Consider the following 72089-nt stretch of genomic DNA (forward strand, 5'->3'; position numbering starts at 1 on the left):
AAAGAAACATCAGTCAGCTCAGAAAACTGGATTTGTTCTCATCAGTAACCAGGTGCTGACGCTTTATGAGACTACCAAAACTCTTTACCCCAAGGTTGTGTAGGCTTTCACCAAGGCTCCCTACTTGCAACTCTCCATCTCCACACAGTCAGTCTCCTCCTACACGCATCATATTGGTCCCTGAACTCTCTGCAATTTAGCAGGAGTAATCTTCTTTGAAGCTTCAGCAAACTTCTACTCCATGCCCATGGTTTGGCAGAAAAAAGAGTCATGCAAGAGGGGAGGAGCAAGCAGAGCAGGGGTTTTTTTTTGTTTTGAGAGGCTGAGAGGGCCCAACCACTCTGCTTTCTCTTATATTCTTACTCAGAGATGCAGATGCTCACTCAACTTTTTTTTCTGGTCTTCCTGGCATCTTCTCACAAGGGAAGGTTGAAAGAATTAAATACATATGGCTTGGCTACAGGATCACTGAGGAAGGCTATGATAATGCTTTCTACTGTCTGAAGTATATAAAAATCTATGAAATACTGGCATTATTTAGACTCAACGAGAATGTGTAACTATCAAGAATGGGATGGTAATTATTGAAGCATGCAATCCAGGAGTGTTTCCTAACATGAAGATCTACAGCTTATTAAATCATCCTAAAAGAAAGTTATCAGCAGCAAGGTCTCAATCAACTGTAAAGCAGACAGAGTATGTTACTACTGACATAGAAATGAGTTCGGTCTGATTTTGCTTAGGCCCCAGGAGCCTCTAGTGCACACAAGGTTTGTACAGAACTGCCAGGTATTTGCAAGGTCACTCCCTTACTCATACTGAATCGCTACATTTTAAATTGTGCCCCCATGCTTCATGCTTGTTTCTGAACCATTGAAGTTTTAACTCATACTCCTATGTAAGAAGTGCTCTTGCCTAATGTAGTGTATTTGGGTGTATTTGATAAATCTCATCCTCTTTAAACTGCTGCAGAGAAGGAATGGAAAAGTATGCACTAAGAAGTGGTTTAAGTTAAAGTAAGTTCCAAACCATTCTGACAACTGTTTGGATTCTCGAATCTGGTCTTAAGGTTGCTCTATGCCTGCTTACACAATAGAAGCTGAAGCTTTCCGTTTTGCAGCCTGGGAAAAGACCTGCAAAGGATTCATTTATATTTGATTTATTTTTATGCAGCTGACAGTGATAAGTGCAGAACTTGCTTCACCAGTCATTATGAGCTTAGGAGAGATTTTATCTCCCAGGAGAATGATGCCACTTGGGTGAGGTAGTTGAGTGCATCCTTTTTTCATTGCATACATTGCAATAGTAGTTTTGCACAACAGAAATGAGCTATTTGCTTATGTGTGTAGACAATCTGCTTGTAACAGATCTTGTGCTTATACAAACTCTCAAGTAGCAAAAAACTGAACAACTACAGCAACAAAACCCAACTAAAACACAGTACTTCCAGATGCAAATTTGGTGTGCAGAAGCACACATGTAGTAGTGGAAATCAACCCCTCATGGCTCCTTTCAACTTCCTTTGAAGTCAGTAGCAAAATTCCCATTGAGTTCAATAAGAACAAGAGGCGGCTCTTGATCTAGTAAAAAGCCCTTATGAGGTTTTATAAGCTCTTTATACAAAACTTTATTCCAGTTGTATATGAAATACATTTTGACCCTATATCCACGCACAAGACTTTGTGACTGGTTGAGAATAATGTGACACCTCCACACCGCTCAGCCAGCGACTGTCACTCAAAGCCCTGGTTGTGCAGATGTAGGAGGGATTCCAGGACACCTGAGCAAGTTTTGCTTTTTAGAGAAGAGCCACTAAAGAGAGGATGACAGCTCAAGTAACTTGCATCCAGCTATTCAGGAGCAGGTTAGGTCAAGACCGTTTCTGGCCACTGATCCAGCCTCCCTCATGACAACAGACACATGACAAATGTCCCTGTTAATTCTGCTCAGTCTTGTGGTAGCCTTGGACACAGCTTGTCACAGGGGATTAATACCAAGACTGGAGAACCTGGCACAAGGAGATGGAATTGCATTAGAGCAGCTCTGTTTCACTCCTTTCTGATCAAGTCCAGAGAGAGTGCTGATGGGCAGCTATTCCTTCTGCTGAGGGCGCTCAGCTGTGAATTCCCTAAGGGATCACTCATGTTGCTTCAGCTGTTCTACATTTATATGAAGTCTCTGGAAATTTGTGAGACAATTTGGGAAAATTATTATACTTGGTACTTTGTCTGCTTTCCACTGACTCAGAAACCATGGTCACTGGGCTTAACCAGTACTGACGAGAGTCATGTTTTAGGCAAAAGCCAGCTGGCTGAAGTCAACCCAGAAAATATGGAAAAGATGGTGACTGGCAAATATAAACACCGTTGGACCTGGCAGCAGCAGGAACCTCAAGATGGTGACTTACACCTCTGTTATCTCTTAGTTTTGTGGCACCCAGATCACACTTTGAGCCCATCAGGAGAAACTCCAGAGACTCCAGGTAGCTAAATAAAACTGCTGTTCGCAACCTGGGTAATCTGCTCTACAGGAGTCTGCTCTTCTGCACGAATGCTGGGATCATGAAGATGCAAAACACAAGCAAGTTAACTCAGTCTAGACTATGGAGCCCTGCACCTCAGCCCTAGAAAAAATACTACTCAGACTCTGATCCACAGTTCATATGCTAGGCTCAAAACCATGAGATTTATCTACTTGATGGGCTTTTCGCTCCACAGTGTACAGCAGGCTAGAGACCAGCAAGAAATGTCTGGTTTATGGTTGATTCAGCTACAAAAAGATGGATGTTTCATGGTTTAAAAAATGTATATGAAAATAAATTTTCTTGGATCTTTGGAAACTTCCCATTAAATTGTGCCAAAATACTGAACAACTTCCTACAGGAAGACAGATACTATCATGTTAGACATTGAAGTCCTTTGACTATCTGGAACAAAGGCAAACTTTTTGTGGAAAAGTACACATTAGTAGGCTGGATTGATTAAATGCTAGTAATTTTAGCTCAGGTTAAAACATCTGAGCCCTTAATGGGTTCAAGGGCACAGTATTAATCAACAATGAAAGTTTCTAATCGAATTTGGCCTTGGGAAATTCTCTTATATATTCTTTCTGGGTGATGTTATTGTTTTTGGGGAGCTTATCTACTATCTTGCTGGGAACAACTATCCACTTTAATAAAGTGCCTAAAATATTGCAATAAACACACAGCTTATATCAATAGCATCATATTTCCCCACACAGTATTTGTGTGTGGTTTAATTAGATGGAAGGATTACAGGAAAAGTTTGTGTCATAATGATTCTTTAAAGCGAAACCATAGATCAAAGTTCATAGCTGCCAAATATACAACTTTCAAAACAAGCTCAAGTGCTGCTATTAATCATGGCTGCTGGGGGATTTGATGACAAAGATTAAACTGCTGTAAAGGATACTGCTGTGCATCAGATTCTTGCAACTGTCATCAAATAGTCTGCCAACTATTAACAGGTCAGAAGAGTTGTCCAGCTCCGTCACTGCAGTTGGTGAGGCTGTCTATGCCATGGTGACAACCAGTGACACCCTCCCAGATAGACATTTGTGGGTTGTTATTTTTTTCAGCGTGGCTGAAGTCTTAAGGTCTGCCTGTAGAGGAAACAAGAGAGGGAAACTGTGGGACCTCAGCCTCACAGCACTGTCTCCTCACAGGAACATCAGCTGTGTGGAGTATTTTCTGTCTTATTTTCCACATGGAGTACCTTCGCCTTGCTTACTGCATGTTAAGAGTGCCCACCTGTGGAGCTGAGGTGTTGTAAATTCACCTCCTAGTTTATTTCTCAGCAACCACTCTGTATTAGATAAGCCCTCAGAGAGTGCCTCAAGGACCAGCTTTCATCCCATCTGCAATTACGCCAACCCACTCTCCTTCCACATGGGATCATGTAATATCCCTGTGGGAAGCTACAGCATTCGCTTACACAGAAACATAATATGAAGGAAGTATGTAAAGCATACTTTGCAGGGCTGGAGCCAACAACCTGTGACCCACCAGCCAGGGCTCTGTGGTGGGTCACCGATGGCCATTAGATGGCATGTAGAGAGTAGTTAACCTACAGACCTGCAATATGCTGCTGTCGCTGCTCATATGTAACAGTGTGCTTGAGTAGTGGCCTTTCTGAGGTTCAACTCTGCAGAGTCTGAAGCTGGTATCAGAGTTTTGCACTGAGCTGTCAGTGTAGCAGATGTGAATGACAGTCTGATGCAACAAGCAACTGGAGATTCAAATCCAAAACCACAGATTTGACTACAGTCTTCAAAGTTTAGGGGAGTTACAGATCTGAATCCAAACTTCACAGCTGTGGGCAGCTATAAAACAAACTTATCTATATAATGGGTTGAATCCAAACTACATTTGAATATCCTTCATCTCTGGGAAAGTTTGGAGACACATCTGGCTGGAAATTTTTAAGCATCAGCTCATCTTTGCTAACAGTATCTTTAAAAAAGAAAAAAAAAAGAAAAAAGAAAAAAAAGAAAGTCAAAGACTTAAAATGGCAGACATTCAACGTTAGATTATTTTAAGTAGTTCAGCCTTTAACTTACCAAACAAAGGCCTTCATTCTACCCAACACTTCGTAAGTTAAAGGTATCACGGATCACTTCACTCCTTAATGTAAGAATTCTGTCTTCTGCTGAATGCAAGGACGTAACGCCACACAGAGCAGTTTTAGACATTTGCGACAGTATATTTTGATGTTGAAGGGTTCCTTGCTCATAGACCAGCCCTCATTTGCCTTCTCTTGACTTAAATTTTGTTTTCCAAGTCTCCCCTTTCCACAAAAAAAAAATCCTATGGGGCTGAAGCATTCAATACTACAGCCCCCAGACATTTGGTCCCCTTCCCCTCCCAAAATGTTCAGGAAATTAATATATCCTTTTCAGTTATAGCAAAGTGAAATAAATGCCTGCATAGATTAATTGCTTTTATATTCATTGTAAGATGCTATTTAATTACCACCACAAGGATGACTGGATTGGATGGGTTTGGCACGTAACATGTTCTCCCTGAGAACTGGTCTCTTAACAGAGCTTTGGGGTCTGTTTAACACTTGTGAAGCTACACTTCTGTGTACGATTACTAGAACCACATAAACGGCATTTGCTTGCACGTCTTTGTGTGGCACTGACAACGCCCTGCCTGAGTACAGGGCAGGTAATCTGTAGCGCACACTGTGTCAACAAGGCATTTATCATACACAAACAGCGATCTACTTGGTGATATATCAAAGGGTCTTTGCAGATGTCTCTGGAAACATTAGTGTTGATATTGTACTTCAAAGAATACAAAGACTATCCGGGAACATTTCCCTGAATTGGGATCCATTTTTCTAGTTTTCTGGTTTCTGCCATCTTACATTTAAATATGGCATCTGGTTTTCTTCTTACTGAGAACCATATACCGAGTATAGTAACCAGGAAAGGGTGGGGAGGTGTTTTCCTTTGGATTAGTGAAAAATATTGCCTGAGGAATGGAAACACTGCTTTGATTGTGATACAGCCTCTATTTTTTATTACTTTTCTCTGTAAAATACAATAAAAACATTGTGGGAAATATATAGTCAATTATCTGCAGTGGAAGGGAATACATCAGCAAGGCTTCTAGGCGAGGGAGCACCGAGTCCCAGCCTTGTCTTATCTTTCAGTGTGAGACAAACTGTGGCTCAAACACTGCAGAAGCACAAATTTAAAAACAAAGTATGAGCACGTGAAACGCAAAAAGCTGGTTATCCACCTGAAAAACATCAGAAAGGGCCAGAAGAACATCCCTGAAAACAGTGTGACTACAGCTGCTGCGTGGGTAAAGCACTCACCAATGGAAAGAGGGATGGCTTAGGGTCTGAAAATGTGGTATCCATAAAGCTGAAGTCAGTGGCAACATTACCACTGGCCACAGTGGAGTCCAGGTTTCCTCCAATATGCTCTAAATTTACTCTTGGCTCTGTATTATAGCATCCAAATAAAATCCAGTGGTGTGCAAATGAACATCAGGGTACAGCATAGTCAAAGTGGCTGCAGTGCTGACATAAGTTAAGTCTGTGCTGGGGCTACACTTAACGTTCACTGCAATACCCCAGCTTTTGGGTAGCACAAGTATTTTCACATCACGCTTTATCCTTCTGGACTAGCCTTTGATGTCAGTTTTCATTTTTGGCTACAGACTCCTGTGAGACGTGCACTGAGATGTATTTGGATAGAACTACACACTGTGGGTGCCACCACAGTACCTGTGACATTTCAAAAGTGCAGGGTCCATTTGTGCTATCTCTACCTCCCCCGCCATTCCCTGCTGCAGAACTGGAGCCCAAGTGCTTGTTATGAAACCAGGGCATTACCTCCAACATTTAGAAAGGCCACAAAGGAAAAATTTGGAAATACATTCAGCTCCTGGAGGTTTAATGTTCATTCTGGTGGGGTGGAAGATGTGACATGCAAATCAATTTCTATTTGCCCACAGTATTTCTATTTTCCTGATAGCAGTACTGATCTTCTGGTTTACTGATGTTTCTTAAATACATTTACTTTACAGACTTCAAATTCTAAAATTCAGACAAACATCATGGCTGACATTTAGTAGGCTTATTTACTTCAGAGTGGGTAATGAGTCTCTGCTGTAGAAGTACACTTTGAGGTAGTAACTAACAGTGTAGCAAGTACTGACCTCTTCCCCTGCGAACCTGTCTGGTGCTTTTGCATGCAGAGAGCCTATAGGAGGGGAGCAAATGGAACAGTGATGATATTTCAAGAAAGGACAGGCTTTCAGCCAGTCTGCAACACGCTATGTTTGTAGGAAAGACCTAGAAAATTCCTGTACGAAGCTTTAGTTTTAGCCTTTTCAGATGAAGAGGGTTCAGATTTAATATAAACAATAGATAAAACTATCACTAAATCATGCCCGTATCTTCAAGTACGTCCAGAAGATTCAGATTCTTGTTTGCTGGAACCGCTCTGTCTGGGCTCTGGGCACCAAACTATCTGAGATAGTTTTACGGCCAATTCAATACTGCTTTGCAACTGTATGTGGTGACTGCATAGGACTTCTCCTTTTTTGGGTAACAAACACCTTTTCAGAGCATGAACATGACGGCACTGACAAAAAGCATTTAAAGCAAGTTGAATTATCCAGAAATGTTATTTCCTAACGAAGCAAGTCATCACCTCTTAAAAGTGTGTGTCATCTTGGTGTGTCAGTGGTTTGAATTAAATGGGTAACTGAGGAATATGGTGGAAAATAAGGCAGAATATGAATTTCCCTGTAGTTTTGCATATATTAAATTGACATATCAACAATGTTGTGTTAAATACAAGGCAAAATATTGAATCTGAGGATCCCATTAACAAAGAGCTCAGCTGCCAAGTCAATAAATTTTGTCAGCTGAAATGAAAAGGCAGCCCACAAAGACTAACCATTACCTCATGATAATAAATTGCAGTGATTGATATCAAATCTTGGACTTCAAAGTAAACTTAAATGATAACGCCATGAGAGTTTGACAACGTATTCAGAAGAATGCAACAAAACAGTAATTTCATATGTGAAGTTGGTACATAAACCTCTAAAAGTAGCTACTCTTCAGACTTTATTTAAACACACCTCTATACCTACTAATTACATGTATTATCTTTACAGGAGAAATATGCTCACAAAACCCATGAGCTACTTCTGCCGGTGACTTAAGTTCCTTCTGTTGAACTGCTCATGGTATAGACTTGCTACCATTCATGCCAACGTTGTGATTTTAAAGTTTCTCCTGTTGTTCTCTGCTGAAGCAGAAATGAGCCCTCTGATTGTGCTCTTCCAAAACAGGCTCTTCTCTTATTAAAAACAGAAGTTTTCATTCTCTCTCGAGACCTGGTATTTATGATCAAGCATTTCATGCCTACTTCTCTTGCCCCAATTCTGGTCATTTGCAACAATGCTGGTGTTAAGTGACTACGAAACCCTAGTCTCTAAAGTAATCTGATTTTCAGGCCCTGTGCCCTATGTCACATGGAATCATTTATTGCAGCACAATGGGAAAGAAGGCCACTATACCTAACGGTATTTCTGGGGCGGGGGGGTGAAATGTTGCTGACTGCTAAATAACAGTATACCCAGCTGATTATAGGTTGTAAATTGTGCCTTAGGAATTGATGGATGGATGTTTGCATTTAGAATAAGCAGAACATAGAATGACCAAACTAAGAGCACAGCGAGAAAATATGCAGGGTAGCAAGCTCCCGCGCAAGCACCTGGTCACATGGAAGTGCTAACTTCCCAGATCTGGCTGATACGGGGCAGCTGAACTGGTCTTAGCAGCTAGGATGAGCTGGGCTATGAGGAACCAGCATGGTTCCATCCCTGGCTTATGAGCCCGGCAAGCTGCTCAGTCTCTTCTTCTCACATAAAAACCTCACAGCTCTGCTATCAGCCTCAGCATCTCCTTGTACACAACATCTGTCGTGACCTGTGCACACAAGTAACAGGGAAGTTCAAAAGTAGATGGTTAAACTGAAACATTTAAGAATTGTGGACTATTTGGATCATTGCAGCCTGTTGTATTAAGTCTTCGAATTTCAGAGCTTACCTTAGAGGCACATCCTTTGGTTTTGCTGAAGTTGTAGAGAAAAAAAAAAAAGGCCCAAGCCCTTCAATTTTGCAAATGTAGTAAAAAGTGTTTGAATACACACTTTAATATATTTTCTGTGGCATTTTTGTAAAATACAGATATATAATTACAGATATAATGCATATATAGCATTTACTATATTGATAAAAAGCTAGTCTTTTCACAATGACACACCAGTAAGTATTTACAATATGACTCAAATTTTAAGGAACAAATGTTTCAAACAATATTGTGTGGTTATATGATAAGAATAATTTGAGGAAAAGTAAGAGACCAGTTCTAAAAAATTCCCAGACAATAAAGTACATACTCTTGCCAGGAGCACCTCCATGAACATCCATACAGAACCCTTTCTTCTCCCCCTGTAGGAACATGCATGATTTAGCTCTCCCACATTTCTACCTAGTTACAGCCCTTAAATGACATGGATAATTATTTCTAACCTTGTTCAAGTACAGATTAATGGTATCATTCTTCCCATTTAAAGATTTGTCCAGCTGCAACATTTCAAAGTTTTGGCTATGGCAGGAATTACTATACACAAGTTTCTTGTTCATTTAAACCAATAGAGCTATGACAATTGACATCATTGAAAATTCGCCCATCTTCTACACATCTTAGAATCATTTCACGAATTGTTAGCGTAGGGTTCTGAACAGTGCTTTTAGCATTGCAGGTCTTTGCTAGGAGATCTGCCTCAAGGGACACTGCAATGCCAAAACTAGCGACAGACCTGAAGTATGTGAATGCTCTTTGTTATCCTCATATATGAGCGCAACCTAGCCATTTATCTGTAATGTACTGTCCACCGTACATTAGATGTAAAGATGATCTTCATCTTTAATGTACTGTCACCATTTACTGAGAGACAGAGAAGTGCTATTATCACGTTTTACAGAAGAAAAAAAATTAGATGTAGAAAGGCTGAGTGAATTGCCCAAGGTCACTTGGGAAGTTTTTGACAAAGAAGCAAACCCACATCTCTTCAACTGCAGGCTCATCCTCTTGTCTTTCCAGCTTTGAATGAGAACATTCTACATGTGTTCTTTAACATAAGCAAATATGTACCTAATAGAAATAAAGCCTTCTCCAGGCACAGGCTTAAAGACTGCTGTGGTTTCTCTTCTATTCCCAAATAATAAGAGAAGATAGTGAGAGGGCTGTTTCTGCATACATTCCCTCCAACCCACTGAAGAAATACTAGCTGCAATGAGACTTGCTTGAAGTGGGAGCAGTTAAGCTCACTGTTTGCCAGAAAAGACACAGGAACTCCTGAGAAACTCAACAATCCACCTTCACCAAAAAATCTAACAGAGAAAAACATAATACCTGAAAGGCCTTATTCTCCTTCAGTGCTGACCAGGGAAGCATTTTCAACTACATTTGTACCCACTTCATAACACAAAGGAGGCTTAGTGTACTGTCGGAAGCGACCCATTCTCTCAAGCATTAAAATCTGTTCCATGACCTCTGTGGTTCAGCTCTGACAGGTGGGCAGCTGAGAGGCAGCTTTTGCTGCAGGACTGATACACACTGGGGCTCTGCAGGTGCAGATGAGAGCAGAAATTTCACTATGACAAGTGTCTTCCCGTGTCATCACTCTGGAGAAGCCTGGTCAGGAGCAGATCGTGATCTGTGTTCTTATAAGCACCAGTTCAAACCAGAGCTGGGAAGGAAGAGAACCTCTCCAATTCCAGGGCAAAAACTGACTGAGAAAGAGAGCAGCAGTAACCTCATGACAAAAAGAAATAAGAGAAAGACAAATGGCTCCCTGGAGGGAGGGACATAGGCTGTAGGTGTCATGCTGGAGCATTCAAAATAAACTATTAAAGGAATTTTGCCTATTGTAATCCTGGTCCCAGTTTGGCCGTGTTGCAGGGAGGCAGCTACAACAAAGTTCAGCTTCCAGCAACACTCGTGGACAAACCGGGTCACCTGCCTAATTGGTACAGGCCATGTACTTATGAGATACTGAGGATGGAGGACTTTTTGCCCTTATTAAGAAAAAAAAAAAAAACAACAAACAAACAAACCCAAACCTAAAACACAACACAAACACAAGGGTAAAACCAATAATGGAATTTCTTATCCTGCTTGTTTTTTTTTTTCCCCTAAATCAAACCTGCATTTTGCTTTAAAAAAGTAAAAATACAAAAAGAAAGATAGATTAGAATATCCTATTGTCCAGTAAATGTCTTATAGGCAATATTTATGGAGGAAAAAATGCATCAAGCCCTTCCTTTGACAAAAATGAAGCACCTCAAAGTTCATTCTGTGCCAAGGAATGCCATTTCTCCTGCTGTTAGTTTAAAATTGCTTCTATTACCACAATTTGAATATGCATTATTTGTCTTCAAATACCTAATCATAAATCTAGACTAATGCTGAAAAAAAAAATCCTAGTGAGAATGCTGTGCTGATGATAAGCTAAAAACAGCGTATCATGAGAAGGCAAACTAATCTTTCCATTTACTTTGTAAATAATCCATTAGCTAAACTTCTATTTTAGGCTGGATGCTTGATGCTTAACACTTAAAAGTCCACATACCCTTCATATCCCTTATAACAGTGAAGAAACTTGTAAAATGCCTTTGGCGCATCAGCTTATCATTGTATGAATGTTTTAAAGAAACTCACTAGTACTATAGGAAATGTAAGTGGGCTTGTTTGTGTTTTTTAATACTCTAAGTGTCATTTCATTCTTTAAAGGGGTTAGAACAGAGGAGGGGGAAAGGGGAGGAAGTCTTACTTAATTTGTTGCATATGTCCCAATGTGTTATACAACTAAGTGTATTATACCAGAAAACTAAAGCAATCTGCGCCACAACAAACTCTATGTAACTCAAAATAGGAGAATAATCTGGCCACAAGCAAGTCAAAAACTCAGTGAAACTTCCTCATATTATATATACACACACTTTACAAGCTACATCGAGTGTCCTTCCATATTCCAAAAGAAATACATTGTAGACACCAAACATACTGTACTTTTACTTAAAGGCTTCATCAAACCATATGTGCAGACACTTGAGAAGACGAGAGTGTTAAGCTTCCTAGGGTCCTAGAGTCAAAGAAATTCTGCTGCCCCCCACTGCTAAGTAAGTGCACTCCTTCCACGGGGGGCAACATCTGCCGATCCGTCATGGTTCCACTTGGCGAGGACCCCAAGAAACTTCCTTGGGAAGAAACGATTTTCTCAGGACTGGCAGCCAGTTTAGGGGATGTGGAAAAGTTATATCCATAGAGCGCACAGGGGCTGTGCAGTCTAAACGTGTTGTAGGAGCCTTGGTGGGTTTGATTAGTGGTAAAGGCATTGCTGGATGGGGATGGCATGATGTACTGGAGCTGTGGAGACATCCCTGAAATTTGCATAGATAAGCCAGTCTGCGGGCAGCTGAATGCATCCCCATCATTGCCACTCATAGACATATTCACAGTTGTGCTACTCGACACACCAACATAGGAGGGAGTCCTTGGGGGTGCAAATGTCTCACTGGTTTGGTTTGTGAGCCTGTTGTAGGTTTCAGCCAAAGAAGTGCTGTATCTGTTCAGGGTCAAGCCTGAGCGGGCACAAGCTGTGTAGTCAGCTGGAGCAAGGCTACAGAGCTGGCTAGTGTTGGGACTGAGGTGGAAGGCTGGAGATGAGCAAGGGGAACCCGGTAAAAGGTGAGGGTGGGTAGATGGCACTCCACTGCCAGATCCCTGGAGTAAAGTAGAGGAACCCGCATTTCCTGGAAGAGAATATTACAGTGTAAGAGGCACGTTGGGAAAGGTTTGCTTCCTAGGTGACAGATCAAGACCTTTGTCTTTTATAATAAACCTTGACATGAAACACGATGCAAATTCATTCAAAAAATATTGTACATATGCATGCGGGGCAGAGATAAGGTATGTCACAGGCATATTTTTAAAGAAACAACCTGACCAAGAAAAAGAACTTAAGTTATGCTTTTGCAACCATCACTCAGTACTTAAGAGCTCCTGCCCAAAAGGTTAACTACTCTTTATTTGACACTGGAAGGAAATTGCATTGCAGCTAAGATGTAGCCAAGTGAGTACCATATCACAGGAAGCTTTCTTCAAAATGACGAATTTTGTGTTGTCTATGCTCTTGCTACACCCCAGAGTGTGTTTCAAGCACTCTGTGCCTGACTTTCACTGTCAGAGCACCAGCTAAGGAATCGGCTCCTTAGCTCAAATGATAGATGCTCCCACAGTTCAACTGCTTTGGGAAAGTTCACAACTTCAGACCAAAATTTCAGAACAAAACTTCAGAACAAAAAACTTCCAACTTCAAACCAAAAAAAACCTGAGAACAAAACTTCGGAACAAGTCCAGGTAAAGTCTAGGCTGAGTACTGTGCATGGCTGCTTCATTTCTTGAACGGGTAGGTGGAGGTTTAGGTTTGCAGCAAACTGTTTGCAAACTGTTCATTTACTGATATCAGAACTTTTTACATGACAAATACTATTGCTGAATGCTCCTGAAAACTCACTGCTTGCTACAGGTAAAGCCTTTTCTCAGAACTGAAAGTTTCCCAGCTGCAAGAAATGCTTCTGTTTCTTAGAGATTGTATCTCCCCGAAAAATGAGCATAGAAAAACTAATTTGGCCCTTTCAGTCTCCCAGGTGGAAGGCACTTAACAAGACTCTCCTGTTTGTGAATCACATTAACAAACAGCTTGATGCTGCACAGAGATACACGCTGTCAGTAAGTTAACAGTTTTTTGTGATAGGTAAGCTAGTAAAAGGAAAACTACATTAGTGAACTCTGCCTGCTGCTGCTTGCTCCACAAGCTCAAAGCATGATAAGACACCACCACATTCCAGAAATCCTGATGTAAGGCATACTTACTTTCCTTTCAATCTACGTCAACCTCTCCGCTACCTGAAGATGGGCACTTCCAGCATTAACAAACAGGACCAATGTCTAATGGGGTCTTTCAGCAAGTCTCTGAATCACCTCCTGTCCAAGTTGTACACGACTAAAGATTTTTCAGGGATCTCAGTTTCCATCCTCTGAACATCAGTTCTAACTTCAGCAAGGTCCTTAGCCTCAGGCAACAGCAGAAAAGGAAGCTGGAAGTTCATGGCTGCAGTTCCCCTGCTCTCAAACAGTGCTGCTACATACAGTCGAGGCAATAAAGCTGGCCTGTCTCCTCGATGGATTAACTTCATACCGAGTTGCCTTTCAGTCTTACACAGTCTGACGAGGTATTTCAGGTTTGATGCTGACTTCTCATTACAGGCTTTTTGTATGAGGACTGTCCCTCACTCCCATGCTCCATCCAAAACTCTGCCAACCCTCATCCAACGTATCTATGACTAGGCACAAAAAACTTTTTAATTGCCTACATCAAGCACTGATGCTCAAGATTTCTCAAAGGAGTGGGCTAAGGAGAAGTTGACAAAAGTGATTTCTGTGTATTTCCATATTTTCTGGATTTTTTCTCTGAAGATGCTTAATGACTTTGCAATACATTACCAAGAAAGCAGGTAGGATGTTTGTAAATTTGGTAGCAGGAAATGGGAAGAACCAGAAGCAATATGCCTAATTTAGCTGGGAAAAGGCTGAGAGGTTTTCTATGTGCATTGGGGTACTTTGGAAATAAAGGAACACATAAAAGAGTACAGACTCCCTCTCTGTCCCAACAGACCATTTAAATGTATCTCTCCCTCACAGCACTACCTGTACGATGGGGAAAGTGGAATCTAAGAGGTTAAGGACTGGGGAGCAGGAAAAAGCAAAATGGAGAGGAGGTCCATTTTTTCACACTCTAGGATGCAGATAAAGTTTGTTAGGACTTTTATTGAACAATTTTTAGGTCTTTAAGAATCAAGAAGGCTTTCCAAGGAAGAAACCAAATTAAGCCTGCTACTTTAATTACTTAAGAGGACATCTCTTCTCTCATTCCTTTTTTTTTTCTCTTAAACACACAAGTAATTCCTACACTGGAGTTTGGATGTGTACAACGGAACTCATCTATAAATGATGTCTACCTCGTGTATCTAGCCAGAGCATAACGTTAAGGAACAGGTTATTCCATACTTAAATAACTGGCATTCTCCTCCATGTGTGATCTGATTTATCTTTACAACCTAACATTTTTACTGCCACAGTGGTTAAGTTAGCATTAGTTTTCTAACTTAGAATAAATCTGATAAGAGGTGATAGCCTGCGCTGGGGTTGGTTGGTTGCTTGCTTTTTCTCTGCAAGTGACACACTTACCTAGACTCCTGTAAAGCACGATGGGCAACGCTTTATCTTAATGCATTTTTGTTTTGAAAGAACACAAAGATGACCCTGACCTTGTTTGGGTATCCCAGGTATATCTTCAAATGTAAGCGTCCTCAGTGAAGGTCTCCAGAAGGCATAAGACTCTACCAGAGCTTCCAGTCCCATTCTATTTAGAACAAAAACATCATGGTGTCATGAAAGAAAACTGTATTTTGTCACATGTCTCTGGACACTTTACATCAGAAACATAAAAATTAGTAACATTTCAGGATTATTTTGAAGTTAATTTTGCTTTTTAGAAACGACCCTTACATCCTTATCCACAAGATCACTGTGATCTGCAGCCACTGGGCTGGCAGCACGCAAAGTTTCCCAATTCCACAAGTCTGGCTCTATTTCAATAGCTTTGGCCTTTTTGGGAGGGTTGTTTGAGGGGAGAGGTTTGGCTAAAATGATGTTAAATGTTTTCCTAGTATGATACTTCCTTAAGAGCAACTGCTCTAACTGCAGAGGGATGATCTCTGATTTCTGCCTAGAACAAAGGTGACAACTTCTATTAAAACAGGATTCCCAGTCATTACCAATGAGTTGGAAAACGACGCTTACAACATGAGCAAGGCATGTGTGGACAGCTCTTTTGCTACTAAAACGTATAAAGCAAGGTTGTGTCTTGGTTATTACGTGCTGAGCAAAATACCTTTAGAAACTAAAAATCTTCTGTCATTTTTTTTCAATAGCGTCATGACAAAATAGAAATAAGTGGGTAGACAATCATGGCAGACAGCATTTAGAAGAATCCGTATTTCCTGAAGGTAAAGGCTCATTTGTTTTCTGACAGAATTTTATGAATAATGCACCTCAGAGGTATACTTTTGCTGTTATTTTTGGCTGCTGGGGCCCAAAGGCCTGTTAAGTGTCAGCATCAGGCACACACCAAATACAAGTGCTTGCCTTTGAGCAGCAGCACTCTGTAAACTCAGATTATGCAAATAGCCCAATTTGAAGCTATCCACATGTTCTTCTGATACTGCTTCTTCCCTACTGCATTTCCAGCAGTATCACATATGTATGTCAGGAAACAGTTATAAAGTATTTATTAGCTGAACCTGGTCTAAAAAGATAGCCTTAATTTTGTGCAGTAATGGTGAATTTTCATTTCTAGTTAAAGTGGAGATAAAAGCCACCTCCTGGAGGAGCGTAGCCAAGGCGATAATTTATACAAGATGCCTTCGAACAATTTCCACATTTTATCACCACCCTAATTTACGCTATCAAATGGCCAAGTTTATTTAACAAAACAGTTATGTTTTTCCTGAAGTATTTAAAGGGAGAAATTCTGGTCCTTTCCTGAGTAAAAGTTTTTATAGGGTCAAACTTAAGGCCTAACTGAAGAATGAAACTATTCTCAGCACATAAATTCTGTTGCACTTTGCAAATGCACAGGGAATGCTTTTAAAAGGTGAAGCTACTGATTTCTGTAAAATAGCCTGTGGGACTGAACAGGAATGACCTGAAAGGGAATATTTTTAATTAAACAGAATTATTGCATGCAGCAGTGCAGAGTAAGATAGCTGCAATAATTAAAGCAATATTGAAAAGTTAATGCTACCACAGTATTTTTTTTACACTTTCATTGTAGGTTAAAATGCCTCGGTGATACACCAGCTAGAACAATGAAGATAATCAAATTTTAACATTTAATTTCAATACTTAGCAACAGAGTAAATTAATAATCAACTGAGTAAACCAGTAATTTAAATTGAAAAAGAATTTTTCCTCGACAATTAAAAATCTGAGCTGCATTCCCAAACTAAATCCTTATTCAGTACCACAGAGCCTATCAAAGAAAACAGCAGTACTGACTTCAGTAAACCAACATCAATTTGCAATGGACAAGAGTTTGCAGAGTCACTTCTGTAACAAGTGTGTTTGCTACAGTAAAAGCATTCAAACCTCATCTAAAGCCAGTTCCAAAACATTTTACAGAGGCTGGGCCTTCCCACAAGACTGGCCTCCTAATCCATTCCCATAAACTATAACTTGCAATTATATTTACATAAACTGTGTCTTTTAATTAAAATATCCTGCTTTTTTCTAACGCCCAAGCCAAACTCACGCCTAGCAGCCAAACAAACAAAAAAAAAACCTCTCTGGATAGCCTCAGTCTTACAACTGGATTTGCATGGTTGCAGATGCAGTACTGTTACTGCACCTACATCGTCCGCAGTAATACCAGGGCTGTCCCACCACATCAAATCCAGTTCAAGAACGGTTTCTGAATGATCCTTTCCTCTCTGTTTTCAAGGGCATCTTCTCTCATTTCATAGAACATTATGGAAGAAATTCTAACTTCACTTAAACTGAAGTATTTCAGAGGAGTCAGGGTTTCACACTTCTTAAGAGGTTCCTTAGTACTTATTTTATAGCTCTGCAAAAAGCATGCACAGCAGAGACACTGCCCATGGAGAGCTGTCAAATAGGGCACGTATGGCAAATTTTTTCTTTCCCAAGTACACACAACCAGTTTTGCTTCTTCAGTCACTGCATTTATCTGGAAGTTACTGTTCATTTAATATCAAACTAGAAGGCTGCAAAAGAGGACAAAACTCAATTTATGCTGGTGCCTGGAGCATCTCTTCCAGGCCCCAGGACAGAGCATAGCCAATTGTTTGTTGCTAAAAGACAAAAAAAACTTAGCGACCAGCAAATGGAGAGCGCAAACTGAAAAGATACTTACAGTGAATTCCTGTAAATCTTTACAACTACCCCACTCCTTCTATAACTGTACATCCTTTAAAAACAACTCGTTTGCTGTCCAGTCTCAGCATTTGTGTAACTGAGGTGGAAGCAGAAACCAGGCTTCAACGCTACAGCCTCTGCTAAAAGAGAAGCTCAGTGAAGCAGCTACCAAAAGCTACTCTCCCAGCATTCCTACCAGCACAGGCTGCTCCCTTCTCTGCAAGGCTAGGTCATAAATATAGCAGCTGTAGACACCAAACGCAATGTGGTCACTGGAACTGATGTATAATATGCACCACAATTAAATGCTGCTTTTTTTAGCTGAAATGGTTTAACATACAATTCGTAACAGGCTTAAGTATTTTGCATTAAACAGTCTTTGGATAAAATACCTCGTCAGTACTGGCAGCAGAGACTAGACCCAAGTCTCCAATTCGCACTACTCAGATTCCCCATTGCTATTTTGAAAGATTCATGGATCGACAGAACAAGCAATTAATCAGTCCAACCACAACAGAGGAGGTGGAAAACCAGGCTCATTTCAAGGTCATCTATAGCCTAGTAGGAAAGGCATTCACCTAGGAAGTGGATTTAACGCTCCTCAGGCTAAAGAGACATTTGAATACAGGTGTCCCACCTCCTAGGCAAGTGTACTAAACATAAAGTTACTGCAAGAGGTGACTTAGTTTCTCCCTCTTTAAGAGAAAGCAACGAGCCATTCATGCATACTAAATGCCGCTTACATGCAAGAAAGTCTGGGCTTATAGTTTGACACTGGTATCTGCCATTTGTGTCTCCAGCCAGGAGAACGAGGAGATTTCAGGAGCAACCTGAAATCACAGACCTGAGTATGTATTAACTCCATTTGCAGCTGTCATGGTATGCCACCGCTTCCACCGAAAGGAAACCTGAGTACTTGAGTCAAGCCATGTGCCAACCCATTATTGACCTAGATGGTTAGAGGAGTAGGAACGGGAGCCCACCACAGAGAACATTACTGGGAAACCTAAGTGCTGCATCAGGCAGTCTGAGTCCTCAGACTAATTTGTCTGTAAATACAGGTATTCCCCTCTACCAGCCTTCACAAATGAATTCTGTCATCAGTTACAAACCCACCTCCTTCCCCAACACCTACCTGTTACGTCCCGAATCTCTAAACCCTTTGGCGAATGGATTCCGATCAATCTTGAGACGAGTTATCTGTGAAGATGATTAAAGAAATTATTACCTGCAAATTCAGCTAAGTAACACACAAAATTATTATCCCGACAGAATTAAGCCAACAGTGGAGTAGAAACATCTTCACATTTGTATGGTTTAAGATGGTCGTCCTGAAACACAGCAAAATAAGCACCAGCCTGCTGATCATTATTTTTGCTTTCCCAAGGGAAGCTAGTAGGTATTTAATACTACCAAATGGCAGGTTGGAATTCTTGAGAAAAATCTTCTGGCAAATGTCATTCTTCACCTAAGAGAGTATACTGCCTAACTGCAATAAAATTTAAATTAAATTTTATTTCTGTACAGGTCAAGAAGGAAATGTGAAAAGTGAGATTATCTCTAGGCTATTATCCTCCATAAAAAACCAGCAACCCCCTTTCCCCAAATACTTGTAATTTATTTAAATAAATGGGATAGGCACCAGATAATTATATTTCAGTACTTACATGGCTCTCCTGCTCTTTTCTTTGTAAAGATAGCAAGGCATACATAATTTCCCAAAATATAGCTGCAATAACTTACTTGGAATTAATAAAATGTCACAACACTAAGTATTAACATACATAGTGACACCATAGTTAAACAAGTGGTAATAAGAGCCAAACACTGGAGTCACGCAACCTGCAGTTTACTTTTGACTTTGAATCTTTGTGGACCCAGATAAATTGCAGTTAATAATATACGCTGAATGCAGTTAACAAAAACAACTGCAACTTTCTTCAGACCTCAGCTTCTCTGTTAAGGTCCTGGGAGTTTTGACATCACTGGAGTCAGGAACAAAAGCACTTTGAAAATTCTACCCAGACATGTATCTACACTTAATGGTACAAAACCACCTTTAAAAATTAGACTGCTCTTTGCCTTGTGCTTCAATGCTGTATTTATAATTAAGACACCATTAACTATGCTAGTTAAGAGTGTGTGATCTCCATAATAAGAATGACTTTTTACATGCAGCATCTAGCCCACATGGCCTGATGGCTCAGCTATAGCCTCCAGGCACTGCTGCAATACTCCTAGTGAGAGCTACTTGCAATACTAAAAGGGTTTAGATGATGCTTTTTAATAAGCGGTATAATAAAAGTATCTGCTTTTCTCCTATCTCTTACTCGCCTGGTGTACTCTGAAAAGCCTGTAAAGTACTAAGCAGAAAGCTCAGGTTACCTGTTGATTTTGGTACGCTGTGACAGTAGTGAAAACTGTCTCTGGAAAGGAGAAGGCTTTCACCCCTTCTCCTGAAGGGATAGGCTTGACAGGGGACAGATCATCTCCACAGTCTTTTCGGATGACGTGGACACGAGGCTGGTATTTATGCATAGAGTGAAGGATAATCTATGCAGTCATGAAAAGAAAAAGATAACATTTATTAGAAAGGACACCCTGCTGTTTCAGGACTAACAGCTTTTTGGAACAGATTATGGTATGTGTTTACCATGCCACTTACTGGAAATCAAATGTTTTCTTTAACCTCTGAAGGTTCTTATTACAGTAGTCTAATCCCCATGCATTTATGTTATTGCCAACCCTAAGCATTTAAAAATTACGACTCAGGAGCTCCAAATTCAGAGACTAGCTCAATTGAGACTGGCTAAAAAAAAAAAAAAAATCAGGAGTCCTGATCCCACTGGAATTAGGAAAGTTTTGTCACTTTTTTCCACTGGAGCCTGGGTTTGATCTATCAGGATAAACAGCAGCAGCATTTATCCTTTGGTTTTGGAACCTTCAGGATATGCTTGGAACAATTGTTTTCCTGATACCCCAAAGGCTGGACACATATCTTGTTTTGAACGCAAGCTGAGACTCTCACACTCTGAAGGAGGAGAAACTTAGAGAAAATAATACCAAAATCCAAAACTCTAAAGTGTTAATAACCCTACATTTATAGTACATACAAATAACACCAATATACAAACCCCTCCCAGCATATAAAAGCTCAATTAAGAAAAAAGCATAAACAAGAAGTATATGAACTCATAGTGCACAAAATTAAATACAAAAATACCTCTTGGTATGGCTCCCAAATTTTAGAGATTTAAAATACAGAATTTTCCATCTATTTTACTCCACTTTAGCTAACCACTACTAAAATAGAAGATTTCAAGAAAAAAATAATTGGAAGCTCAACTATTATTGTTGGAAGGCCTAAGAAATTAGTAACTCGATAAATAAATAGTTCTACGGCTATTGGCCTGTGGAACCCCTAATCAACTTTCAGGAGAAGTTTTTTAATTTCCTACTCCTTGAGTAGCCTCAGAATGTGCATGTGCTGAGGCACTCGACGGAGCCCCTATGCCAGACACCGTGGAAGTTCATTCGTCCAGATTACATAGAGGACATTACATTCATTCGGATAAACTAGAGTTTGGCTAGTTTAATACACTTGGTCCTGGCCAGATGACATGACCCCATTTTGGATAAGCCAAGTTTCTAGATAATCAGGGGGTTTATTAGCCTGAAAGTAAGGTTTTGACAATGACATCACAGGCTCCAATTAATTTGCTCAGGGAGCGCCCTATGTATGCTCTCATATGAAGCCTTTTCCCAGTTTCTGAAGTCTTGCACAAAGCAAGATTTTTATCATGCAAATGTGTATTCCCTTTTACAACACTCCTTTCCGTTCTCTGCTGGCAAAGATCTACAAAATGAAAATGTAGAGAAGACAGCACATTCCTGACCCTGTTTTCCTGTGAACACCCAGTGATACCAGGGGAGGTACTGGTGCAACAGAAAAAAAAAGGATCAAGGAAAGCTCTGTCCCACTGTTCAAACCCATCACTATTCCATGCCTTGCTATCTGCCTGGGTGCCACAAAGCGTGCCATGTTCTGCTCTCACCCCGATTACTTCACCTCATCAGCTCTGCAGTGCAAACTACCGCTTTGCCTACACGGCAGACTTGACCATACACAGTGATAGCCAGGCAGCTACGAACAGCTCTGCTCATGTATCGGAACAAGTGAAGTCAGAGCAGTGTGGAGATGAACACCTACCTCCCACTCCTTATCTCAGTTGCTATTACAGCTAAACTGATCCCGGTCATCTCTTAAGAGCAACCTGGCTTGGCTCTGTGCTACACTGCGCTACACACTTCCTGCGCTAACACACTGTTAGATGATTAGCAAATCCATAGCATGAGGTTTTTTTTCTTGATTTTGTACCGTGCCTTGTACATTGGAATCTTTGTTAATGATCAGGACTCTGAATTCTAAGTAATACATAACTGCAGAGCCCTGGTGAACTAAAGAGCAAACTGGACATAAAAGGAGAGGGACATGCAACACCCACTCCAAAAACTGTTTAGCTCTATTATTCTAAGCATCATCTAAAGCTATTGTGAAGAAAAAGCGAAGGAAAAGGAGATAACAGCTTTTCATTTCACAGTGTTTGCACATTTAACAGCACAAATGGGATCTAACAGTTTATCCATTAGATTATCTGTTATCTGTTAGTTGCTGCAGAAGCAGCAACTTTCCCCTTTGTACCTTTAAAAGCCAACAATAAAAAACCCCAACAAGTCCCACCAAAAGCCAAACATGAACTGGCATTATTTTCAATTCAGAGTTGAAGACGCTGCCTCTCTCTACAAATCCCTCTCAGGGCAAGACCAAAACACTTTGGGGGGGAATAAACCTCTCCTGCCAAAGGTAAAAATCACACTTTGACCACAGCAGCTGTCAAGACATCATTATCAGACGGAAGACGCCGCAGCAGGGAGCCTGCAGGTAGGCAGCAGAGTACGGCAACAGCCTGGCAGAGCAAAGGCAGCCAAAGCGCCTGCAGACACACAAAGCTGGGATTGCCTTCGCAATAGGGCTTTTGAGAGATGCTGCCGTGATAAGGCCTCACAGCTGACCATGAGCTCGGGCACTGCCGTGGCACAACCATCACAGCCAGAACAGGCGAGAGCCTGATACTCTTTCACTGGGGAGATGCTGATCCTCCGACGGCTCAGTGGTGCACAGACTACAGTCACCTCCCCGCCACCGGCATGGTCCCCACCATGTTGTTGCCAAAAAAATCCTCCTTTCTTCTGACCTGCAAAGCCCATTCATTCAGGCTTCCTGCAGTCAGGGAAGTGTGTGGGGTGAAGTAACATGGACTCACTCTTCACAAAGACAAAAACTGCAAGTGCAAATGCTGATGTTTCCCAGCTTTTCATTGTGAAAAGAACATATAACTACCCATTGACTGTAAGCAGAGCTTGGTACTTGGAGCCAAGTCTGGGCAGAGTAACAGTCGCCTCTGCTTCCAGCCTCACCCCACTTTCAAACAGGGAAAAAAAAAAAACCCAACCACCAAGGAACAATTAACACGCTAACAGCCTCATTTTCACTAAAAGTTAAAAGATGTTTCTCTGTATCAAAAAATACTCAGTTGAAAAGCATGGAAAATAGCATTAAAAATATTGACTTTTCCCCTCTACTGAAATTCAGATTAAAAACTGCATCAAAATAAAAAAATCAGCCAGCTCCAAGCAGCCAGAGGGAGAATTTGCTTTTACAATGCAGCACTTACTCCACAGATGAGAGAGGCATGAGAGGCATTAACAAAGAGTGCCCAGACCACGCACTTCTCACTGTCAACTGCAAAACACAGGTTTACTTTTCCTTACCATCACAACTCCCGTGAAAGACACAAATGCCACAGTATGTGTCTTAATGCCTCTATAAGCGCACAATCTTTCCAAGGTAGGGAATTCACCACGTGACTCCCTTTTGAGATAAAAAACACACAAGGAAAACATATCCTTACAAATTTTGCTCGATGTCCTCAGCCTGCAAGTGGAACCCACGTATCAGAGTATGTCCTACGTGCAGATGTACTTCAAAATCTCTCCGCAGAACAGCGCTATAAAATTACGTCGTCACAAACTCCCACTCAAAATACTGATGAAAATAGCAGCAGGCAGCAAGGAGCCTGGAAAGCATTCGAGCAGCAAAGCAAGATGTCTTAGAGATGGCTGATCTCCTTTCACAAGAAGCTAATCCCAAGCCAACACAATGCGAGGGGAGCTGGCTGCCATGAACTACAACCACAGTATAAATACGGCACAGGAATACTATCTTAGTATCTGCAAATACTGTCCCCATTCCCATGGACATGGGTCACTTCTCCCACTGATTCTGAGGGTTAAAACTCTGGAATAGGTTAAAAGGACTCTGGGTTGATCTCATGTGAGCTCCCTACCTCAACGCTGGCAAGATCAAAACCTAGCCCTGGGATTTTAACATAAAAACTCAGCAAAAGCTGACATCTCTGAGGAGCACAGTTAGAATAAAGGAACAATTCTGACAAGGATTAAAGCCCCAGAAGCAGACAGCATGGAAAGCACACCCAAAGAACAACAGCTAAAGCCCAATGCTACTTGAACTACTGGAGGAATGATGGCAGAGTGTAGAGACCCTACTGAGGTTTCTCTGAGCTATTCTGTCTAAGCAGGAGGGGGGAGAAAAAAACCAACTTTCTAATAATCTAATATATACCCCATCTCCCATACAAGGGTGGGAGAGTCAGAACACTTGATATAAAAACAAGTATTTGAGGGACAGTACAGCCTTGACCCCTAGCTTTTCTAATCCCCCATCCCTCCCCTGGTACCCTCCTGAGAAAAATGGTTCCTTCCTGCTTATGAGAAACAATTGGTTTTTATATTCATCACAAAATATGATTATTCGTTTTCCATTATTGCTGGAGGCATTCAGAGGCTACATAGCTTTTTCAATACAGCATTCCACACTACCATAGCTTTAAAAGAAAAAATGTACCCATTGGAAGAGACACTTTTCTGCTTTCTGCTTTTGCCTTTTCTGGTAATTATGAATGACATGTTTGCAATTTCCCAGATTTGAGAAATATGAAATTATTTTACAGTCATCCTTCTTTTGTCCTTTTATTTTAATACTTAAATTTCCATTTTGGGGAGGAGGGGCGCTGCCGTAGCTCTCAATCAGTTCAATGTGTCTCAAATCAGTGTACCAGGGCTTTGCTTCACTAGTTTCCAAATCGAAACACTTAACTAAAGACCAGAAAATTTATATCCCCCCACAATATGAATAACGGCGTGCTGTGTACACTACACAGGTTTCAGTTCAGAATAAAAACAAAGCTAAGATCTGGGATGGAAAAATACAGTAATACAATTCTCTACATAGTCAAGATTTATCACAGGGCAGTTTGCAACTGCAAGTGCACGGGTGGACCACGGTACCCACCTATCGCCCCTCTGAAACGAGTAAGTACAAAAACCCGCCGGCCTGCTCTCCGTTGGAAAAGCGACATTTTACCCATTCACGTCTGCCTCACTTTTTAAAGCTCTTACAATAGACTCAGGACTCAGAGAAAGCAACTCCCACTGGAGACGAGTCGCAAATACGCGAATGCTGGGGCGGGGGAAGCTAAGGGAACCACATGTGCTAACCTTAACTCAAACACACACTGTCAAATGACACCCCGTAACTGCAATTCTGGAACGAATCAATGTAAAAGGTCTTTCTTAACAAGCCTAAAGAAAAGCACTGCTAACTTAAGAGATGTGAATACCCCCATGTTCTTTTTAAGGAAGAGCACAATAAAATTATGAACAGTATTATACGGAAGAGAAGCTTTTTATCATTGCTATCACATTCGCTAGCTCAGTCCAGCCAGTCTCCTGTATTCCAGCCTCTGTAACATAAAAGTTGTGTCTCCTGCACAATTTGTCCAGAGTTGCACTTTAATCTCCTTTGCAAACACAAACGGGGGAATAAATCTCACACTTAAACTTGGGCTATGTATTGACAATACACCTGGCCTAACGTCAAAGAGGTACAACTATAGTGAAAGATGCAGGCAGTATCTTTGTACTCTGTGGCCAGCACATTTTCTTTCACTCCCTTCCATGAAGGAGAAAGTATCCTGGTTAATAAATTGGGCTACGCTAAGGACAATGGAATCCACATCCTGTCTCAAAACTTGCCTCCAACAACTTAAAATTCTACCACTTGGAACTCGATGCTCCTTCTGAAAGGAAGCCAACATTTGCCATTTATTACAGGATTTTGCAAAATTAAAGACTTCACCCTGACTAAAAACAATTCTCATTTTTTAATTATTTCCTAAGGTGTCAAGTAAAACTATTTCAAGGATTGCTGGAAAGATACTGGCTTACATCTGTCATGTTTCAACAGTTTTGAAGAGAAAAGGAAATATTAACATAACACATTTTGTCACATTAGATAATGTCATAACTAAACAATTTAGAACTTGCAAACAGAACACTCATACTGCATACGTCTTCGCCAGTTTTTTCAGAAGTAATGAGCCTCAGCTGTGAAAGGGTCTTGCTTCATAAGGTATGTAATAAATCATTATCGGAGCGAACCCAGCTCCCATGTTGTTCGTTTTTGACTGCAATTATTAACACCTCATGGGATTTCACACAAATGTTTAGCTTAAGAAAATAGCTAAGTGTATTTTTATTCACGTGAAGTTATTACACACTATTAATGTTTCTTCTAGCCACTTGTGAATTTAAGCGTCCTTTTTGATCGGAGCAGAAGTTGCAAGTAACACACTCGGTGGGAAAACATGAGAGCAATTCTGCCCCTTCGTATTAGGCAATTTAGCCTTGTAAAGTCTTACTTTGCAGGAGTTCTGTTTTTTGGGGGGGGGGGAGTAAAACAGCAGGCTCTAATAAGCAGTTAATTATGGGAGCAGAAAGTAAGCAGATTTTAGATCTGGAAGGTAAAGTTCCAAAACAGCTTTGAAAAGTCAAGCCTATTTCTGGCACCCTGAAGCTCTATGTCAGTCTTTCAGTGCTGAGCAATATGCCTACATATAATACTGCAGAAGAGCAAGTACTCACATGCCCTTGATCGTCCAGCTCATTATTGGTAAGCTTCAGTTTGTCAAAACTGATCACTTGTCTCATCCATGTCTCCCCGGAGGCAGGTGAATCAGGGTGAATATAAACACGAGGCGGTACCGGGGAGTCAGCATTACCGGCCACCATCCACTTGGAGCTATGATAAACATACCTATAAAAAGAAAACAAATACCTATAACCACAAAACCCAAAATAACGTATCAGACGCATTCAGTGTTAATAAATTAGGGCCCATACGTGCAGCAAGAACCCACTAATCAACAAAACATAAAAGGACAATAAATGAAAGTTGGGGTTTTTTTTTTTTGTTTCAAAACATAGTTCTGGTATCTGCAAAAGTAAGGTTAAAAACCACGCTCTGATCTGACCTTAGTCGTCTTAAAATCAGTAACAGTCTTAACACTAGGTTCCACACTAAGCTTTAAGCTGGTGTCAGTTCTTTAATTGCTACAGCTCTGCTCTGAATAGGCATCAGCAAACAGGGGAGAATCTAGTCCATCATATATCAAATCATGTAGTAATTCCATATTTGGAAGATTTAACATGTTGAGTCTAATATAAGAGTCTATAAATAAAGCTATTGAAGGGAGAGAACATTATGATTGGGAAAAATAATGAAACTATGTCAAACTATGTTATTGCTATTTCTGCAAGACTATATTAATTTTCTTGGACAGTATTGCAGAAAAGCTCAAAAATGAAAAAACACAGCCCATATTTCATTTGATAGGCCAATGCTGACAAAGTAATTTTCTAATAAAAATAGTGTCTGTTTTGGTAGAAAACGTTTTTGAAGGCAGACACTTCACTGGGCAATTTAACAAGCCCTAATTAAAAACTTCAAGGTATTTTTTTTAAGTACAATAAAATTCCAGTAATTCAGCTACATTTTTTAACAAAAACAAGAAAGACTTTATCAAATCATTTGTTTGTACAATTCAGTTCCTTATTAGAAAAAGACAAACAACACAATCAGAAATGAAAACAAAATGATCCAATATATGCATCGCTCCATACAATTCATATCAAGCTGTAAAACTAAAATCTAGAATGGTGTAAAATTCGCTTTTGGAGACAAATTCTCAACCCCATATCACAGAGTCAACTGTTGTAACGTTTTTCATTTATATTTGTTGGTTTATACTAAATACATGCTTTCCCTACAAAGGTAAATAAAGTCATAAATACACACAAAATATTTTGAGCAACAGCTTCAGCTTCCAAATATTTACAACAAGGTCCAATTTTGCTAGAAATCTGGAACTAGATGTAATTTTCTTATTTCCACTTAGTTTTGCTATCTGCTGGGACAGCTAAAGACTAGGCTGCATATGTAACTGCTGTTGTATCTTTCAAATCTAAAGATCTGCAAGACAGTTTGTAAAGCCACATGAACAGCTGAAGTTAAAATAACAGTCAGTAATAAAAAAAAAATCATACATTGCACAGCAAAGAATGAAAAGTGGAATCAAGTAACACATGTAAAACATTAATATTTAGGGAATAGGCTAAAGGTGTGGTATACTGACACATAATTACAGAAATTTAAGTTTGTCAGCTAAGAAAATACTGCCCTTCATACATCTTTTGTAAAGTTACTTCAGTTATCAGGGCACCATGTATCACACTGGGCAGACAGTGCAGCTCAGTATAACTGTATTTATTTTAAATGAAAGGAGGTTTAAACAGCTCATATTCAATATACCTGGTTTTAATTTTTAATATTAACATTTTTATTCAATTTGGAATAATTACCTCGCCTTTCTATGAATTAAGGAATTGCTCAGACCTTCTAGGAATGATATGCTTAGATTGCTAAGTAAATGCACACATGCAACACAAAGCAAGAAAAGGGCTTTCATTTGAGCTGCACTGCACTGGTCCAAAGAAAAAAGCATTTTTTCTCCATAGTACAGTCAGAAAAGCCTCCTGTAACTCTATGTACTGGACATCCTCAGCACTGGTATCTGCACCTTTTTGAAAAACACAAAGTCTAAAATGGGCCTAAGAAATGTCTTATACTCCGCACGAGAAAAGGACAACATTGCAGTCAATGAGGTAAGGACACGCAAAAAACACAGGGCAGTGTTTGCTCAGAAAATGAGGCAGCATTCCTGAAGAACCAACCTTTTAGTCTTAGTCTGAAATACTCCTAGCTCTACAATTAAATCTGCAGTGGTTTTCCCTACATTATACTAAGTATAGGGTTGAAACAATCAAACCAGCAATTGGTAAGGACCTGATCCTGCCTCCACTGAACTACTTGGCCAGGCTCCTCCTGGCTACTACGGAGCACGGGATTGCATCTGTAAAGCAAGAGCCACAAAACATCTACAACTCACAATAATAACTGCTGCGGGCCCAATCCTGCAAACATTTCTACAGGACCAGTGGTTTCAGCAGAGTCCAGCTAACTCCCTTGAAACACCACTGCCCTCACCATAGTCAGAATTTCAGCACATAATTCCTACCCTTAAATGTTCAAGGAACAACTACTTTTGTTCCTCACATTATTCTTCAGACAATAATATCCTCAATTATTTAAAAACCAGTAATTAGAAGCATTACCCATTATGAATCTAAGCAGCCAAATAACTGAGTGATAAACAGCTTTTAAATTAAATGATATAATCAATTTGAGGTGTGACCAAGAAAGCTTATATGCCATTAAATCAGGCATCAATACCATTAATGTAACGAATTAATGTTAATGCCATTTAGCACTAGAAAATGTGCATTTTGATATTCATTTGTTAATAGGAAATAAGTCCCACCGACATGATGAGGAATAAAATATGGTAACATGTCCTGACTGCACTAAACTGCACTCTGAAAGCCAAGACCTGAGCATCTGCCCACAGTACACACACAACATAAGGCAAATGTATAAAGAGCTCCAACAGAAATTTTAGTTGGGTTTGCATGCTTGGCACAATTTTATTTTTTTTTAAATGCACTAGGATAAAAACAGGAATCTGAAGGAGAGTTAAACACGACCTTCTGCTAATTTATGTAGTGTTAATGTTTTCTTCCAATAGCCAAACTCCCTATGGCTTGCATCATATGTTTTTTGCCTTAAAGTCACCATACCTGTATCTTTTGTTATCCACTGGCACAATATCCATAGCAATATAATACTGCTGATGTGGGTCTAAACCTGAGATCTTCACTCTCATTGCGGGAAACATCCGCCTGAACATGGAAAGAGAGAGGTCATTTTTAATATGAAACAGACTCGGGAATGGTTGTTTAGGAAAAGTAACCGGTTCGTGGGATATTTCTCGTTCTTCCTTTTAGCCTACAGAGTCCTTTTGGACGATTATAGTTACATAGCCATGAAATGGCCCATTCGATATGTCAAAACAGATTTCTAAAGTGCATTTACTCGAACAATGCTTCGTATGTTTTGGGATACGCTTTGGGAGTACAGCTATTACCACATCATTTCAACTTTATTGTTAGACAGTAAATCATTTGGTTTTGAGACTTTACTCTAGCAGTACACGCATTTAAAGCCGTTTGAGATATTAGCTAGAAATGTATTTCTGGAGATGTGCAAACACCATCTCCACCCAGGAAGACCAATGCTTAGAGAAATGCAAATTGACATTGAAGTTTCAACTGACAGCAGCAAATGGTGTATCAGTTCCGTAGCAGCAAATTAGAAAGCTAAATCCACGGTGCTACAATTATAACACTGCAAGGATGCAGTTATAAAAGCCAACGTGCCACGCTGTAACCCAACAATATGGTCTTTATTGAGACGGGACTTCCTGTCTGCAACTTACTAAAGGTGAAGTGCAAGAGCCACTCTGTCTTTGAAAGGTATAGTAAAACTTCTTTATTGAAAGCAGAAACGAATCTACGAGGTAATTTCTTAAAAAAAAAAAAAAAAAAAAGGTTGCGATTTAGATCCTTCTGCGGAAAAAACCCCAGTAATTAACTGATGCGGTGGTTTTAACGTGAAAATACATTTCTTAGCTCACGTTTGGCATGCCTTTTATCAAGAAAATTAATTGCTGAAGAAAAAAAAAAACACAAAAAGAAACGTCCTAGTGATGAGCTGACTACAAGCTAATGAAAAGTGCTTTTCTGTATTTTAGAAACCTGAAAGTCATTCGAGTATATTCAGTATTTGCTGCTGTTCTTAAATATATATAGAAATCAATTGAAAGTCGTTACTAGAAAGAAAAATCCTATCTCCGTTATTAGTGAATAAGCAGGAGCGTAAACCTGACTGCAGTTAACTAGTTTGTGCTGTTATTTCAGTGCACCTGTAAGATAAAACAGAAATTCCCCGACTGGACTCTCTTAAGACAAATGTTGCTTTGTGCTGTTTAAGACTGCGTTTCAATCATTAATAAAGCCTCTCTGAAAACGTAGAAGGTAGCATATGGATTCAATAAAATATGTTTTTGTAATTTCTAATAAGTTCAGATACTTTTATACTACCCAGGTTTTTACCATGTGTATCCACTGCAAAGGGGAAAAGTTTCCCCTCAGAAGGACACGGCGCTCCCAGACCTCGCCCTAATGAACAGGAAACCCGAAACGCCACATGCTCCCGTGCCCATCTAAAATTATCGCCATCTACCTGCCTCGTAAATCTGGGGGGGGTGGGGGGTGGCCCCCGGTTTTTGCCCGCTTTGATGTGTCCGCCCGCCCCGGGCGGTCCCCGCCGCCCCCCGGCCCGCCGAGCCTGGGACAGAGCCCGGGCGGGACCCCGTGGGTGCCCGTTACCTTCCCGCCTTGGTGATGATCATCTCGGTGCCGATTTCGTGGAAGCGCTTCCAGAGCTCGGCGCCCTGCAGGTCCACCCGCGGCGCCTGCGGCGTGGGCAGCGGCGAGCCGGGCCTCGAACCCTTGGGGGAGCCGCCGGGGGAGGCGGGCGGGGAGGCCGCCAGGAAGCCCTCCTCACAGCCGCCTGCGGAGAGATCGGAGAGCGGAGGAAGCGAGAGGGGCCGGGGGAGCGCGGACCTCCCGACCGGGGGCCTCCCTCAGCCCCAGCCGGGCCCCGCCGACCCACCACCGCGCCAGCCCGGCGGGGGTGACGGGCTGCCCCGGGCCCGGGGCCTGGGCCGCGGCCTTGCGCGCCGGGACGGGGGGGGCGACCCGATTGCCGGTCGGCCGCGCTGGAACCTCCGGGGGGCGAGAGGGGCGCCGAGGCATCGGGCTCAGTTCCCCGACGCGGAGCCCAGGGGCGAGCTGCTCCCAGATCCGCTCTGCGCCGGCCCGGGCGAGCGGCGGCCCCGGCCGCGGGACGAAGCGGGCGGCAGCGGGTCCGTGGTGCGTGGCCGGCGGCACATTTCGTTTGGGCGCGTTTAGCGTGACCGCCGCCGGCCGCAGCCTTCTGCCCCCGCAGCGTGAAAATGCACTCGCGTCCATATACAATAAATTAGAAACTCATATATATATGTGCTGTGTATACATATATATACACGCAACAGTTGCATATATACTTCTAGCGGTACACATATACGTATGTATTATATAAACGCTTCCCCCCTCGGAAACAAGCCCCCAGCTGTTGCGCTGCCGCGCCGACAGCCGCCCCGCACCGTGCCGTGCCGCTGGCCGGGGCCCGGTCGGCTGTCCCGCGGAGCGCCGCGGGTTTTAACCGGCAGCGCCGGCGGCCGGAGGGAAGGGTGCCCATGGAGTCTGGAAAGACAGGAGGAATAACGGGGAAACAGAGCGCCGGCTGCGGTTGGGGAAGGGGGGAACCGAAGCCAAGCCGGAGGAGCGGGCCTCCCGCCCGGCAGTCACGACAAGAGGCGGGCGCGGGCGGCGGCGGGTCGCGGGGCGGCACTCACCGGCGGGGGCGCGGGCGGCGCAGCCCAGCTCCATGTCGCCGCAGGTCCTGCCGGTGGCAGCGGCGGCGGGGGAACTCTTGGCGCAGCAGCCGCTGCCCCCTTCGTCCTCCGCCGCCTCGTCCTCGCCGCCCAGCTTCCGCCGCTTGGGTTGCCGCGGCGGCGGCTGCTGCTGCTGCTGCTGCTTCTCGGCCCCGATGAGCGCCTCCACGGAGAAGGCGTGAGCCTTGAGGCTCATGGTGGTGCCGGGCGAGGACCGCCGCTTGTCGGCCATGCCCGCCCCCCTACAGCCCGCGCATCCAGGCGCGCCGCGGCCGCCGGCACCGGCACCCGCGCCCGGCCCGCCGCGCCGGCCGCCCTCCCGTCCTCCCGACCGCGCAGGCAAGGGGCTGGGGCTTTTCCTCGCCTTTCTTTTTAAATCCGAGTTATCAGCCAAGTTTTTTTTTTTTTTTTTGGGGGGGGGTTGTTTTTTTTTTTTTAAAGAGGAAAAAAAATCTATTCCTTTTTGCAGATGCGCTCCTTCTCTCCCCCTCCTCCTCCTCCTCCTCCTCCTCCTCCTCCACGTTCTGCCCCGTCTGATGGGCCAGGCAGGACTGACATGGGTAACAAACGCTCTGCGGACACAAATTAGGGCTTGTAATTGAAATTTGTTGCCTTGATCTGTCAGCACTTCCAGGCAGGAGACCGGTGGGAAGAACTCGCTCATTAGTGTCACTGCGGCGGCGGGGGCAGGGCGGAGCCGCGGGGCGGGGGCTGAGACGACCCGGCCGCCCGCAGCCCAATCAGCGCCGCCCTGGCCCCGCCGCCCCGGCCCCGCCGCCCTACCAGGGGGCCCCCGCCGCGGCGGCCGGGCGAGGGGGAAGGGGCCGCCCCGCCGTCCCGCACCCGCGCCCGCCCCCGGCTCCGCCGCGCCCCGCGCCCAGGCCGAAGCAGCCCCGCGCCCCCCCCCCCCCCCCCCCCCGGCCAGCGGCAGACGGACCCCGCAATAAACGTTAATGAGAACCCCCTCTTCCCCCTCCCTTCGCATCTACCCCCCCGCGGGGACAGGGCTGGTCGGGAGCCCCAGCTCCCTCCGGAACGCAGAGGGAAGGGGGGGCCCTCCCGGGGCGCCGCGTTTCGCTCGGGGAAACAGTTCGGACTTAAAAAAAAAAAAAAATTAAAAATGACCTTCTGCCATTTCTTGCTCATCGGGATTAGTAATTATTAGTATTATTCAGCTGTTGCACTCGGAGGTTCATCGCGTTGTTATTCAAACACTGGCTGCACAGGGGTTTCAGCGCAGCATCTGTAGCCCCCTTTAAATCCAACCCATTAGGCGCTGAGGCTGCAATAAAAAGAGAATTAAACCGAACCTTGTATGAACATCGATGCATCCAGCCTCAGCAACTTTAATAATAATCATATTCAGGTGCATAGAATAGTTACGGGGAAAATCCTTTCGTAGCTTTCCAGTGAGTAAAACTATTAAAGATTTGGAGCCAGATATTCTTTTCTTTGCATGCCCAGGGAAATGAAAAAACTATTGAGATTTTTGGTGTGTTTCCTTTATTTTCTCTTATTGGGAGATTTTTTTCCTTTTTTTTTTTTTTTTTTTTTTCCCCCGCAGAACTAAATGGGGCGACATGCTTCGTTGAAGGAAACAGAATAGAAATCTTCCTTCTGTAAAAAATCATGGGGCAAGTTTCATGGTTTCGGGGAATAGGATTTCAGCTTCACTTCGCTGTTTCGGGCAACAGAGAGAGAAATTCGTGGTGTGGTTCGTCTGTGTTACAGCCTCGGAGGTCCTGTTCGGGCCATCGAGTGGCACAGCTGAGATTTCTGATCGTAATCTAAGAAGGAAATAGCTACCATTTAGGAGATGTGACCGTTTCCACTATCGCATTTTACCTATCCCTAAAATGCAAATTTATCCCTAATTTCAATAGCTGCTTCGTCAGAGAGTCAGATAAACCCTAGAGATAAATTATGCTTTCGAATAAGGTTATCAGCGTTAAAATTGTAGAAGTGCTTTCCAGACGTGAAACTATAGGTATGTGACAGAGAGATAATTGATTAAAGAAAAAAAAAAAAAACCCACACCAAAAAAAAAAAAACCGCCGCAGGAGCGCTAACTGCCCACATTGGAAGAGATGGCAATTTGTCTGAGAAAAGTTCATCACTACGAAAAAAATTCCCCTGCAGTGGCTGTCGCTCTGAATCGATAAGAGAGCAGAAAATGCCTAATGCCTGTCACCGGTGAACAGTGCTGTGGAGTTAGTTTATCTTTACGTTAAATCTGGGACATATTAACTGTTCCGTGGTCTAAAGTCTGTCTGCTCTGCCTATTCCAGCCGTGATTGAATCTGAAGGAAATCAGATGTGCGAGAGTGGTCGAAACGTGCTAAGCTAGAGGATCTTGCAAGAGTTTAAACGCCATCGCGGTGGGGATGAGATCGATAGGGAGAGGAAGGAAGGAAATGGATGTTATCTGTCCGAGGGCGCTCCACAGCCTCCCCGCCCGCCCATCTCCGACGGCACCTTCCGCGGCTCCTCTCCGCGCTCCCGCCGCCCGCGGCCGCCGGGCCACCCGCGCCACCGCCACCGCCACCGGTGCGACGGCCCCGGCGGGGCCCGCGGGAGCAGGTACCGACCCCCGACGCAGCGGCTCGGGGGTGCGCGGAGGAAGGAGGAGGTTGCGCTCCGCGGTGGCGGAGCCCGGCGTGCGAGCGGCGGGGGGGGACGCGGGGGGGGGGGGGGCTTTAGGCCGAGGCTGCGCTTCTGGCGGAGCGCGGCGCGGGCGGGGAGAGCGGGGTCGGCACCGAGCGGCCGCCGGAACCTGCCGGGGGGCGACCTGCCCCCCGCCTCCGTCGGCCTCTCCGCGGCGCAGCGCCGGCGGAACGCGGCTTCGGCTCACAGGCGGGGGACGGAGCCGGCGCGGCGGGGGTGCCGCCCGCGGAGTCCCGGAGAAGCGTGTGGGCACGGGGTTACTGGTCCTGCCCAATTTTTGTTCCTTTCCCTCCCCCTAGGGCCAACCGCCGCGCTCTCCCGCGGAGGAGACCCTGACCCCTCGCTCCGCTCCGCGCCGCACCGCGGGGTGCACAGAGTCTGCCCATTCTACGGCGGATGGACAAATCGCCCGGATTAATTTTTTTTCCAGGAGGGTGGGTGCTTGTTGTTGTTGATTTTTTTCTTTTCCTTGCCAGATTTCTGTAGATTGATATGTGGCATGTTGGTTTTATTTCTTGCCTTTTTAAAATAACTGGGTGGATTTAAATTTATCGAACAACCTGTGATCCATATGTCTGTCCGATTAATTTTTTTATGGGATGATGAAAGAGAGAAGAATCTCTAATGGAATAATACATATATTCAAAACACCTTTCTGGGGTTACTTTTATTTCCGGACTTTAAAATGCAGTCCGGGTTTTTAGGCACTTGGGTGAGGCGCTACTTATTTGATGTAGGAGAATCCTGGGGGGAAGAAAAAAAAAAAAAAAGGGGAAAAAAAAAGTTTAAACTGTTTTCCAGCAGAAAGATATTTTCCCGCGCTCCCTTCGAAAATCTCGAGTGACATTTAGGGAATGGTTATGATCATGTTTTGCCATTCACAGTGTGATTTTTCTTTTCGAGCGTTAAAACCGGGTGCCATCAGAGAGTAAAATATCCACAGCGTCCTTTTCTCTTCAAAGACACGATTTTCTGTAACTTCCCGGCAGGGGACCACGGGATCGGTCACTAAGGAAAGCATATTTATATCATTATCCGCTTTTTTTCCCCCAGTGAGCCTAATCGCTTCACCCTAAGGAGACGTGGCGTGTAAAATTGACAGCGGGTAGCTGACGGGGGCTAGTCAGACAAACATTATCAATTGGAGAAGAATTATAGACGCCGGTGAGAAAATCGCATGTAAACTCTATTTCTGTGCATCCCCAGTGCACCTTCGCCCCCGTCTCTCTTCCGTGCTCTCCGCGGTTGCGGCTGAACGGGACGACTGAGGGTGTTGGGGGCGAATTAGCACTTCCAACTTTCCTGTTACAGGGTGCACGGCAAGCCTGGAGCGACTGTCCCCGAGATACAGATCACCTCCAAAACAGGCTTGAGAGAAGCTTAAAACTGGCTTGACTTTAAAAGACGCGGGAAAACCCCCCTCAGTCCCTCTGGCCACGGCGGGGTATTACAGCCTGCCCGTCCCGCTCTGCTGCGGACCCTCCGGGCAGGCTGCTCTCGCCGCTTCCAAGCGGGCTGCAGCCCGGCGGAGGAGGTGGCATCAGGGAGCCGGCAGGAACGGCCGTCCGGAGCGGCGGCGGGACCCTCCTTCGGTTTCCGATGAGAGCGGCCCGGACCCTGCCCCTGTTTGTGTGCGTCGCCTTCCTCGGCCGCGTAACGAGCGCGGCTCACAGCGAGGGGCGCGGGCGGCCCCGGCTCACCCCGCGCCTCGCCGGGCCCAGGCCCACGGAGCCCCGGCGACCCTGGGCTCAGCCCCCGGTACTCGTCCCGGGGCCTGTCCCGGACACACCGCCCCGTGCGCCTGCCCGACGGGCTTAGCTCCGCGGCCGGGCTGGGGGGGGGAGGGAGCGGGGCCAGCTTCCCCGACACCTGAGACTCCCCGGGCTCGAACTCGACTGGCGGCTCCCAAAACAAGGGGGCGGCTGCGCCGCCCCTGCCCCAGCCTGTAGGACCAGGGCGGATGCACGGTATCCGGCTCGGTGCTCCCAGCTCAGGAGCCGGGAAATGGGAACCGGGCTGGGGAGACGAGGGCAACCCCCGTGCCCTCACCGCTCCCAGAGCCGTTTGTCGCCTGCGGTGACCCAGAGTTAACCCGGACCGCGGGGAGCCTCGCCGCGGCTGTCGCCGTTCTCCCCGAAGCCAAGCCCAACCCGCCAGGAGCGCGGCCACGGCGGCGCGAAGGCGGCCCTCAAACAGCCGCCGTGAGTGGAGTTAGAGGAGGGCTTATCGGTGCGGCGCGACACCTTTGGTTTCCGCTTCATCACCGCGGCGCACTGCGCCGGGGCGGCCGCGCACCGAGCTGGCGAACGGCTCCGGGACCGGTCCGCCGTGCCCGCCGACGGGGCGCCCGCTCCGCCGCCAGGAGCGCGTCATCCCCAGCGCGGCGGCTACCGGCCTTCGAGCCCCTCGGCCCAGCCGTCTTTACCGGCCGGTGCCCCCGACGCCTCAGATCTCGTTTTAAAACTGCGGGTGTGCGTGTGTGCGTGTGTGGAATATTCACTCCTCTGCTGCGGAGTATAAATAAGATCAGCGCACGGAAATAAATGTGCAGCCAACCGACCGGCTTTTCAGACGGGTGAAAATGCTGAAGAATCGCATTAAAGAATTGAAAACACAGTTTAAAGGCACCCGTGTTAAAATTCTAAATATTCTGGTGTTTGCCTTTTATAGCGCTTAAATCACTACCTTAATTTGGAATTACGCAGCCAGGAGTAGGAATAATTTTTAAGGAAATCTCCAGTCTTTACTACGACGCTCCCACTTACATTTATTGTTCGTTGCAGACAAACGATTTTTTAAAAATAGCCTTTTCATTACTGCAGTCACAAAATAAACGTTTGTAAACGCTAAATGAGGGTTGAAGAAACCTCCGGCTTTACTTTTTTATTGCTTTCCTATAAATTTAACTCATATTTTCACTATTGTCTCAGGAAAAATATGAAAACATGTATGGAGTTAAATTAAATTAGGTAGCCTTAAATCACTATAGTTTAGGGTAGAGTCACTAATTGGAAATATTTATGTTTGCGAGGCTGGGATTTCAGTAGTAAAAAGATACGGTATATCCCCGTTTTATCATAACGTGGGTCTACGGGAACATTTATATCATACCATTGTAAGAAATGATGTGTAGTTAAACAACATTTTTTAAGCAAGGCTTGTGTCTTTTTATGGTAACCCTCGGTCTTTAGTCGGGGCTAGTTCTCATATTACATGAAATGTACTTTAAGAAGTACTACCTGCTCCAGCTGTCCAGGAAAAACTGAATTATGGAACTAGGAAACATATGGCAGTTGCATATTGCACGAGTAAGGTACATATGAAAGTTATAAATTTCTTTTTTTACGTAACCATTGTAAACGCATTTTTATAGGTTTCACAGTATGTATTACATCTGTAATTTTAATTTTTGCAATATACCTTTTTAAAGATACCTATGTTTTCTGTACTCCAGGGAAGGAAATGCAAAGAGACGTTTATGCGTAAAAAAAATTGCTGCGAGCAAAACAAACAAGCAAGGTAAATAAACGGGGAAGCAGAGCTTCCTCCGAATGGAAAGGACACTATGCCATCTATTGGCAAAGCAGTTATTTACAAAGCCAGGGGTACCCAGGCGAGTATTTTCCGTTCTTTGAATACTGCGCAGCAAAGTGCCGCAGTCATAGTTTTGGTATATTACAAACAAATGAATAAAGACATTTCCGGGAAAAAAAAAAAAAAAAGAAAAGAAAGAAGAAGAAAGCAAAGACAGTTAGTGAATGTATACCTCACAAATTAGGTCATTAACTCACAGGGGGATTTCGAAGCTAATTGCAAACTCCCTTCTTGGAGCGCCCGAGTGGGAGAGGTTTAGCTTTTTCGATTGTTTTATTATTGCAGCATGTCGAAGAAGGCTTCTTTTTTTTTTTTTTTTCCCCCGCTCTCTTTATTTATTGTTTTTTTAAATGCAAGGTTACTTAAGGACTTTACGGCCCAGTAGTCTGCTTTGGAAGCTGACCTTACAGTCTCTGCTTAGTTAAGACTTCCTCTGAACGTGACGCGAGTCTGACTGCAGGATCGGGCCTCCTCTTCCACGCCTCGCAGAGTTCTCCCGAAACACGACCCTGATCTGCAAGGCGGTATAAAGCTTTGTCGGAAAGATAGCTGCGAGGGGGGCAGCGGACCGGCGGTCCTGCCGAGCAGGCGGCCGGACGGGAGCAGCGCCCGGCCGGGGCAGGAGGTGCGCGGCGCCGCCCCCCAGTCCCGACCGGCCGCCGCCGGGTCTCGCAGCGCTGGTTCTCACCGGCGGAAAAGTTATCCCGTAAGGCGAGAGCTACTAGTGCTTTTCCCGTTTCCAGGGAGGGGAAGGAAAAGATGATATTTCCCCATCAGCTATAAATAAACCGAAATAATCGGACAGATGTGAAGGGCAGAGTCAATTTTTCCTGTTCCAAGAGCAGATCAATTTCTGAAAGAAAGTCCCCGCTTCTCCGCCTTGAACTGGCTTTCTTCCTGCTTCTCTCACTTGCTAAGGACTTGGCTTTTTCCCTGCCATGACTAGCCCGGTACTGCTCAACGGGAAATACGAGAGTCCTTTGTTTTAGCTTTCAACGTTGTAATCTCCCTTTCGCTGTCCCGCAGAACGCGGCTCTACGGTTCTCGCCTAGATGTGCGCGCCGGGAGGGGGGTGTGTGTGTGTGTAAATTCCTGGGAGCACCTGTATTTCTCGGCTCGAAAGGTTAATCTTTCCCCACACAGAAAAAGAAAAAAAAAAAAAATCCCTAAAATAAAAAGCAATTCCCTCCGTCTAAAACCAGACCCCAGAGGACAGGAAAATATAAAATCCAGACCCTACACTCATACCCTTTTACTGCTCGTCTCGGTGTGAACGTGTGAGTAGATGGTGTTTTACAAAGTTGTCTGAATTTCTTGAAAGGCCGTTCCTGTGTTTATATGCGGGGGGAATTGAAATGTCTCGCTGACTGAAACGCACCTTCGCCGACTGGTTTTTACCCCGGCAGCTGAACGCGGGGCTGGGAGCCCAAAGGCTTCGCCTCGGAGCATCACGCCCGGATTTTCGGATCAGCCCCGCGCGTTCCTCTTTCGCAGGGGAGCGCAAACCCACCCAGGGGCGCAGGCACTGGCTTTCTGCTTTTTCTCCCCGCAAACACCCCCGAAGCCCAGGCCAGTCCCGGGCTGGCGACGGGGGCCTACCCCGGGGGACGATGATGGGGTACCGCGCACCCCCGGGATGTCCCCGGGGCTCCCTCCGCAGTCCCACATCCGTGCCGGGGCACCAACACCGCCCACAGCCGGGCTCCCTCGGCTCCGCCTGCCCGCTTTTGGGGGGACTCCCCGTGGGAACGGGGCCGTCGCGCCCCGACGCCCGGCCAGGACACCCCGGCGGCGGCGGGCTAGAGGGTTTGCGGGGAGCCTTTGGAGAAAGAGGCAGGCGGATAAGCTTTAGAGGTGGAAAGGCATTTATCGAGGAGAAAGCTGAGCTCCATCTGGGCAGCGATTATTGAAGAAGCCATCAAACGGGCTTCTCTGCCGTGCAGCCCACGCACGCCGGCTCCCCACGCCACCCCTAGAGCTCGCCCCCTTCCACGAGGGTGCCGGCCGAGCCCCTGAGCACGGTCCGATTCCCCCTGTCACCTGAAAGAAGGGATTTGGCTCGTCAAAATCAAATTCCTCTGCAATCAGCCAGACCAAAATACTTTCAGAGTAACATCCAGGAGATCATTTCCCTCGAGCTCCCTATCAAGTGTTGCATACATAATATATCTTTTAAATATATTGCTTTTTCGATGTGCTGAAAGGGAGACAGTTATTAAAAACTGTGCGAGCACTCTGCTTGTAATTACCCGGGGAGCGGGGCGAGGGCGAGGCGCTTGCGGAGACTCCAGCTACATGTCGCAGAGCGGGGCTTTCGAGCCACTCTCCTTCAAGGTTTGCGTGCGTAAAGCTCCTCGGCGCCTTTTTAAAGATAAACAAATGCGTGTGTGTATATGCATACACATATACATAATAATATAAATCTATATGCATGTATAAACATACATACACGCGCGCACATATATAGATTAGAGTGTCCGCTTGCGGTCGGGATTCTTTCAGTCGTTGATTTCTTAGATAAATGCAATTCTTTCCTTTCTTTTATTTTGTTTTGGGATTTTTTTTCCTGTTTTTTTCTTCTTTCTTTCTCTTTCGCTCTCTTTTCTCAGTGGAAAGTGCACAGTAAGTGTGAAGTATACATCATCGCCCAAGGAATTTGTCTTGAAAAGTCCTCTCAGCCCCCTGGTGTTCAAAGACTGAAGGATGGTTATTGATTATCGCACTAGATCAGAGCCCGCATTAAACGCCAGGGAAACGAAATGGACCTTCTGGGAGGGCCCGGCTCCCCCCCGGCTTCCCCCCCCGGCTCTCCGCTGCCGGAGCTCCGCGGGGCCAAGCGGCTCCCCGGCGCTGCGCTGCGCACCCGCGGATGGCGGGACGAGCCGCCCGCAGCGGTGCAGCGAAACGGCTTAAAGCCCTGCGGGCGGGGGCCGTGCCCGGCTGCGCGCCCGCGGAGCCCCGCGCAGCCACCGAGGACCGGTGCGCAGGGCGGGGGCCTCCGCTCTCCCCAGCCCCAATCCCATGGTTTTCTTTCGTCCTGCTCCGGCAGCAAGGTGCCCACCGGCCCTGCAACAGTGCCTGGGCTGTACAGCCAGTGCTCGAGTTGGGAACACCTGGGTGGGACAGACTGCAGAAATGGACCTTATATACGTGTTAGTGTATAGATACAAATATACACATACCCATATATAGGACTCAGCTGGGCGGAAGGGGCTACATATTTAGACTGATGAGCTCTCGAGCAGGCTTGTCAGTTCTTGCCACGCTTATGCATCCCTAAATCCATCAGTTGATCCACGAAAAGCCTCGCTAAAGGGGCACCAGGGGATGGATGCTAATGGATGGGACGGGGGCTGAGAAACCCCCTGGCAACAGGGCAAAGCAGGAGCCTCAGCACCAGGAGGTGGTGCAGGACACAGTGAAGGCCTCGGTTAGCACCTGCCCCAAGCACTTGACTCCAGGGGATGTGAGGGGGTACACAGCATCCCTGCTCCCCTGCCTCACCATGACTGCCTGGGTGGCTGTGGTTCTCATGAGGCTGCACACCAGTGACTTCTGCATAGGCACAAACTTCTCCACATGCCTTAGGAAGTGTGAGGTGTTAACTGGCAACCGCCAGCTGTCCTGGTCCATTTCTTCTCTGGCCAGTGTAAAACAGAGAGAACATCTTTCACCCTTACAGACTTGACCAGCAGTGACCGAAGATAACGCTGACCTTGCTGCCTTTGGCAATCTGGGGAATGATGGTGCTGTTTGGGAAGGGGAGGGGGGCAAATAAAAGATGGGCTTTGAAAGGCTCTGTGACCTCAAGCTTTAATTTATAGCAATTTTTCTCTTGTATACAAAGATAAAATAAAGCGTGGAAAACTTCAAAATGCATTTTAAATTTTATTCTTTTTCTTTTCCTTTGAGCTGCAGACACTTGAATTCATGACAACTGAGATGGTTTGCTTTATGAATAAGAACATCAACCACCCTATTGTGTCCTGTCACAGTATCCTAGTATTTCTACATCCTCTCTAAGGTCCACTTTCATACTTGGAGGAATGTGATCTGGGAATTAGGTTTTGGACCATTTTGTTTCCATTTTGCAAATGCAAAGATGCTACAGCGAAACACACAGTGGTTTCTATTTCTTCCTCTCCATAGGCATGTTTAACTCCCATTGACACTGATATGAGTTATGCACATGTCTAAAGAGGAGAAGGGAGTCTTAGATCTTTTTCTCATCGTTTACATGAGATCAAAAGAAATCAAATAGAGTTAATGAAGGGCCAGATGGTGCCTTATTTGTGCTCTGGAAGACAGTACAAGAGAATGGGAAGGAATATCTGTAGTTTAACCTGGCAAAGAGGAGGAAAACTTACTATCTATCTCATTTAATGGGCACTGAAGCAAGTATGCCATATCTTCAGAAGTGGGAAAGGTTTGCTTGTTTTCTTCCCTCAGTAGATTTTTGGATGCAGGGCTAGGGTTGCTTTTGGAAGGCATTGACTGAAGGGATTCCAGACTCTGAAATCATTCACATTTTGTCTTTTTTTTGGAAACGCAAATTTCTTTGGACCCAGTCAATTCTTTAGTTTTTGCTTTTAAGCCGTAGGACATGGCTGCTTCTCTAGTCCATGGAAAATGTGTAATCTAAGCTGCTATGAGGAGGCAGGGCTGTAGAGGCAGGAGAGCCTTTGATTTGGATCCTCACTGTGAGCGAGAGTTTGGCAGGAGAGGCACAGGATGCAGTAAACTTTACCAACTGTGCACACAGAACGACTCATATCCCAGAGGATACAGACAGGATTGGGACCATCCTGTGCTGTGCCTCTGTGCCAGCTCTCATCCCTTTCCCTCTGGCTGCCGGGCTCTGTCAGCTCCAAGATGCCCCTAGCATCTTCAGAGAGGAGATTGTAACCTTGGGCATAGCTAATGTCAAGTTACTTTTACCTTCACTGCTGGCAGGATTATCCGGAAAGAGATGAAAAGTTAGTTCCCCTGTAGACCTTACACTGATCTTGCCAGGCTCTTTCTGATAGAGCATACCCAAAAGCATCCTTCTTGGGAATTAGTAGGGGAAAACGGAGACGTTTTTGTGGAGGATTACGCCCACCCGTGCTGATCTTGCAGGGATGAGTCTGTGGGGGCAGTAGAGGCCATTTTATTACTTGTCCTGCATGCATCCCATCATTGTTTTAATGCATGACACGCTTATTCATGGATAACTTAGCACCAGGGCACGGATTTCCCAATAGCTTGATGTCATGTGTTGGCCTTGCATGATATTGTAATGCCAGTTGACAAAAAAGTCACTTTAGTGATGTTCCCCAAGGCTCCTGTTGTTGACAAAGTAGCGCTCTGGATTTGGAAGGCTTTGCATTTGAGCTTGAAGGCCTGGAGGCTTTTCTGTTTTAAAAGCAATGGGAAGAGATGCAGCTAACATCTGTACATTTGTTTAAAGATGCTAGAAATTGTTTGCGTTTATGATTTCTTTTCAGAAAATTGTATCAAGAGTACTTTAAAGTGGTATAGCCCCATCTACTCTTTGCCCCCTGGTACAAACCTAACATTACAGCTCCAGCTGACATTATTTCCACCTGCTTTAAATGTGTTCATGTGCCTCTAATCCTCTGTGCAGCTTCACATTTGTACCCATTTCCTGTATTTTATAGGCACATGTGGTATGTCGAGGTTTGGAAATGTAAGCCCTCATTTTGTGCTCTTGTTTTTTAACATTCATTTTCCCTGGCTGTACTCCTTGTTTTAAAAAAAAAAAAAAAAAAAAAAGAGAAGAACAAACAATTCTTTTTTTCCTGGTTAGGTTTAAGAAAAACCTTGAGAACTTCCTTGCTCTTTTATATATCTAGTACTTTTATTGAGTGACTGTGCAGTAATTTGGTGGGTTTACTAAGTGACTTGACAGTTAATGGGATACATCTGCGATAGATTCCAAAATAACTGGCTGCTTAGAAATATGGAAAAGACTAGCATTCTCACTCCTTTCTGTTCTTTTGAAAAATTCCTATCTGCTTTAGCTCCACGGAAGTCGAGATTCCATTAAAGACCCATATACTCTGAGAGTCGCTACCAGCTATAATAAAACTCATTAGAACTGCCCCTTCCAAAACTGCTATTATATTAGAAAAATACTATGGATTTAAATCTAAAGGATCTCAGAAGCTACATTAAAAACACACAAAACCATACACACACCTGGAGCTACACAGTGGCATTATGAGGCTTGAGAGCACAAAAGAAACCTCAGCCACAGAAGAAAGAATCCAAACTTTGTTTTCTGCAGATAAATTGGCTGCTTCGCATCACTGACCCATGGTTGTGTGTTTACTCGCTCCTATGAAAAAGAAAAGAATAGCAACGTCAACAATCCTTCAGCTGATGCACCATGACCCAGAAGGGTTGGGAGGGAATACTTTGGTGTTAGGCGATGGAGATGGAAATCTCTGAGGCAAACCCAAACCAGCAATCCTATAACCCTGAGAAAATTTCCCCATCTCCTATACTGACTTCTTCATGGCACAGCACTTCACCCTTCACATTAAGGTTGATTTTTAAGGCTAGCTCCCACTAAAGGGAAGTCCATGGTAATGTGAATCCATAGGAACGAGCAAGATGGGGAAGGAAAACCAACATTCATGCTGGAGATGCAGAGTTTGAGTGGATGTATCTATAGAGTCTTGTGGTTCCTGAGGAAAAAAAGGAACAAGATGAAGGAAACAGAGCAGAGCTTTCCTGTGCCTGAGTAACTTCCCATACTAGGGGGTCACTTGATTTAATATCTTTACTGCAGCCCAATTAATTTTCATCTGCCAAATTTTAGATGGCTTCAGATAGGTATTTCATATTTAGTAAAGAGTTGATATGCCACAATACCCTCTGTGACACTGATGTGTCTAGCCTTGCAACGCATGGGTCACTTCTCACTTATTGGGGTCAAAAAGTTGGTAGTGGGAAGACCTTCATCAGATTCCTTCATCAATTTGTGAACAAATTCCCTCTACTTCCTTGCCAAATGTTGTTTAAAGCCCCAACATGTGTCTGTTTATTCATTAGAATAAACGGAAGGGTAGAAACATAGTGCTAATGTTTGTGTTCCAATTAAGGAATTCATTTATGTTGCCTCACTTAAAAATATTCTTCTCAGAGAAAATATGAGGCCAAAGCTGATTTATCAGGTTTAAATTTAAGAAAACTATATTGTCAGAATAACCACACATTCCTTTTTGCACCACTTCTGAAATCTGTTTCCTATTACCATCTCTGCATCAGACAAATACAACCAAGTTATTTACAGGCTGTGAAAGATACTAAATCTTTTCAGAGTAATATTACATTGGATCACAAATTCTCACTTTTAATAATAATTGACAACAAACTAAAGCAAAGGATATTCACAATTAGTAACAACAACACATAATGCTCTCCCAGTGCCTTGTATCTTCAAGACCCTATGCAGACATAAGCTGCTGAAGTCTTATTAACATTTACTTTGGAAGGATGTTAAATATTGTTATCTCCGTTTTACAGATGGTGAAAGAGGCTCAGTAGGATTGTGACTTGCCTAAAAGCCTCAGAACAGTTTAATTGCAGAAGCAAGACCAGAACTCGCAAGCTCTTGGCTTCTACTTATGTGAGAGAGCGAAACACATTTTTAAAAGCATCCTGTGACTTAGGAATCCCAGTTCCAGTGCACATCAGGGCTTGAGTGGCGCTGGGGCAGTGCAGCTCCTCAGGGGCGATTTGGGCTCCCAGCTCCCATTAACTTTGAGTGATTTTGGAGCTCTTGAAAACTTCTTTCAGTCCTTCGAGGGAAATGCACAACACCTGTGATATACATAGAAGCAGCGCACGGAGGGGCAGAGCAAAGGCTGGGAGCGATGGCCAGCTCCACGTGCAGCTGAGCCGCGATTCAGAAGCCGGAGGGCCGAGCGCTGAGCAGGTCTTCCAGGGCTGAGGAGCCGGGGGGGAGCCACAGCGGTGCTGCCAGCTCTTCTCGCTGACATGATTTTCTTGGGAGCAGAGCCAGGAAAGATCTAAAGGCAGAACTCCAGCCCTCTTATAAATTTCAGCTCTGCCTTCAGGAGGAAGCCCTCCTTGCCTGGCCCCTTGCGCCTTGTCCTCCACCTTTGGGAGGAGGGAGCAGCTCAGGTGGATGCACGTTCCTGGGCTCTCTGCATCCCTCTTCCCAGCCAGCCCCTGCTGCCAGGCTGGGAATGGTGGAACCGGGAGCAGGAGGGTGGGCAGAGAGCTGCAGAAATCCCTGCAGAAGTGGATATATTTGTGTGTGCGTGTGAGTGTGTGTGTATGTGATGGGAGTGCAAGAGTGAGGAGCCAGTTGCGCAGCTGGGGAAGCAGCCCCTTGGGGCTGGGAGTGCAAAGTGAGACGGCGCTGAGCAGCAGGCAGGTGGGAGGCAGATCTGGGGTGGTTGGAAAGGGTCAGGCAGCAGCATCAGCTCCTGTCAGATGGAGGGGTGCACCAGTGCAAGACATGCAGGTCCTCAAATGAAGCAAAAGCCAGGAGGAGCCATCAACATCTTAATGCTCAAAAAGCAGGCTGCACAGCTCTCATCCACCCACACGCAGCCTTGCACTGCTGCCTCTGGAGATGAGGAAGGGAGTTCAAGCTCAAAGGAGGGATCAAAGACATCCCACATACACGTAGGTGTCTGGCCGTGTCTGTGTCTTGCCGTTGTCCAAATCGTTATCTTTTTACTTTGGCAATACCAGTGTGCAGCTAAATGGGAGCCTGTAATAAGAGTGGTTAGACTTCAGGAGGCAAATTGCTTCATCAGCAGGAGAGACTGGATATTGCCCGGAGTAGGACCGGCTTCCCCAAAACACTGGTGAGAAGGAAATGAAAACCTTGGATGGGAGAAAGGATACCGAGGCATGTGCAGGGAGCTGGGCGAGAGGCAGCTCTGGAGAAGGCAAGGCATCCCTCCAGCCTTAGCAGGGGTGCAGCCCTCCTTCAGGGACCAGGTGCCAAGCCCTGATTTTCATGTCAAGGTTTCAAACTTGATTCCTTGGCTATGAGTTTTGGCCTTAGACAACGCTCAAAGGGATGCAGAAATCATTTGCAGTACGGTCATAAATATTTGTGTCCATGTTTAGAAATGCTCAGTGGCTTCATCACATTAAAATATTTTGGGGAGGTGTATGGCTAAGTGAGTGCTTACTGCTAAGAAGATCTCAACGTAATTCTGAAGAATGAAGAAAGAGAAAGGCCTCCCTTATGTGGGAAAAACTACCAGGCCAGAGACCAGCTTTCTAGGCCAAAACCTATTAAATTCAAGGGAAAAGGGAAAAACAACTTTTAGATGGCCTTGTGCCTACACGTAGAAATTTAATTGAATTTGGAGTAGGCTTTATAGACCAAGGGACTCACAGCATGATATTAATTATTCATTGCAATGATGGCAAATGCAAGCAGTGAACTGGCCAGTTGGTTCTATCTGGGGTATAAAAATAAATCTAGGGTTGGTCAGGATAAATCAGGTAAAATCTCTGGATGGTGGAATGTCACTCCAGGGGTCAGGATGGTGAAAGGTTAAGGGTCTATGGGAAAAAAAGTTGCTTTTTAATGTTCTTTTTGCTTGAACATATTAACGTCCCAAAGGCCTGTTCTTTACATAATTCTGTTTGCACAAGATGAAGGGGGTACCAGAGCTTTGCCAGCTTCATGTAACTCATTGCAAAATCCTTGAAAATACTGTTTAAAAATATTTATGCAGCAAAAAAAGTTATTTCACACATTTCTAGTCAGCAGCCAGCTTTTAAAATAAACCAATCTGTCCTCAGAAATAAAAAGAAGAAGAAATAAAGATCCAAATTCGCAGTTGGTGTAAATTACCAGACTTCCACTGAAGTCAATGTAGGGTTGCCAATCTAAACTAACAGAGAATCCAGTCCAGAAACCATGAACGTAATTTTAAAAGTCTTTGAAATAGGGTCTGCGAAATATTATGTGCCTGTAGAGTACCTCGCAGAATGGCAAAGTGTGGGGAAAGCCTCCAGGTACCCCGGAACAGATAGCTAACGGCACTACTAGAACTGAAATTATGCTTGAGGAATGTTACATCAGTTAACACGCAGTGTTTAGAGAGTACTGCTAAACAGTATGTATCAATCCGTAATTGCTTCTCCAGTAAACCAAGTGGCACAGTAACTAGAGTTTTATCATGCTAACATAGTTAAATATTTAACTAAATCTGTTAAAGCTAATAAAATGTGGGGATTTTTTAATTATTGACATAAACAAACAAACTAATGAACTGTGGGCTCCCATGTCTTCCAGCATATCATGTATCTGAACCATGGAAAGCTTCCTTCAGACACGCTTTGTTTGATGGCATCTCCCTGTCACCATCTTGCTTGCAGGGCACTGTACAATTTTTAAAAGACATGTCGGAGAGCCAAAAGCTGGGAGCGTGTACCTTCTCACTCCCTTTTGGATGTGAAAGGGTGATCTCAGCATCCCAGGAGAGAGCACAAGCCAGTTATTGGTTACCCTGAGCCATTAAAAGTCTCTCTGTAAGAGCCATCTCATGACTGGAATTTTTTTTTTTTTTTTTTTTTTTGAAAAACAAATCAATTAAGCCTGTACACAGATCAGATATTTTCTTATTTCTTCTGTAAGGGTCATGACGACCTTCCTATCTTACCCTCTGCCTTATGCTGCATCCTGTAAGTTTTCTTTTTGGCATGTTTCTTTAGCTTATGAAAAGGAGGGTGAAAACCCACCCTCAGGGCACGAAAGGGTGGGTATTTGAAGGCACCTACCTGGCAGCCGCAGGGGTCTGCTCCTGCTCAGTATGTCCAGCTCCTCTGCGGGCACGTGGTGGTGATTGCTGGCATGGCAGGGCTGATGCCTTGGCCAAAACCCAATGTTTTGTTCAGCGTACAACGTGGTGGGACCTCGTTCCAGCCCTCTGGTACTACTATAATATTAGCATTCTGTCCCATAATAATAATAAGAGTACACATTTTATGAGTACTCTGCTCTCGGCTTTGGAAAGAGCAGCCACTATTGGAAAAGGGAACATGAAGCTTTTTGGCTGAAAATCTCCTGGTGAACTTCAAGAGAGGCTCCTGAGACCAGGGGCCAGGTCCTCAGGTGACATAACCTGGCATAGCCTAGCTTCGATTGATCGGGTTGCCTTGGCTCGCTAATGCATAAGAATTAAACAAGGACTGACAGTGCTGAGTTTGCTTTTTTGTTTACTGCAGCGGTTGCCGCCAGGCAGCCCAGAGAGGTTTTGCAGGCAGCTCGGCAGGCGAAGTCTGAGGGCATGGGAAAATCGGCGTGCTTAGCTTTCCTGCGCCGAGCACCGGGCTCGGCTGGAAGCACGGACCCTGAGGTTAGGCTTACATCACCAGAGGTGGGCGCGGAAACCTACCCTCTGACTTCTGCCAGAGCTAAATTTAAAACCTTGATGGATTAAATGAGTTCTGAGGGGAAAAAGCGATGGATTTGAAAAGGAATGTGAAAACAAAAGAGTAAAAAACCCAGGGAGAAACAGCTACAGAGCTTTGACATGGCAAAAATGGAGAAAACAAGACTTATTTGTGGGCAGCAGTTAAGAACACAGCCTGGGGGGGAACCAAAGGCTGCATGCCCTTGCTCACAGCTGGGAGATGCCCACCTGCCTTTGGTGAGGAGCTTGTCCCAGCCACCGCTGGCTAGCTGAGGAGAAAATGACTTTCTCAAGCCTGTGAACTCTTCAGGGCAGCAAAAATTTTGTTCTTATGTGTGTGTGTGAGGTGCCTGGAAGAGCCAGGTCCTGATGACTAATATAGACCCCTAAGAGTCAGCAAGATGGTGAATACTGAAGACCCATTTCCAAAGGTCAAGGTCTCACATGGCCGGTTTTGCTGGTCCACAGCAAGCGAGTGCTTTCCTATTTCTGCAGCGAGAGGGCTGAGCGACGTAAGCTTTGCTGCTATGCATTATAGGAAAACATTCACATGCAAAGTTTTACATATTTGCCATGAAAAAAAGAAACATTGTCTCTTGTATCAGATGAACTTTGGGATATTAAATTGTTGAATGCTCTACATTACAGAAGTAAATGCTTCCCCCATGGAAGAACAGTGCAAATGTTTGCATTAATTAGACGTTGTCCAACTATCTGGCTACATACGTGTGGTACGTTTAATGCATGCTTTGCAGTAATACATTTGTTGCATATGGCTGGATAAGATCACTAATAGAAAAGAGATTTAATAGGTGCACAGTATAAAACTCAGACTTCTAATTTGCCATCATCATTTTATCTTAAGCTATAAATAATAATTTTAAGAAACATCTGTGTCTCAACTACTCTCGAAGGAGTTTATTAAGCAGATCTTCACATTTTTAAAAGCTGTCCTGATAGCCTGCTTGTTTCACAGGAAAAAAAAAAAAAAGAAAGAAAAAGAAAAAGAGAAAGAGAAAAGGACAGCTCTCCTGCCAAAATAAATCAATTAGCTCATGGATTAAATGTGTCTTCAGACACCCATAAAGATGGAGAGTAATGCTCTCCCTTTTCTTGGAGTAAGTTTTAGGACACAAATTCCATTTCTTGAAGTGTAGATATTATTTGTTCCTTGGCAGTAGTCCATTCGAAAAGGTTGTTGGCACTTTTTGAATGCGGACTGGTAGATTCAGGCTTTAACAGCATGTAAGAACTATAATGTGTTATTTCCCATTTCTCACAAATGAACAGTACCTATAATACTACAGAAAATGGGACTAAAACTACATAATTTTTCTCTCTTTTTCTTTCACTGACCCATTATTTTTCTTTTACCATCATTTCTTACCTCCTAGGACCAGATAACAGAAAAGAAATGATAAATAGGAAGCTAAGCGTGAAGAGCATTCCCAGGAAGTTTTGCCTAAATATTGAAAACAAAGATGGAAGACATATAACTGAAAAATAAAAAAATCCAAATATGAATTCTATGGTAGGATAATTAATATTTTCTTGCTACTTTTATTTTAGATATATTTTAAATTATGAAAGGTCTGACTAGTAAGCTTTCCATTGAATGTTTGTTTTCTGATTTGATTTAATTTCTCATCTTCTTACCATTGTTATTGTCAGATAGATGCAATACTTTTTCTTAGAATTTGTCTGTTCCTATTAGTGTTATTTGCACGATTTTGTGTTTTATTATTGTGACTGAATTGCTCTAAGGCTCATTAAATTTATTGTAATATTGAAGACAACTTTATTGTGTTACATTTGTTTCAGGATTCAAATGCTATTAATTTGGAAGAGGATTTCTATGCACTCTTCCCATCCCCCTCATGCAATCAGTAGTCTTAAGCAGTTCCAGAATTTTTTTTTCCTGATAATTCTTTACAGTCACTGGTCTGAGTAACAAAAAGACTTTGATAAGATACAATGAGATGAATCTTGCAAAGCGAAAGGAATGAGTTCTGCTGATTTTGGTAGAGATATCACAAATGTCATCATGATTGAATGAATCTTCTAACAGGAACCAGCTGATTTTATAGACAAAAGTCCTGATCCTCACTTTGATAAATCTCTTCTTATTTGAATGAAGATTGCACTATTAGACCCACATGGAACTTGGTTGGAGGCCAACAATGGGAAAGGGAACAGAATTTTTTTTCCTCATCTGATGTGCTGAGAATGGAGACATTAGTTTGTGATTAGAAATCTGACTCTATTGTTGTGCAGATTTACTCTAGATATTGTCCTATAAGAGCGAAAAAGGGCAAGTGAGGTAAAAACTCTTTTCTCTTAATAGGAATTACTTTTCACCCATGCTCACAAGACCTCTACGTGCTTGTTTACTCCAGTGACCTATTGTACGTGAATTTGCACAAAGATGATGATAGCCATAGTAACCCGAGACTTCACATCGCACTCCTGTAAACTCCTTGGAGAGGCTGGAAATCTGGCTCAGATGCTGCCATCAAAATGTGCTTGCGTATGGCAGTTTGCGGTAAGTACAGCAAAAGTGTTACGATGCTCTGTAAGGAGGGGAATGCTCAGCTGGAAGGTGGTGGGACTTCCACTCCTGCACCTCAAAAGGTCCCTCTCAGTCACAGAGTGACTGACTTTCTTCTGCCTTTAGCAGGATTCTGTGTCAAACTTGAAGACGACAAAATGCGATGAAGTGTTCTCCTGAGATTTAAGTAACAAGTATCCAATATTGTGCAAGACTGCCAGCCCACAAGCATTCCCTGCTATATGGAGATGTAGGAGAAACAGCTTAACTCATGACGTTTCTGAGGAAATGTGAATTCTTCAGTTCTTTGTCTCCCATGGAACCAAAACTAGGAGCAAATTCAATGCTGTATCTGTTCCCAAAATTTAGCTCTCTGAGTTAAATGAGCTCTTGATCTGTGTTACGACAACTTCCATTGACAGAGTGATCGGATATGTCGACTCCGTGACCTTACAGGAATTGCAGTCATTACTCGTGTTGGACCATGAATCATATAGAAGTCATATACATGTGGAAATACCACCAGACATATAATACCACCACTGACTACTCTGTCCCATGAAGACTGCAAATGGGCCTTTTGGTAGTTTGTCAAAGCCTGTCAGTATGGTAGGATTATTGTTGAACTCCATCCAAATCTGGCGATTTGGACTTTAGAAAGCATGCCGCACTCATTAACAGGCAGTTAATTAATAGTGGTGGTGAGTTTGTGGAAAAGCTACTGATCTTTAATAAGTCTTTTGTCTCTGGCTTCTATGATGTCGTGTAGTAGCAGAAGTGCGACATATCAGATTCAGGCAGCAGTGCATTACACGTATTTCTTACTAAATGGCTACTGTTGAAAAGGAATCTATCTTTATCAAGCAAGAACATACCTGTGCTTCAAAGTCCTTTGCAGGATTAGCATTTACCACTGTGTTTTGAGATGTGTGCTGTAAAGAAACGTATGCTTTGGTATGTATGGGGTCCAAAGGGGAAAACAAGCTATGCTCTGTGGAGCGGCTAGAGTGAAGGCTGCATTTAGTGGCATCCAAAAGAAAAGTCAATTGGGTCAAACTACTCTCTGGCTTATTCTAAGGCAGTTGAGTAACTGCTTGCGTTTTAGTCAAGTTTAGTTCTCCCTTCCCACCCCCATAAGCTTCATTACAACTGAACTACTAAAAGCTTTTCACTTCCCCACTTGGAAGAACATGGGATGCACCTGCATCAGGGGACAGGTTTAGTTTTCTATGGGTATTAAACATGAATTCTGAGCTGTGCTCAAGGAAGGACAGGTGCACAAATATACACATGCAAACAGGCTGGGAAGCAGAAAAAGAAAACTTTACATCATTATTCTTTACCTCCATACTGCCTGGACTCATGGAAAGTTGACAAGAATTCACCTCTACAATTACAAGTATTTATTTCTGCTACTAACATATTGTCTAAATTTTAGGTAGTCCCTTTGATCATATTGGTTTCCTAAAGAAGCTTTTGGTAGTGATATTATTGTTATCATTTAATTATTCAGCAGAATGAATAAAGTTTGAATATGCCACAAAATTTCTGGCCCAGGAATGTTAACAAATTATAGAGTCATTGGCTGGTTAAACTATCCTGTTTTTCAAGCTTCCTTCCTGTAATTGTTTGACACCATATATATTTATATATGTTTTCATGCCAGATGACAGTGACTTCTAGCTTTCTGTAGATCAACACAAAGCCAGGAAGATTATTTTGCCTTCCATATGTGTTGCTGATCTCTCTTCCTCCTCAATTTTGGCTCTGCTTAATATTACAAGAGCTAAAATTTTTCCTGATATCACTGTTTAAGCTAAAGAAAAGCTGTACTTCCAACAAAATTATTATGGGCAGATAAAAGAGGGGGAAGGTGGCAGTTGTGAAGAGTAATAAAGGCCTGCTACAAAATCTTTGTACCAAAAGGTGATCTACATTATCAAAGTCCCTGAGAACTCTACTTTATGGTTTAATATATTTAACAAAATTTATACATATATAAATATTTATATTCCAGGCTTTTGTTAGTCTCTTTGCAACCTTAACAGTAATAGAGTTTTATGTTTTAATTTCCTTAAAGGAAAGTCTTCTTTGGAACCCATGAATGTTTCAGTGTTTTGGAAAGATCTAAATGTCTGTTAAATATCTATTGAGACCTATGATTATTTTTTTTTTCATCCACTCAGCAATTGTTTCATGTATTATTTTGAGAAACAGGACTATATGTACTGTAAATATTATAGAAGAAATATATCTATTTATTATCTGATGAGCTGAAATAGCTCTGTCTGTTGGTTAATTATCCAAATACTAAAGAAAATTTAGGCTAATGATTTCCAGACAGTTGTTATGCCATATCACGTTAAAGCAGCTGTTAACCATATGCACTACTGTAGTTCTGCTTATATTAACCATTATGAAATTTTCCTTAGGGAAAAACACTCATGTGCTTGCAGAGAACCTCTTTGCCCTCTTTTTAAATGAAATAAGTTGGTTATTCTTAGAGCATGGCGAATAATTCGTAACAAATCACTTGGTGATTTTCCCCTGCTTGTGAAGAGAGATTGTGTTTTTCCAAAGCCACCACGCACCCAAGGAGCTGAAGTCTCATCAGCAGTTTGGGACATGCCTGCAGCTTGCAACAGAGCAGGGGACAGTTCTGGGAGATCCCTCCAAACCTGGCCCTGGTGGAACTGGACCAGTGCAGTGCTCAGCTGTGGTGGCCACGTGGCTTTGGGATGCAAGGTCACATTTCTCCATGGCCCTGCACTCTGCTGCACCGGCCCGTCAGCTCATCTGAGGCTAACATGGCAATCCCTGACACTGCTTTTTTTGCACAGGAATATGGCCCTGCAGTGGGATAGGGTTTCATCTGACCTTTTTCTTTTTTGTCTTTTTGAGAGACAGACAGAGTGAGTGATCTGTGAATTCCTAGGGGCTTATGGCAGCAAATATTATAGTGATAACCACCAGAGAAACAAGATTTATGGACAGAGGCAGTCTCTTTTATTAGGCCAGGTAATTTAGTTGGGAAAAAAAGAGACAAGCATTTGGGTCAAAAGTCCTTTTTCAGGTCCAAGATAGAAGCATGTCTTGAGGACATGTGTGGATGAGAACTTGTTTGTTGCTGGGCTTATTTGTTTGTTTGTTTGTTTGTTTTTCTCCCCCTCCCACTTAGAGCAGTTAGTGCATAAGAGATATTGTGTTTTCTTTATAAGTGTTGCCTCATTTTTCTTAAATCATTAAAACTGCAATATGATGTACATCTATTACCAGTTTAATGAGTATCTACCATTATTCTTATCAAACCTGCAGAATAATTTATCATCTTGCATTGTCATAAGGAAGGGTATGTCTATTAACTCAGAATGAGACTACACTTACACTGATTTTAGGAATATTTGTCTGAATTTGTTACAGCTGCCTTTGTGTCCTCAGTTGCATTCACCTTCTGTGAGTATTCACACAAATGTTCATGAAAATAAATGAACTTTAAAATGAAAATGGTTTTATTGAATAATGATCACAAAAATGTTTTGTCTTAAAAAAGAATCTACCCCGGTCACAGTGTGAAAGATTCACATTTCTTCTCTCTGCCTCCCAATCCCAGAGCGCAGAAGAAGGCAGTTGTACAGGAATATCACCTGTAAGACCTAAGGCATCATCCTTCTATTCAGTGTGGATAAACCCTGGGTGTTGCACACCAAAAAGTCATAGTAGATGGAGACTAGAGGAGAGCACTGACTGTGGACAAAGGTCTAAAATTGCATCTTACAAGTAATGGCTGAAGGAATTTACACTGTTTAGTCTGCAGAAGAATAAAAAGAGATTGTGATAAGAGCCTTCAGATACATAAGAGTAATGGCAAGAAGAATGAAAAAAAAAAATTCCCCTGCCCTTTGCACATAAAAAAGGAGGTAATTTAAACAAGGAAAAATTATCTTAGGTAGCAGAACAGTAAGAATATTGTCTCTATGGTAATAAACAAACAAGTATTGAAATAGATTGTCTAGGGAAACTGCGAAGCCCGTTATGAAAGGTATTCAAGAACAGGTTAGAAAAGCAAATTGTATGAATGGTGTACATAGAAATATATGCTTTTTCCACGGCAGAGATGAATCAACTTCTTAGTGTCCCTTATAGTTCTCTTTTCTTTGATCTTATGATAGATAACTATGTGATGATGGCAAAAAAATGCACAGGAAAGATGTCCTCCAAAATCCTTTTGCTTTTTTCATCCTTAATGCTCAACAGTGAATCAGCAAAGGATATTTTCCGTAAAAAAATTTTGACATTTTTCATCTGAGACGCGACTGTCATGATATAACAACTCAGCCACCCTAACAATGATCTGCAACTTAATTTTTCAAGTGTATTATTAGATTATATTATTAGCAGATTGCTGAACAGAACAAGCCCACTGACCTGGTGCAGAGAAATGTCCAGGTGATAGGAGCTTGCACTGTGTCCTAGTAGACATTTTTGAGCCCAAACGTCTCCCCTCAGCAACCCAACCACTTGTTCAAATGTCTGCTCCTGCATGTGACAGGTCTGAAAAAAATCACATTTTGCAGAGACCAGGCCTGCTCAGACAATGAAAAACAATTTGAAAACAGTTGGTCTGACTGGGTGTCTGGATTGTTGACAGAAAGGAAATGTTCATGTGTGCAAAGAGCATGAAAGATGAAAGCCATGCCCTGGCAACCCTTCTTCCACTGAAGCCCTTACTTTGGCCTGCGGCCTCACCAGATGACCTGTGAGCAGAGAACAGGGAGAGTATAAGAAAATAGTTTATAGTAAGGCTTCTTTTCTGAAGGAAAGTCTGCCACAGACGCTCAGTTATGTCTTTCATATTGCCTGCTATCTGTAGAGTTAGTAAAGTAGTCTGGAAATCAGGGAATTCTGCTTTTTGGATACAGCAAAACTCTGTATTAACATTTATACTGCATACTTAGGCATTTTACTCTTTATGAATTCAGATCCACACAGGCCAAGACCTACAGGGCTGGGAGAGCTGTACATAGCTCCCTGGCACCCCTCCAGTGCCCCTTTCCTCTGTGCCCCATGGAGTCCTGTGGCTCTAAGGTCAAGGATTTTGCTTCTGACTCCAACTTTTCCTGCTAGGTGGGAGCTCTGGGCAGCCTGACTCTTGCTTATGGCAGCTCCTGGCACAGATAGCACCTGGCATGTGAAGTATTTCGTATTTATAAAGGACTGAAAGTATACTGGGACAGTGACCACTTCTCCCTACGAGCATCTAGAGTGTTAAACGCAACCGGACTGTTTCCTCGTGTCAGAGCTATACCCCAGTAAAAATAACTTACAGGACTGCATCCACATGTCCATTGGTCCATTAGTCCTGTTTGTCTCAAAAACTAGGCAGAGGGGTTTTTTTTTTCAGATGTTTCCCATGGGGAAAGAGGTTCACATGGCCAGATTATTTCGAGATACAGCTTTAAATGACCTTGATCCTACAAAACTTCTTTTTCTAAAAAATCTATTATGATACCTTTCTCATATTTTAGTCCAAAAGAAAGTGCATTCCAATCCTTTTTATCCCATCCTCCAAACTCTTTACCAGTGCAATGGCCTGCTATGGCTGCAGCATAATTCTGGCTGGAATAAGTCTTAATTAGCTGCCAATGATGTCATGTCCATGTCTGTGTTAAAGGCACAGGTCTAAATGTTCCTCCTTATTTAATGTACTGTAGAAATTCCATTTTGGGATAGCATTAAGACACTTCAGAGCCAATCTTGTATTTCTCCCGTAGTTGAGACGCTTGGCCTTCAGCCTTCTGAGTTCTGACACTACCCCAGTTGTGCTATAATGGTCCAGAAATACACTGCCTGTTGTGTTTTATTGCTTATGTGAAAACCGTCCAATTTCTTGTCAGTTGACAAGGGAGGAGCGTCGCATTGAAGGATTGCACAGCAGTGTGTCTGGGAGCTACGTTATTTCACACCAGCAGCAACCTTTCAGTGTTTGCGCAGCAGCCTAGTAGAGCCTTGGTGCTCTTGCCATAGAGCAGAGACCAAACCCCATTGTAGTCACTCTCTCTGCCAGAGAGACTAACGCATGTTGCCAAATATCTCCCCTCAACACATTTATTGAACATTAAACCAACAGAATAGCATTGAATGAAGTCCAGTAATTTTATAGGATATATTTTAGTCACTAGACTTTGAAGACTAGTCCAATGTTAATTATAAAGTTTCTGTGTCTGGATAACATATTGTTAACAGTTATTTTGTAAGTGCTAATGGCAAGATGGAAGATTTCCAATAGTTTTATTGAGGAAGCGGCAATTAAAATGTTGAGCACTGCAACATACATACAAAATAAAAATAATCCTGCATACACAGCACTTTATGTCTAAAAAAAAAGAAAACAGAAAAAACAGAGATGAATATTTTCCTTTGAAATAAAGGCAACCATTTTATTTCTAAAATGTTTCGCTTTTGAAAAAAAAATAAACATAGATTTACTTGCCAACTTCAAATGTCACGAGTCTTGAACAAGTTTGACATTGTTTAAAAGCACATCGTGAAACTATTAGAATGCTAAGACAAGTTGCTATGTTATGTTTTTCACACACAAAGAGCAACAATATGTTCTCAGTTTGAGTAACTTCTTTTAGATTAAGGGAAACAAAACAAGAAAGAACAAAAGTGAAGTGTTCACAAGACTGTGTGGAAGTGTCTACATCGGGCAATTTTTAATGCGTGGGCGGGAAGAGGTTCTCTGCAAGCATTACCACTAGGTCAACTGGTCAACTCCCACCACCGTGCCACTGCATGCAATCAGAAATAAAAAAGGATTATCTATGGTTCTGTATCGTCCATCAATTAGCAGGCTCGACACAGATCTTGCTTTGCAGAGCAAATAGCTACCACTTGCTAAAAGCAGCTCTGGTGGGATCTATAGTGGAGATGGGAGTCCAGCAGCACCAGGGTTGGTTTTTAGCATGAAATGGTCAGTGCGAGGCATATATTCTGTGCAAGCTGAGTGGGAGACGGGGCCTCCAGCCACTTGAGTGGGTTTGGGTTTGCCTGCAACATACCTGTTTTAATCTAAACCTGCTGCAGTGGACAGGTTTTAAGGCCCTTCCTTAATGCTTTTCCAGACAGCTCTGTTTCCAGACAGCTCAGTGAGGCTGGATTTCACATCCTCTTCTGGCCGAGTGGATGTGAGCTCGCAACCTTGGGGAGCCGAAAGCCGCTCTGGTCTCCGGGGGCATGTCCCTGGCTCTCTTGGCAGAGCAGAGCAGGTAACAAATGCCAACTTTGGGCACTTGACTGAAGCACATTATTCTGCTTTCTCTGTGTAGCCTCAGGAAATCGTGTGAGATATCTCCAGGGGGTGAGTCAGCCCATCTGAGACCTGAATCACCTCTGGAGAGATCTTTCACTTTCCACTGCCTACAGGGAAGTGTGTTCCTAGCCCACATGCAACTTGTGGTTCCTGAAGTTCAGTGGGGCAAACCTGGACCATCAATCCCAAAGGCTGCTCGCTTGCTTGCTCAGATAAATCAACAAACCCATGATGTGAATGTGCATTAGCATGGCAACAGGTGTATTATTGAAGTGAACAGTAATATAAAAAATGAAGTGAATAAGAATCCAAGACTGAATGTTCCCTGCCTGTTGTTCCTATCTTTTCCCTTTTATTTCCACAGAAGGAAAAAAGAGAAAGACCAGGGAATCATTGCATTTGACCTCCTTTTTTGTTTTGCTTTGCCTCTGTTTTCCCCTTTTTGCATGGTCATAAAAGGCAGCAAGGGGATTCTGACCAGCCTGAGCACCCACGCATCGTGCATGGCTTTCCAGCGTGACCCCATGGCCGTGTGGCAGAGCACAAGGACTGGGTTTTGGCGTTTCTTGCGGTTCCTGGGCAAGTTGTAGCAGAGGGCATTCAGCTTCCTCTAAAGTCAAAAGCTGTGATGCATTAGTGACGTCTGGCTGGACACAGAGAAAAGATGTTAATGTAGATCTAAAGGAGCCCAATACCTGCGAGACCCTAATTCTTTTTCAACGACCTTTTTAAAAAATGTTACCTCTCATCTGCAGTGCAAGGCTGTCCGAGTTCAGCTTACAGATCAGTGTTTGAGGGCTGAGCACCTCTGAGCATTGGGAAAGTTTGACTTCATACCTTGCATGGTAGCTCAGGTGTACCTCTCATCCAGCAGTAGTCAACCCTTTCAGCCCACAGCCCGCTCTCTAATTTTTCAGGGAATGTGCCCTTCACCACAAAGGTAAGCTTTCTGGCAGCAGGAGGTTGCCTGTCTCAGTTACAATTTCCAGACCCTTTCAGAGTAGTGTACAACTTCCAGCAATCCGCAGGCTGAGACCCATCACTCATTCGAATGGCACCGCAGCTCTTTGCCTAGAAAACACTAACCCGTCTGATTTTAGACACCAAACTTTGACTAAGAGGAGTGCCCTGGGCTCGTTCACAGCGGAGAGGTAGGCTGCTCCGCAGCGAGGTGGTCTGGTGCCTCCTGCCAGCTCTCATGACCACCTCCTGCAGGGAAAGGTGGCCAGCTTTTGCTCCGAATGGCCCTCAGCCCAACCTGAGCTACATGGACATGCAATTCCCACCTCTGCTGCTGCTGTTGCGGGGACCTGCAGGAGCATCACCTGTCAAACAAATGCTTCCTGAAGAACAGCCTTTAGCACCAGTTTTAGCATCAAGTTTTGTGAGCATTGTTCAAGCCGCTGAGTCCTGAACTGGGCAAGGAGTGGCTGTACTGGGAGAAGCAGTCAGGGTGCCCTCAAAGAGCATGCTTCAGCTAGCTGCTGGGCTGCAGAAAGGGACCAACAGGTATTAGCAGTTATATGGAAAATCCGGTAGTGATAAAATAGCACTTTTGAGATGTTCAGCTGTAAAACCTGCCACAGACCCTTTTCTAAATCAACCCAAGCTTTATGTATAACTTGATAAAAGATTTATTAGGTGAGGGATAATAAATATGTAGAAAAGAAAGGTATGGAAAATAAAAGTAATATACCTGTAAATGGTCTGCTATACTGAGCTGAACTAAACAAGAGCTTGCCTGGGACAAGTTACTCCATAAGAGTTATTTATTAAAAAAGAAAGAAAAAAAAAAAAAAAGGAGCAGGATATAATGACCCCATGTAAACTCTATGGCAGAGAGCAGCATTTTCTGACCACTGTTTCTCCAGGGTATCTGTTAGCTTAAGAGTGGACTTTGATGTGTTAGGTGTCGGTGTTTGTGCTGTTGTTCACAAGAAGTCACAATCGAACTGCAGCTCAAGATCAAAAGGCACGAGGCAGCAGACTGATCAGGAAACACGGATCACTGAGGTCAATGCTGGATGCTTTCTGTGATTGGTTAAATGATCCATCTGGTAACTAATGGGATCTTGACACTGTGAATTACTGTTATTAAGAAAGTTAGGAACACCTGGAGAGAGCACTGAAAACTTTCCAGGAAATGGTATACTGGTACTTTTGGTGTGGCCTCAGCAGTGATTTAAAGGCAATGTGCTTGAAAGCATCCTTGCAGTATACTCTGAAAACTGTGCAGGACTGAATTGGTGCACGAAGAGACAGACTCCAAGAGCAAAACTCCCTGTTCACAGATAGACTACTGATGATGTCAGCATTTTTCACTGAGAATGTCAGTAGAGAATCTTCTCCAGAAAAAGCCAGCAGTAACGAACATCTATTTTCATTATTCCATCACCTAAAAATGTCAGCATGGCTTTCTATGCCATCTCTCTTTGTCAAGACATATCTATTCTGTAGGGAGGACAGTGAAAACACTTCACACCAAGTAAATGTTCATGTGTGTGACCGTTCATGTCATTATACTTTATTATAACGATTCTCTTCAAAGGTAGCATATAATATCAAATAGGCTGGTTAGAAAACAGTATGTCATTCCTGATTTGCCTCTGCTCATGGAAAAAAGGTTGGGTTTTTTGGTTGGGTGGTTTGGGGTTTTTTGTGTGTGTGGTTGTTTTTTTTCCATTGGACTCCAGCCTAAAATGAAACAGTACTAGAACAGAGTTCAAGGACTTGGAAGAATTCATTCAAGAGGAACCAGGTACAGCTTGATTCAATATCAATATTTCATATGTTCTGAGATTGTGGTTCAAACTACAAGATAGCAGAACACCATTTTTATAGCTTTCCATCTGTGAGAAGTTATTTCTCAAAGCACTCTATATGAACAATCTAACAGATATTAATTTTTGAGATCATATATTCTGCTAAGTGGGATCTTTTTGATGCACAATCTGGCTGTGATAGTAATTTTAAAGTTAGAGAGAGAGTCTTAGAGCCAGATTCATAAAAATAAAATAAATGTCTTCCACACAAAGTTATTTTCCATGATGCATTAACTCCTCCTTTTCCAGGCATTTGCAGGAATGTAATATAATCAATATTATATACTCATGGAGCAAGGGAAGAATGAATCAGTGCAAGATTCATAAGGAGATGATAAAGCTTATATTTAAGTAATAAAATACACATACTCTTTCTTTTAAAAATATTTTCTTGTTTATTTCAGGACATAAATGCAAATACTTTGAGAACAGCCAAAACTCTTCAATGCCAAGGGAATAAGAGCATTTTGCATTGATGCTTTTCTAATTATGATGCAGTTGTAGCGTATCATGCAGCTGGTATTTAAGGCACTTTGGAAATGTTGGAAATCAGTTTCACCTATCCAGGACCCATCTGAGACCAGCTGTCTTGGCAGGCAAGGCTGGATAAGGAACCTTATTTTCTGTGGCCGACAGGGCACCAGCATGGCTAGCATCCCATGCAACTATCTTTGATTTACCAGTCCAGATGAGCAGGAACTGATTTAGAGCAAGGATGGCCGGTGGTGGTCTTGGTTACCAATCCATAGTCAGGCTTGCCATGTGCCTTTGGACATACATTGAGGTTTCTTAACCCACACTGCCACCACACCCTGGGTTTCATCTTACCATCCTTTTGCTGTGGTAACAAGAAATCACCAATGAATTTGTAGAAGCCATAGTGCTAACCCACCCCGTTACCCATCACTTCTGTCAGGGCTGAATTTGAAGCTCTGTGTCTGATGTTATGACACTTCCAACCAGGGCTGCTTTGCTCCTGTGCATATGGATGACCGACCAGGAAATTCTCACTCGTGTTGTCTTGCCAGCCTTGTCTCTTTCAGCTTTGCTTGCTCCAGCTCTAAGTGCTTTAAGCATATTCTAAGGCTAAGAGATGAGAACTAGCAAGTAAATGCCCAAGGTTAAATCCTGACTTTATCAAAGGTGTTGGGAGCTCTGCCCCTGCTTCCTATGGAATCAGGCTTTTAGCTCAAATTGTGCAGGTAGAGAAATCCAGATTTCCTTGCATATTTCCTTCCCCCCCCCCCCAGTGTGGCATCCAAGTGTAATGACACCAGTTTGCATATACATCTAGGATATTTTGAAGTGTTTCTAGCTAGTCAGAACAGTAGCAGTAGCTCATAAACAAGCTGTTGAATATCAGGAATTACCAGACATTTCTAATGTGGAAGTGTTGACCACTTCCATGGTAGATACATAATAAATCCACTGTTTCTGGAAGAGCCAGTGTTACTACATGTCCTCTGTACAGACAATCATCCAACACTTCATGCACACCTCAACCTTACAGTGCACGCATGGATGATGTTCTGGAAGGAATTGCCACCCATGTGTCTCTCACAGTCAGGAGTACGTGGCAACCCCACCTATGCAGGCGGCTCTCTGCTGAAACAGGGTGACTTTGATGCTTTTTGTGGGTGAAGAAACGATTGTCAGAGTGGTTCAGAAAGAGATCTTCATCACCTGGGGTGTTTTGTGAGGCATCCACCAGGGAAGGCTTGCATTTCCTCATTTGAGGTTTAATAAGGAAATATATTTGTGTATCAAGAAAAAGTGAAGCCTTTTTTATTTTTGCTTGCAAGGAAGGAAATATCTATTTCACTCATTAAAGCCAATTCATGCTAAGTCACCACTCATTTATCTGCTCTAGATCTTTCTTCATCCATCCCTGTAGCCTCTCAGTGTCTTCCAGAATGAAAGGACAGTGCTTAACAGGCTTCGTGGAGTCTTTTGCTCTTTTTCTTCCCTTGGTGCAGGAAGAGCTGTTGGCTGAAATATCAACAGATAGTTGTCTGTCACCCACCTCTGTTCTCATGCTCCATGCACATGAATTTTCATATGTTCAAATTTTGAAAAAGAACATGTTCTAAAGGCAGTCAGTCTCCACTTAACTTTAATCTCCTGCAGTAAACTACTTCCACAGCAGTATCACTTGACGACAAAGACTATTTCTTCCACTGTTTTGGGTTTTGGTAGCTGCTGGAATAGTGCACTTGTCTTAATGGTTCTTCAACAATTTAAAATAAAAGCAAAATAGCAACTGTAAAAGCTGATAGCAAATAATATAGCAAATAGCTAATAGCAAAAGCAATAGTGAATGAAAGATCAGGTCACAGGAAGGAAACCCTTATGATGGCTTATATTATTACAGAGGAGAGCTGCTGTAGTCTTCAGGGCCTAGAAGCTCTCCATTGCTCTTGTGTTAAACCCCAGATTTGATGGCTGATGGCTCTAATTCAAAGAAAAGAGTCATAATACAGGCATACATGAGATCTAATAGGGATTCTGTGACATCATATTCCAATATTCATTCTTTTTCTGTCTAGAGTTTTTTTCTCCAATGCAAGCCTGGGGAGGGGCCTCAGAGGGTGCCTGCTGAATGCAAACGTGCTGCAGATGACAGCAGTTTGAGTGTGGGGTATGAGGTGGGGATTGAACTTGTGCATGGTATTAGGCTCTGGATCACCTTTATAATTTAAAGCAATATGAGATCAACAGAGTTCTTTGGAGGCATAACTCCATCAGAGAGCACCACAGATGCTCTGCCCTCCCTTAAAGACAGAAGGCAACCCAGGCTGAGTGGGATCAGAGGGATTAAGGAAGAGGCTTCCTCTGAAACAGTCCCAAGAATGGAAGCACTACTGGGTACTAGGGCCTCTCCTCAGCAGAAGGAAAAGATACATTTTGAAATGCATGAGGAGACCTTTGGTATTTCTCCCTCTCCAGGAAGCTGGAGGGAATCAGTACAGGTCAGCTTTCATCCAGCTTGAAACCCTTCGTACAAGTCTCCATTCCAGGACTCCTCTGAAACTTCAGGTCTGGAGAGTACTCTTTGACCAATCTAAGAATAGAAATGAGCCGGGACTGAGCAGCAGCATGGTGAAAGAGGCTTTGGAGACCTCAGGAAAGAATAGAGAAGATAAAGGGTGTTTTGCACAAGTATTCAGCTCTGGATATGTTTGCTCCAGCCTCTGACTCTCTGTTACTTAATGCAAATGTTGCAGAGGTTTGGAATGGCACTACAAGTGCAATGTATGGATACACTGACATTTTCCAATGGGGCATATTAAAAATGGAAAGAAATCAGAAACTCATATGTGGCTTGTAACTTCAAACATTTTGACAGGATAAATATATGCAGAGTACTTAACAATGCTGTGCAATGTTTTTTGAAATATATACTCCCTAATGTACTTGTAAGCAAGGGGAGTTCAAACAGCAATCAGCCAAAACTGAATAGGTATGCTCCATCAGAATAGATTTGCCTTATAGTTGCCCTCAAAGCAGCATCATTTCTCATACTACTTGAAGCTGATTTAAGTGTTGGGTCTGTGCCAATTATTTGTTAAGCCTTCTGTCTTTATTTTATAGCTTATATGATACAACTGACCAATTCACAGAAACATCTGTTGCACACAAAGGCAAAAAGTACTAGGATCCTACCAATGTTTAGATGGCCACTTTGTCCCTTTTCTGCCATCATTACCTCTGAGGGTGGCCTCAAATGAAGATTACATTATTCTAAAATGTTGTTTTGTTCATTTTGTAGAGGTGGGAATTTATTGCTCATTTAATCTAAGCTAATCTTTGTTAGCTAAGTGTACCATTAAAATTACAGTATTTGATGTAAATCTGGGTGGCTTATAGTACCAGTCTCTCACTTCTAAGCACAGAGTTAAAGTTCAGCCAGAGGTCTTGCATAATATGAGTTTTCAGGGATTTTAGTGTAGTCCCCACTGGAGCGTTATCTACAACACAAACAACTATACATCATTTGGCAATTCAGGACAAAGTTTGATTAGGAGGCACCCTATTCTAGCTAATTTTAACATACTGAAGAGTGTTCTCCCTTTGCACAGCAGTTATTTCTGGCAAGACCTGAAACCGTTAATGAAGAAGAGGAGATTGGCCATACTATCTAGCCTTCAAAGCATATCAAATTTGGCACTTCTCTTAACAAATCTATAGCAAGATATTTCACCTAAAAGATTATATTGAAAGGTGACTGACCCAGTGCCAAGAAGATCTGAATCTCTCACTCAGAAACAATTCTCTCCCTTTCATTATGTTTCATAGGTTTTATTTAACTCGACACTGCTTAGTGCCTTCAGTCCCATATTCTCTAAACACCTTGTAGCGAATGTTAGCATTTTAGAGAACAGAGTCCCTTCCTCAGCAAAACTGTTGCACATTTTAACAGTGGGATTCATTTTGCCTAAGTTTGTCTGTGTCAAAATTCAGTGTCCAGTCTAAGCAAGCTCCTCCTATAGTGAATGGAATGGCCAAATTTGAGTGAGGGACTCCCACAACAAGTTCCTGCAAGAAGTCTCTCTTGAAAGTTGTCTCTTCACTGAGAGATTATAAGGGTTATAACCTAAAATGCTGGAAAGGAAAAGATGTGCTCATGGTTCAGATTAATCATGTTTTATCACCAAGTCCATCATAAGATGCAGTTCTTCCATGAGTCGATGAGTCAATACTTTGATTTCAGCGGGACTATCCAGAGCCTAAAATGCGTAACTTCTCTTTTCTTGCTGTAACTCTCTTTCTCAACTTCAAACTCTAATGACTTAATTCCACACAGAGACAAGGTGCTGACACCTGTAGAAGGCAGGCACTGAAATTCCTTCAATGTGTGTCAATAGTGGTATCTGAAAAAAGAATAATCCAATTTGAAAACAGTTCAAAATTTTATGATGTCAAAGAAAACATTGCTAGGAGAACATGATTTTCAAAAATATAAACTCAAATCAACAAAATATCTTAAATTAAATTCAGACAGAAAATTTTCCTTTCCAAGGACTTACATGAGGAGAAATAAAAGTCTGTGGAGCATTACACCTAGGTGAACTTCCCCCAGTTTCTGGTTGCCAAGGAACTTCCCGCTGAGCGAAGTTCAAGAGACTAATTTAAGCAGCCTTCAACTTCAGTTCTGTGAGCAAAGGTAGGGTGAAAATAGTGCTTGGGCAAGTCCAGTTGTAAGGGGAGAGACACATATCTTTCAAGCACATAAAGTTCCTGCACTACTTCTCACCTGTTTTGGTAAGTATGAGCCATATGCCATCTTTCTAATGATATCCTAAAGTGTTTTGAATCGGATGTCAAAATCTTGGGACCCATGAAGTCCTGCAGAACTGCAGTGCCTCTTCCCTGAGTATCTGCTGCTGTAAACATGGCAGCCAAAGCCCTCATTCTTCAGCAAAACATTCCCATGCTTTTTTCCATGCTATTGTCTTCTCTCTTTTCCTCCATCTGCTCAAAGTCCTTCACCTTTTACCTTCCAAGTCCTTGCACATACCAGTCTTCTGCTTTATGGGCAGTTTGCAGCACACATAGAATGATCAGCTTTGTTGACGGCTATTTATATGGTGTCTTTTATTCTGATGTGGAACCTTGTCCCACAGCTTCTTGTTTTAAATAGTGTATCATTCATTAAATTAGATGAGACCTAAATTTAAATTAGTTTTCTCATTAGAAGTAGTTAATCTTTTTCTGTTTGCCGTAACCTGACCTCTGCAACAATGCAAATGACTTTTTGTTTCCACAAGATTTGGATCTCAGTGTCTTCTTTTCTGTCTCCTCTAATTCTGTCTGCATATATTCTCTTATTGAGCATACATACATATTTAGCTGAACTGCCCAAGATGTTTATGTGATGGCATGTTATGCCTACCTACACATCATTCTCAACTTCTACCTGTGCCTGTCAATTGATAAAGGCTCCACACATGTCAGCCCCTCTAAAAGAGCAGACCAATTTCAAAGGAATTCAAGAGATGGTTGGATGCCTCAGAGATACAAAGTGCCTTAAATCATTGTAAATGTAGGTATCTAAACAGAGGAGGAAGATCTCATTTGTTATCTCCACCAACATAAGTGAGCCTGAGGTGGCCATGTGTTGTCTGACCCATCAGCACTGGACCTGCCACAGTACATGCTGCCACTTCACTAGGAAAACAGATGCAGGAGGGCTATTGAATGGTAGAGGACAATAGGGAGAGAGAATGCTGGAAAAGATATTAAAGGACATAGGGCAAAACTTTGTGGGAAATCCCGTTTGTTTAGCTCTACTCTCATGGAACAAGCTGTTTACTGTAATTGTTTCTTCTGAAGAGCTGTTACTTGCTGCTTTGTGCTTCCATGACTGTCTCCTTAGTTCTATATGATATTTGCCTCACATTTCATGTTCTCCATCTGACTGCTATTTAGTTTCCTGCTTATTTAGTCATATAAAGTCATCTATGCTAAAAAAGACATGGCTGAACTTTTGTTTCCTTTTTTATATAAATGAGAGGGGGAGAAAAATCCCAGCTTGCAACAGAACCAGAACAGTTTACCAAAGCTGCCCACCCATTCCCAGCCAGCCTCGGGACATTTTATTCAAAAAGCCAATCCAATATTTCATAAAGCCAGTTCCTTGACTGATGAGGTTTTACTAAACCACTAAAGAAAAACCACCTCCCCTTCCACCAGTTTACTCATCTCTACCAGTATAAAATTAAATTTTACACATTGAGAAAATTGATGTGTTTTTTTCTTTATCCTGCAGGATAGATACAGAAGGCACATCATTGGCTGTGGACACTGAATCTTATACAGCATTGTAATGTAAAGCTTCATTACATTCAGGTGACCGACCAGTACAAGAGAGCACTCTGAGGTAACTTCTAATTTGGGTTGGTGGTCAACATAGTGAAACAAGTTTTGGGCCAGATATTTTGTCTACCTGGTAACAGCAAAACCTGCTATCTCAGAATTACACTGCTTCACCAGATTAACACATTAAGAAAACCTTTTTAGAAAAAATGTTGTCATATAAGGAGAAGCAAACAGAGGCAGGAGAACAATTGAATGTTATTTTAAGAAAGATGAGACTAGATATTGATAATCATTTGCAAAGCATACAGCAAAAACTTCATAGCAGAAAAATCCACTTGAAACAGAGACTGGAAGTCAGCCAAACCCCCTAAACTGCTGATGACAAATCATGGTTGCATAAGACATCCCCCAAATCATAGTAGAAACTAAACAGGGGAGTGAGCAGAGCAGATGTTTGGAGGTCATTAACAGGAGCTCAATTTTCCTTGCCTGGTGGCTACCTCTACAGATATCTGATTCCCAGAAATTTCCTTGACCTCCAAACATCTGCTCTCTTCTCCTGTCTTCTTTACATCCATACTGCAGAGAGCCTCATGCAGTCATAACCTTTTCAGTCCTTTCTTATAAAATATTTGTATCTCACTCTCCTAAATCATGACAGAAAGTATTTAACAGGTCTGGACCTATCATCATTCATGGTAGGACCTCCACATTCATTGTGGTTGATGCTAAACTGTATTACTTGGCTTTTTTTTTTTTTTTCTGCATGCTGTGAGTGTGCAGTTAAGCTGCACAAATAAGCTAAGCTAGAGTACTTTGTTCTTTTGATTTGAACCCTTAGACAGTTTCCTTATTTTGCCATTTTACTGCATTTCTTTATCTGCCGCTCTTTGTCAAGTCCTCAGTCTCTGTGAGAACTAGATGTGCCTGAGACAGCTTTATTACTTTGCAAAACATGGGGGCCAAACACATATTTCCAAGTATGATTGCTACTGCTTTTCCTTCCTCTGATGGTCAAACATATCTAGTGAACATTGTCTACAATGAGCTCTGATATTGCTCAGCAGTCCATTATCTACAGCCATTTAAAGTGTTTTCTTGTGGGACAGTAATAGAGTCATTCTTCTTTTTTGGATGAGTAGTAACCATATTTGCTCTTTTTTTCCTCAAAATTTCCTATACCTCTCAATTTTCCTGGAAATATAAAAGAGATTACATGTGCTGCAATAACCTTCCTTGCTAATCCCCTCACATCCCTCAACACTAATGTCTAGCAGATAGCAAGTTCCTCGTGTGATCACATATTCTAAGCATTTCCCACTTGCTAATATAAGTTTCTAGAGTAAATATTTTCTCTGTATTATCTAGTTTACTAGTGGTTTGGGTTTTTTTTTTTAATCTTTTATTTACTGAAGTGTTTTGTTAATCTGTTTCTCAGAAAGCTCTTGGTATCCCAGCCATTTTGGAGACATTGTTCCCTGTTCCTCTGCTCACACCCCAGAATAAGGTGGTTTTTAGATTAAGGAACTGATTTTTCAGTACTGCAATCAATACACCTGTGGCTAGAGAGGGACCAGGTTTCTGTTTCATGCTGTGGATCCGTGGGGCAGCCTTGGCAGTTTATGGTTTAGAAATTAAGAGGACCTTGGAGTTAAAAATTACAATCCTTACACAGGAGCCTAACTCAGAGACTGCTGAAAGTGCTCAGCAGCCACCCCCAGCCTTCAGGCTATTTTGTGGTTTCTTCCCTCCTCTCTCACTCTGTTGATGTCCCTGGGGGTTATCTCTATGGCCACATTTTCCTTTACTGACTATTCCTTAGTATTGTAAAATGATCGCATGCCTTTTTTTACTGTCTCCGTGCTGAAATCGCATGAACTCTCTCTCTGCTCTACTGCCCTTGGCATCTCAGTTTCTGCCCTCATTTCTGCTCTCTTCTCTGGATGACCATGCTCAGGTTCAGCTGAGCTGGGCTGACACTGAGGAGGAAAGCTCCTCCTGAAGGAACTGGGTGGTGTTCAGGGAGTCAATATTTGACTCTGCACTCCACTCTGATCCTCCTGTGGACAAGTTAAAAGGTCCACCTCCTCAGTGGTGGCCACTCTTACAGGGGTGGACACATGCAGACATTCTCCTAGAGGAGAATCCATGGGCTGAAGCTGAATCCAAACTGTTTTGAACTCTTTGTACACCCTGAACCTGGATGGACCAGGTGCTGTTAGTGTCAGACCCTGTCCCTTCCTGCTTGTTAGGGAAGTAATCCCTTCCTCCCAGGTGGGACCAAAGCCCCCACTCCCTCCCTCCCTGAAGCTGGATTACTGTGGTTCATGTGTCTTGAGCTAAATACATAGGTGATACA

The 72089-nt window shown here is 43.2% G+C and overlaps 1 protein-coding gene and 1 long non-coding RNA gene across 3 annotated transcripts; one reads left to right on the forward strand and one right to left on the reverse strand.

The window, feature by feature from the left end:
- Positions 1–11300: 11300 nt before the first annotated feature.
- TBX18 (T-box transcription factor 18) lies at positions 11301–33220 on the reverse strand. The gene is made up of 8 exons (XM_075747623.1): positions 32513–33220; positions 31443–31626; positions 29793–29894; positions 26682–26853; positions 20004–20171; positions 18754–18818; positions 14951–15045; positions 11301–12373 (listed from the first exon to the last, which is right to left on the reverse strand). The coding sequence occupies exons 1-8, from the start codon at positions 33213–33215 to the stop codon at positions 11649–11651; spliced, it is 2214 nt and encodes a 737-aa protein (XP_075603738.1). The 5' UTR covers positions 33216–33220; the 3' UTR covers positions 11301–11648.
- Positions 33221–34452: 1232 nt separating this feature from the next.
- LOC142600956 (uncharacterized) lies at positions 34453–37088 on the forward strand. 2 transcript variants are annotated; one of them, XR_012834460.1, is made up of 4 exons: positions 34453–35131; positions 35515–35649; positions 36269–36379; positions 36527–37088. It is a non-coding gene; the product is annotated as an uncharacterized LOC142600956 (long non-coding RNA). The 2 variants fall into 2 exon arrangements; XR_012834459.1 differs by having other exon boundaries at positions 35515–36379.
- The last annotated feature ends 35001 nt before the right edge of the window (positions 37089–72089 follow it).

This window comes from Balearica regulorum, chromosome 3, assembly GCF_011004875.1.
Source record: "Balearica regulorum gibbericeps isolate bBalReg1 chromosome 3, bBalReg1.pri, whole genome shotgun sequence".
Lineage (NCBI taxonomy): Eukaryota > Metazoa > Chordata > Aves > Gruiformes > Gruidae > Balearica > Balearica regulorum.

Excerpts from the sequence above, each read along its gene's own strand:
- TBX18 (XM_075747623.1), bottom strand. The coding sequence starts at position 33,215 with ATGAGCGAGTTCTTCCCACCGGTCTCCTGCCTGGAAGTGCTGACAGAT. Across the intron at positions 20,172-26,681 it reads AGCTGGACGATCAAGGGCAT|ATTATCCTTCACTCTATGCA; the intron begins GTGAGTACTTGC and ends ATGACTGCATAG. Across the intron at positions 12,374-14,950 it reads ACCTGGGATACCCAAACAAG|GAAATGCGGGTTCCTCTACT; the intron begins GTCAGGGTCATC and ends ATTCTCTTCCAG.